The 72,089-nt window shown below is 41.2% G+C and overlaps 4 protein-coding genes and 1 non-coding gene across 5 annotated transcripts; 3 read left to right on the plus strand and 2 right to left on the minus strand.

Annotated features, from left to right (window-relative positions):
* Positions 1-2,149: 2,149 nt before the first annotated feature.
* Positions 2,150-39,401, minus strand: Fam240b (family with sequence similarity 240 member B). Its single transcript, XM_057788085.1, has 4 exons — positions 39,361-39,401; positions 35,421-35,478; positions 4,957-5,101; positions 2,150-2,507 (listed from the first exon to the last, which is right to left on the minus strand). The coding sequence occupies exons 3-4, from the start codon at positions 5,097-5,099 to the stop codon at positions 2,414-2,416; spliced, it is 237 nt and encodes a 78-aa protein (XP_057644068.1). The 5' UTR covers positions 5,100-5,101; positions 35,421-35,478; positions 39,361-39,401; the 3' UTR covers positions 2,150-2,413.
* Positions 32,528-38,364, plus strand: LOC130885568 (spermatogenesis-associated protein 31-like). Its single transcript, XM_057787099.1, is given in 3 exon segments — positions 32,528-32,710; positions 34,866-34,938; positions 35,456-38,364. Coding segments are annotated over 3 exon segments (3,165 nt in total).
* A 1,016-nt stretch (positions 39,402-40,417) lies between the features above and the next one.
* LOC130885806 (transforming protein RhoA-like) lies at positions 40,418-41,513 on the minus strand. The gene has a single exon (XM_057787589.1). It carries the CDS (start codon positions 41,385-41,387, stop codon positions 40,806-40,808), a length of 582 nt encoding a protein of 193 aa, XP_057643572.1. The 5' UTR covers positions 41,388-41,513; the 3' UTR covers positions 40,418-40,805.
* Positions 41,514-51,250: 9,737 nt separating this feature from the next.
* On the plus strand, positions 51,251-51,323 carry Trnak-cuu (transfer RNA lysine (anticodon CUU)). Its single transcript has one exon. It is a non-coding gene; the product is annotated as a tRNA-Lys (tRNA).
* Positions 51,324-59,056: 7,733 nt separating this feature from the next.
* Positions 59,057-60,739, plus strand: LOC130885570 (sperm motility kinase X-like). Its single transcript, XM_057787100.1, has one exon. It carries the CDS (start codon positions 59,057-59,059, stop codon positions 60,737-60,739), a length of 1,683 nt encoding a protein of 560 aa, XP_057643083.1.
* The last annotated feature ends 11,350 nt before the right edge of the window (positions 60,740-72,089 follow it).

Consider the following 72,089-nt stretch of genomic DNA (forward strand, 5'->3'; position numbering starts at 1 on the left):
ACTAATACAGAGAGATGTTTTACAACTGTCCCAAGGAAAAAGGACCTTTTGTTGTACTTTCCCTGGTAGCAACAATGCAGGCATAAAATTAACTTAGTTTTTTTTGGGGGGTCAGGGCAGTTGATCTCACCTCTAAATTGGTATAATGTAAGATCGGATTAAAAAGAAAGAGCTAATTAATTTTGTGATAAAATATACAAGTTTGAAGTCGTTAACCAGGAGTTGTAGTGTAAGGTCACCGTGATCCTTGCATCTTGTTACTGAGATCCCACTCTTTTTTGCACTTCCAATTGCTTTGGACAGAGTTCAGGATCACAGAAGCGATGTATTTTCCAAATAAAGCTGTTTGGATAATCACAGTTTTAGCAAGGGCAATCCCTTATGTTTGTAGAGTGTATTCTCCACTCTGCTGCCAGCGTCGCCTCACTAAGTTACTAAGACAAACTCTTAGCAGATTACCAGCCTGCTTAGAAACCTTTGATGAGTCTCCATTGCTTGTGTGATGAAGACCAAATGCCTATGGTAGCATTTTAAGGACCTTCCCCTACTTAACCCAGCCTATGCTTTCTTTCCCTTCCTCCAGCCCTGCTTTGACAGGCAGAGACTATTTCTTGCCTTTGCCAGCTGATCTTCCAAGGCTGACCTCATGCACTCTGGGAGTTGACCAGGCCCTCCCTGAACTGCACCTGCAGAGAGCATCACTTATATTCTTCTTTAGTCTGACCAACAGAATGTTTCAGTACTTTCCCTCCTTCTCTTTTATGCCTTCTAGGGAACTGGCTCCAAGACTAGCTGAGCATCAGGGTTTCCCATGTATTTTGATATAAACACAGTTCCTGAATCCCACGTCAGATCAGCAAAATCAGTCTCTGAGAGTAGGGCCCAAAAAATCTATGAATTTAAGACAGTTTTTTTTTTTTTTTTTTTTTTTTTGGCAACTGAGACTGTAGGCATAGGCATGCTTCGGATCGCTGCTCTAGGGTGAGCCAGGAATTTTCTATGGGCCCAGATTAGTGACAGACAGAAGGCAGAAGAATGGAGGAGATGAGAGCTCAGACACATCAAGGGTCCCCTCTGTACCAAGTCCTGTGCTAGGAAACATTACACCTGTTGTAATGAGAGGGCCGTTGCGCCAACGACAGGAAGGGTGGGCTGCTTGTTTGTTCCGGCAGCCCTGCTAGCTTACACCTGAAATAACCACACAGAAACTGTATTAATTAAAGCACTGCTTGGCCATTAGCTCTAACTTCTTATTGGCTAACTCTTACATATTAGTTTAACCCATCTCCATTAATCTGTGTATCGCCATGTGGCAGTGGCTAACTGGTGTCCATCTCTGGCAGAGGATCCATGGCTTCTCTCTGACTCTGCCCTTTTTCCTCCCAGCATTCAGTTCTGTTTTCTCCTCCTACCTAAGTTCTGTCCTATCAACTAGGCCAAGGCAGTTTCTTTTTTCATTAACCAATGAAAGCAACACACAAACAGAAAGAACTCCTACACCATACACCTGATAATCTATCCAGCCACCTGAAAAGGCACAGTGGTAAAGTGTTGCTATGCCAGGAAACCAAAGCCCAGGAAGCTAGGCACTGTACACACCATATAACCTCACTGGTTAGTAACTTTGGTTGTTAATAAAACAAGTTCAACAGCTTTTAGAATTCATATTCTCTTTATGTAGCCCATGTTATATAAGTGTTGGTTAAGATAAGTGAACACCTATAATTTTAGATGTTTCAAGTCTCATGGCTTCTAACCCATCTGCAAGACCACACATTCTCTTTGCTCATGTCCTTTATCATGGTGACCACAGAAGTTACAGAAACTCATCTCTAAACCATCTCCTGTCATCTCTCAAATCCATTTTCCCAGCTGCAGCCAAATGATCATTTAAAATTGAAAAACTGCCAAAGCTACTTTGCTCACAGTTCATTTTGCAACATAAAAGATTTTCACTTTCATATAGACAGGCTGTGGCAAATCTGTATACACAAGAAAGGGAGAAAGGAGACAAAGAATTTGTGATCAATTTCTGGAGAGGTGGGGAAGCCAGATTCCATCAAGGTCATTGCCTCAAGCAAGCTCAGAGAAAGCATTTAGATTTCAAAATGAGGGTAGAATGCAGAACCAGCTTATACTACATGGATCTTTGAAACCGGGGGTGGGGTGCTAATTCAAAGAGTTTTTTGCATTAAACAATCCAAGCATTCCACCCCTGCAGCCACCCTGTCCTCTGTGTGGAGCCGTGCTGAGCTGAATAACAGTTCCCATTAGCACAGGGTGGGGTTTACATATATGTCCTTTCTCAAATGGGAGAGCAAATAGGGGAAGTTCTGCTTAGTAAGTCAGTCTAACTCGGTAGAAGTCTTTTTCCTCTTAGGAAAGGATGCCCCTGATGGCTTGCTAGAAACACTCAGTTCTCGGGGTTAGCCTGCTTTCCCTCCTCGTCAGGATTGTCCAGCATTCTCAGCCTCTTCTCCAGCCTCTGCCTCCATTCTTCTCGAAGCCTGAGGAGGAGACACCACAATGCAGTTGGTTAGTACATTTGTTCCCATGCCTGCTGGTCCACTGATTCATAAATATTGTCCAAAGAAGCCCATGACTGTTGTGAATGAGTAAAGAACAGAAAGAAAATAAAAAAATGCAGTACACTGCGCCCCCCCTCTGCGCTCTATGCGCTACATACAATACAACCTGAAACTTGATTCTGTCTGTGTTGAAGAAAGTATTGTTGATATCTGTAAGCTACTGGTTCTCAGTAGGGACCACTTTGCCCTCCAGGCATCTTTACCACAGTGTGGAATGGGAATCCTGCTGACAGCCAATGTTTTGAGGCAAGAAATACTACTGAACTTGTTCCAAACTGCAAGGAGGCCCTCCACTGCAAGCAGCTCTCTGGGCTGAAACTATTAGCAGTGCTGACAGTTGAGTGAGAATCAGGCTATAGATGCACTCAAGAAACCCTGTGAAGACTGGCAATATTGAATGAGTAGTTCTATTAACCTTGGTTTTTGGTTTTCTGTATTTTATGTTCTGACTTCTTTTAAAAATGTCCTGACTGGAGAAAGACTGCTCTTTCCAGGACTAATTCCTCACCCTGTGTTATAAGATAGGGTCTCATGTAGCCTAAGCGGATGACTTTGACCTTCTGAACTTTCTGCTTTAACCTGTCCAGGGCTGGGATTACAGATGTTTGCATCACACCTTCTTTGGTGCTGGAATCTGACCCAGGGCTTTGTACATTCTAGGTAAAGAACTGAGTTACATTCTCATTCCAGTAAAAGGTTCAGCCAATCTCCAAACCATCTCCACCCAAGTCTGTAGCTTCAACTTTTTCCATATTCAGCTTCTACACCAGCCACTGTGTTCCCCTTTGGAAAGCATCCCAGAGTCAGTACTGGTGTCTAGCCAGTCAGAAGCCCACTGGGATTGCTCAAACTAGTCAACACTTAACTGTCCTCTCCTGCTTTGCCATGGAAATCCACCAAAGGGTATGGCTTACACTTTCTTCCTGGCTGCTATGTTTTGATTAAAACCTGCTCCTTCTTTGATGTACTGAGCAATTTGTGGCGACACCTGTCTGGGACTTGTGAGTTTAATATACTTCTTTCCCTCCATATCTTCTTTCTTTCTTTCTTTCTTTCTTTCTTTCTTTCTTTCTTTCTTTCTTTCTTTCTTTCTTTCTTTCTTTCTTCCTTCCTTCCTTCCTTCCTTCCTTCCTTCCTTCCTTCCTTCCTTCCTTTCTTTCTTTCTTTCTTTCTTTCTTTCTTTCTTTCTTTCTTTCTTTCTTTCTTTCTAGATTTCTGCCTTCTCCCCACCACTGCCTCCCATTTCCCTCCCCCTCCCCTGATCAAGTCCTCCTCCCTCGTCATCCCTAAGAGCAATCAGGGTTCCCTGCCCTGTGGGAAGTCTAAGGACCACCCACCTCCATCCAGGTCTAGTAAGGTGAGCATCCAAACTGCCTAGGCTCCCACAAAGCCAGTACGTGCAGTAGGATCAAAAACCCATTGCCATTGTTCTTGAGTTCTCAGTAGTCCTCATTGTCCGTTATGTTCAGCGAGTTCGGTTTTATCCCATGCTTTTTCAGACCTAGGCCAGCTGGCCTTGGTGAGTTCCGGATAGAACATCCCCACTGTCTCAGTGTGTGGGTGCACCCCTCGCGGCCCTGAGTTCCTTGCTCATGCTCTCTCTCCTTCTGCTCGTGATTTGTACCTTGAGATTTCAGTCCGGTGCTCCAATGTGGGTCTCTGTCTCTGTCTCCTTTCATTGCCTGATGAAGGTTAATATTCAGGAGGATGCCTATATGTTTTTCTTTGGGTTCACCTTCTTATTTAGCTTCTCTAGGATCACGTATTATAGGCTCAATGTCCTTTATTTATGGCTAGAAACCAAATATGAGTGAGTACATCCCCTGTTCCTCTTTTTGGGTCTGGCTCACCTCACTCAGGATAGTGTTTTCTATTTCTGTCCATTTGCCTGCAAAATTCAGGAAGTCATTGTTTTTTTTACTGCTGAGTAGTACTCTAATATGTATATATTCCATACTTTCTTCATCCATTCTTCCATTGAAGGGCATCTAGGTTGTTTCCAGGTTCTGGCTATTACAAACAATGCTGCTATGAACATAGTTGAGCATATACTTTTGTTGTATGATAGGGCATTTCTTGGGTATATTCCCAAGTGTGGTATTGCTGGGTCCAGGGGTAGGTTGATCCCGAAATTCCTGAGAAACTGCCACACTGTTTTCCAAAGTGGTTGCACAAGTTTGCATTCCCACCAGCAATGGATGAGTGTACCCCTTTCTTTCCCTCCATATCTTGTTCTTGCTTCCTTCCTCTGTAATATAGAATCCACCACCCACCGTCTTATCCTAGTGAGTGATGAAAAAAGAACTGGGCCCCTCTGTACATTTGGTTTATTCCCAAGGAACCCAGGACAGAAAAGCAACCCACATACTTTCTCAGAGCGCTTCTCTCCTGACGATCTTCTTCAAGTTCTCGGTAGCAAGTCTGCTTGCTAATCTCCTTTTCCCAGAAGCTTTTGAGCTCATCGCATGTCTCACAGCAGAAGACTTCCCTGCGCATGTACTGGCTGTTCATCCCTGCAACATGAAAGATAGAGCATAGCCCAGCAAGTAGTTACACCCTGATCTGGGGATGCGCCTGGATCCAGATGAGCTTAAATTGACACTTTTCCTGTCATCACACGCTCATGGAATGACTCAGTTTTTGTCACTGCAGATGAAGATAATCATGATGATGCAAAAAGTATTCTGAAAATCGTTGAACAAAGAAAAATCTGTAGCCCATGAAGGTAATCTTATTCTTAAGCAGTTGGCTTTTTTTGTTGTCTTTTAGGCATTTTGCTATACTGTAAAGTATAGAAAAATATAGTAATGTAAATGATTCTAAAACACAGACATTAAAATAAATTTTACCCAAATGAGACACCTGTGGATGTCAATCAATTTTCTTCTACTACAAATTTATTGATTTTTTTTAAAAAACAAATTTCTTTGAATCAGTTGTAATTGTGTGTGTGTGTGGTGTGCGTGTGTGTATGTGGGTGCACTTGCCTATGTGTACTCATGTGGAGACCAGAGATCTCTTGAGGCAGGGGCTTTCACTAGAAAGATCACTTATTTGACTCAACTCTTTGGCCAATATGTTCCTGGAACCTGTCTGTCTTTGCATCCTCCCAATGTGGGGACAGAGCTAACCTGGCTTTTACATGGGTGTTGGTGTTTCAAATTCAGCTTCTCACACTTGCACAACAAGCATATTGCCTGATGAGTTTCTACCAGCTCCTCACTTGAAGCATTCTACCCACTGTACTGTTGTCCATCGGTGCTGCTCTGTGAGATGGGTGGTTTTACACTCATTGTTCAGATGAGGAGGCTGAGCAATAGAATTAGCCTCCCTAGTGACTAAAACAGAGCCGAGTTTAAACCTAGGTCTGCTCACCTTCACAGAGGACTCTCTTCATACATTATGGATGGTTAACTTGAGCTAATTAATTTCCCATTTTGTGCACGAGGAAGCAGATGCTCAGAGGCATTAGTTGATTTTGTCCATACAGCTTTCGAGTTCCCTCCACATTCCTGTCCTTTAAAGAAGGCAAAGTGACTTCACATTCTCTCTCTGCCAAGGATCTCAGCGCTCTCCCCTGACTGACAGGTACCTCAATGCTTGGATGTTTGTGACTTAGTGGGGCCTAGTTTCCTTAAGAGAAGAACTCGGTCTTGTTATTTTTGGTGACTTGAGGAATTTAACAGATATTCATTTGTTCTCAAATTTATTTAATGACTCTTTTCAAATGACTGTTTTTTATAAAAAGAACTTTCTGAGAAATGAAAATTGCCCTTTAAATTATCCCAGGACCTAGACAATGAAAGAAGGTCGGAGAGAGGACCATTTTCACCCTTTCTGGGTAAGAGAATTGTTCAACTCTGGTGACTTCCTGAGATCTCTCCGAGCAGGGACAGTGCTCTGAGCGTCTGTGAACCTGGGCTGTCTTACAGCCTGATGACGGCACAGTCTCCTGTCTCCAGGGGCACACATATCTCCCACTTAGTTTTTTCCTGGAAAATGGATTCATTGTGGAGATCTCTAACATATTTCTAGTTATTGTTTATTGGAAGAGAAACTGTTAACAAAAATAGGTTAGATTTTACATTTTTATTCCTAGGACCAGGAGACGGAATGCCTGCATCTCCATGCACTTGAGTTCCCTGCGGGTTTAGTTGTACCTACAGGAGAATCCACGGCATTTCACTTGCTTGGGGTGCACATATGAAAAGCAGTTCATTGCTTGAACTGAAGAGATGGGTCAGTGAAGACAAGTGCTAGGTGTTAGCTGCAGAAGTCTGACGACCCAAGTTTGATCGCTGAGACCCCTGTACAAAGCCAGATGCCATGGCTCACATCTGTAGTCTCGCACTCCTAAGGCAGGAAGGGAAGAGGAGAAAACAGAGCCACCAGAAAGCCTGAGGAATTACATAGCTGTAGCATAAAGTTCAGAAGAAGTAACAAGAGACATTGGGCCCCAACAAGATAGGACAGAACCGATTCTTAAAAGTTGTCCTCTGACTTCCACCTGCATTCCATAAATGTGTGTCCACAAGCACATGACAGACAGACAGACAGACACAACACTGTTATGCTGAGCTGGGAGGAATGTGGGTGCAAAGTAAGAAGCCATCAGGTATATGGTTTATAGATTCCTTTAATACAAACACTTTTTTTTTTGAGACAGAGTCTCTTCTAGCTCAGGTTGGCCTCAGATTTGCTAAGCTTATCCTCTTGCTCCACCTTCCAAAGATTATAGGTGTGCACATCACACTGGGTTTATGTGATGCTGGGGTTGCAACCCAGGGCTTTGTGCATGTCAGGCAAGCATTCCACTAACGGTGTTGTAGCTCCAAACCCTGCTTCTAAAGTACTTTTAAATTCAAATCACATATTTGGTACTCATAGAAAGGATAGTTTGGCCAAATATATACTCATAGAAATGTCTTTCTTTTATTTAAAATTAGAATTGACATTTTAAGCTAAACAGCATTATGGAGAAGAGAGGAGAGCCCAGCAGGCAGCCAGCCAGCTTGTGATGTGGGATTCCCCTTTGCATGCTGTGAATACCATTGGTTAATAAAGGACTGCTTTGGGCCAGTGCAGGGCAGAATATAGGTAGGTGGGAAAAATCCAAGCTGAATGCTGGGAGAAAGGAAGGTGGAGTCAGAGAGAAGCCATGGAGCTGCCACCGCTGGAGAAAGAAGCACTGAAACTTTGCTGGTAGGCCACGACCCCGTGGTGATGCACAGATTAATGGAGATGGGTTAAATTAGGATGTAAGAGTTAGCCAATAAGAAGCTAGAGCTAATGGGCCAACCAGTGCTGGTTTCTGTGTGGTTATTTCGGGTCTAAGCTAGCTGGGCGGCCAGGGAACCAACAAGTGGCTCACTCCTCCAACAAGCTGTCACCTCATGAAGTCTGACATTTTCTTTTTTCTGCTGACTGGAAGGTGAGTTGGCTATGGAGAACATCTAGTCTAGCAGGCAAGGCATTTGTAGATCCAGGAACTGGGGAAAACTAATCAGCTAAAAGCATAGATGTCCACATACCCAAGGGGTAAACTGAGGCTGAGCCTGTCCAAGGCAAGTTGGATGAGAGACTATTAGGGATCTGGAGCATGATGGCCTGTTTGGGTCAGAAAGAACTTAGGGGTAGCCAGGCAGTGGTGGCACATGTCTTTAATTCCAGCACTCAGGGAGTCAGAGGCAGATCTCTGTGAGTTCAAGGCCAGCCTGGTCTACAAAATAAGTTCCAGGACAACTACAGAATACACAGGGAAACCCTGTCTCAGAAAAAAAAAAAAAGAACTTAGGGGTTCTGTTTTCATGGAGGAATTTCCCCTTAGGAAGGGGTCATGAACTAAGTGACAAGGAAGGCAACGGTGGGCATTGACCTGTGGTCCTGAGTAGTACCTGCACTAACTGCTTCAAGACAATGTGTTCAAAACCGAGTGCAACCTCATCTTGGCCATAAAAGATGGGTTTTCTTTACATCATAGAAAAGATGGGTTTTTCTGAGTATAGTCCAAAGCCTGCCCTTTGCTCCTCAGGGTTTGGGGTGTATTATCTATCCATAGTGCTAACCTTGAACTTTTTCCTTTAGTATTGTGGTTTGATCGTGTTTGAACACTTGATCCTCAGTGATTGGTGCTGTTTTGATAGGCTATGGAATCTTTAGGAAGTAGAGCATTGCTGGAGGAAATGGGTCACTGGGGACCGTGGATCACTTCCTGTCTGCTATATGCTTCCTGCTTACTGAAGTGACGTGGCCAAGTGCCTAACATTCTTCCTATTTTGTCTTTTCGACACTAGGGCTTGAAACCCCTTGAACTCTAAACCTGGAAAAACCCTTTCTTCTTTAAGTTGCATTTTTGTCAGATACTTGGTCATATTGAAAGAAAAGTAGCAAATATTCTTAGCCCCCCAAGTCTCCCTCCCTCCCTCCTTCCCTGCCTCCCTGCCTCCCTCCTTCCCTCCCTTCCCCCTCCCTCCCTCTCTCTGAAGGTTTATAATTATATTTATGTGTAGAAAACTCAGCAGTACATTTAACCCAGTTTAGTGGCGAGTTCTTTTGCCTTGCCTTCTCCAGCTTGGCAATTCGAGCCACAGATTTAGGACCCAGGACGTTGCATCCCCAGTGCCGGCGGATCTCACCCTATCTCTCGTTGTAATTAGTCCTAATAGCTTTGATCAGCCTAGCCAGAGCACCCTTGTCTTCCGAGTTAACTTGTGTGAAGGCAACAAGGGTACACATCTTCCTATGGACCAGCCGCTTCAGCCTGGCCTTTCCCTTGATGGTAGGGGACCCCCATCTTCCGATACAGGGCAGGCAGAAAGACCACCAGCTCAATGCGGTCTACGTCGTGGGCAATCACCATCAGCTGAGTCTTCTTGTTCTCCACCAAGGTGGTGACTGTACTGACTAACACCCCCCACCCCCTCCCATCCCCCCCATCCCCCCCTCTCAGTTCGAAGGATAGGTGGGTTGGTCTCTTAGTTGGGACATCCTCTTTGCCAGCAGCTTTCTTCTCATCATGGGCCAGCAGCCTTTGTTTCTTCTCCTGCTTAGCCTCTGGCCTGTACTTTTGGGCAAGTTTAAGCAACTGGGTAGCTGTTTGCGGGTCCAGGGCCTGGGGGAACTTTGAGCCGCTTATAGAAGATGGCCCTTTGCCGCTGCAGCCTAATGTAGCGGGGCCATTTGATGAAGTGTGTGAGATCTCTTTTGGGCTGGATGTCCTGCCCAATGCCAAAGTTCTTAGGCCTTTTCCCAAACAAAGGATTCGCTACCTTTTTAGCCTCCTGTTTCTTCGCAACAGCAAGGGCAGGGACCACCTTCTTCCCTGTGGCTTTCTTTCCCTTGCCGGTTAGAAGAGAAAGAGAATCTCTCTCTCTCTCTCTCTCTCTCTCTCTCTCTCTCTCTCTCTCTCTCTCCTCTCTCTCTCCCTCCCTCCCTTCCTCCTCACCTTCTTTTTCTTTTTCTTCTTCTTCTTCTTCTTCTTCTTCTTCTTCTTCTTCTTCTTCTTCTTCTTCTTCTTCTTCTTCTTCTTCTTCTTCCTCTTCCTCTTCCTCTTCCTCCTCCTCCTCCTCCTCCTCCTCCTCCTCCTCCTCCTCCTCCTCCTTCTTCTTTTCTTTTTTTTTGGTTTTTTGAGACAGGGCTTCTGTGTGTAACAGTCCTGGCTGTCCTGGAACAGCTTTCTTATACCACACCTGAACAAATGCTATCTGACTTCACCAAACAGAGCTTGTCATTCCAGTAGTTGCTGGCAATGGAGGTCTTATAAGGGGACATGTGGGCATGGTCCTCCCTACAGCTTCCATCCCAGGACTCACTTACCAACTCTGTGGTTGTGTTTTGTCAGTCAGATATATGAAGGAACCAAGAATGAGGACATTAGGCTGGTCACTACCATGAGCTTTTCATACTGAGTCCCAGTTTCATTACCCACGAGACAGAGACTAATTGTTGTGATCCAGCTCATGGTACTTCATAAGTGGACTGCTATATCATTCTTCAGACATGATATTGATGTTTGCAGAATTCTCACAATCTATTGCTCACCCATGGCAAGCATAAAAAATGTTAACCACCTTGAACCACCCTAACATATACTCTCATCAACGTTGGTTTATGCACGATATCAGATGCTTTGCTGCGTACTGACTCAGCTCATTCTTAAGGTTTATTTATTTCTGTTGCTGGGCTATTAGGATTAGAAAACCTGAGATGACAGGGACAAGAGGCTTCCCCTTTGTCCAAGGCCCAGTGTTAGAACCTGGACAGATGCCTTTAGCAAAGCTTCTGGTGCCACTTAGGATACTAGATTTGTGCCCTCTCTGTGATCAGGCAGAATAATCGCATTCACTGCGTGATGCCGAGCATGCTGAAGAAGTGACTGGTCTCCTAAAAACGATTGCTGTCATCACTCTCTTACAGGTTATTCATAGCTGCTTGTGCTGCTGGAAAACTGAAGCTTTGACAACTTCTATACCATAAAGTGCCCTTTGATTTAGACCAGGTCTTCTTTCTAGTTTCCTTCTCTCTCTTAAAATATGTTTTATACTCTCTACTTCCTTTACTGTGCTGATTGTGAGCAGCACAATAGTGGCTGGCATTGTCAGGTTGGGTCTACAAGAAATGAAATTGGGAACTGGGAATGTAGCTACTTTGGTAGAGTGCTTGTCTAGTATAGCTTGCCTAGTATACGTGAACCCCTGTGGTCAATTCCTAGCACCACATGAATCACCACAAATGTCATGTGTAGGGACATAGCCCCACCCATTGGGGGCGTGTTCGCCTCGGGCTAATGTTTACGGATAAATCTGCCGGGCGTGAGCCCAGCAGCCCCTTTTTCTTTTGCTCCGCTTTTCCAGTACTCTGCGGGAACCTGTGGTCCTGTAAGTCTATTTCCTTATTAAAGCTGTATATATCTGTATAATCTGTCTACATTCATTTGCGCCACCACAGTCATGTGTGAAGGAGAGGCTAGGAACCGGAAGTTTAAGGTCATCCTTCACTACCGAGCATGTCTGAAGCCAGCACAGAGTTCTTGAGATCTTGTATCAAAAATGAAAAAGAATTGGTAGTGATTTTAGGAAAACATAGGTCTAAGGCAAGAAACAGGTCTCAAATGGGTCCATTCTGTTTTCCTGTCAGCTGTGACTTACTGTCTCTGGAACTACCTGGGTAGAGCCAGTGAAAATCATCAATCATATACTTCATCTGCACTCAAGTGGCAGTGGAAAGGCATTGCTTGATCCTCCTGCTTTCTCCGGGGGTTGGGAAGATGGCAAAGCTCCTGGAATCTCAGTGGCATTTTCTTTTCCACTCTCCTTTCTACTTCAGGAAACTGTTCTTCTGTTTTAATAAATCTTGCTTGCTCTTTAAACACCGTCTCTTAGTTTCCTTCCTCAAACTTCCAGCCCAATGGCTTAACTGTCACTAGTCAATGCCATTATTTTTTCCATAGGAATAATGATAAGAGGCTACACATCTCCTCTGAGACAATGGACTTCAGCCACTCTGATCTTAACAGTTCTTGTAAAAAAATCTGGGGGTGCTGAGGAGATCACTCAGTTGGTAAAGTACTTGCCCTGTAAACACTAGAATGTACATTCAGTGCCCAGAATGCAGGTGAAAAAAAAACCCCAGCAAAATTGGGGCCTAGGGAGATGACTCAGTAGGTGAGAACTCTTGCTGCACAAACACAGGGACCTCTGTTTGAATTCTCCGTACCCATGCTGAAGATGGGAATAGCTGCTTGTGCCTGTAACTCCAGCAATGAGGGACAAAGACAATCAGATCCCTGGTGGGATAGGGTGGGGTGGTTCACTTGCAAGCCATCCCAGTCTGAAATGTATAGTTTAAGGCTCAGTGAGAGATCCTGTCTCAAGCGAATAAAACTATGAGTATAGAGCCAGACACCTGATGTCCTCTACTGGCCATTGTACACAAGAACACAACACGCAGAAAGACATAGACACTGGAATGGGGTATCTGTAAGGAAGGCATCTCATTGTCTTATGGTGTTGTCCTGATGTCCTCTACTGGCCATTGTACACAAGGACACAACACACAGAGAGACATAGACACTGGAATGGGGTATCTGTAAGGAAGGCATCTCATTGTCTTATGGTGTTGTCCTGATGTCCTCTACTGGCCATTGTACACAAGGACACAACACACAGAGAGACATAGACACCGGAATGGAGTATCTGTAAGGAAGGCATCTCAGTGCCTTATGGTGTTGTTTAGTGAGATTAATCCTGGCACCCCCACTGTCCCACACCAAATCACAGGGCCTGCTTTCTGAATAGATTGGATAGATCATTTTAATCAATAACAGAGGGATTCATCAGAACCCCAAGGGACACACGGGAAGCAGGAGTGGCTAAATGCAACAGATTGAGGACAGAAGGCAGAGGAACCAATGTGAGCTGGCCCAGGGACAAGGCCCTTAGCATAATCACTGGGGCTGCATAGGAGGAAATGATACAAGGAAAAAAAAAACCCATGGACTCCCAGAAGCACCTGATGTCCCTTCCTGGCCTGGAGACTCTCTAGGGTACTCCTCTCTTCCCTTTTTTGCTGTGTTAGTCCTTGTGTCTGAAGAGGCATGTGAAAGCTATTGTAAACTATGATTTATTCAATCTTTCTTCTTAAAATCTTCAGAATAGTTTCTGAAAGGGCTATGAAGTTCATAGAGATCTCCTTAAGATCACTAAAAAGTTGCATGCATATGATAATATATTTCAATAATTACTGAAGGTTATAAAGCTAATTATAAAAGCCTTTCCCTGCTGGGCAGTGGTGGTGCATGCCTTTAATCGAGGCAGAGGCAGGTGGATCTTTGTGAATTCAAGGCCAGCCTGGTCTACAAGAGCTAGTTCCAGGACAGGCTTCAAAGCTACAGAGAAACCCTGTCCCCCAAAAAAGAGAAAAAGAAAAAAAAAAGGAGAAAAAGTCTTTCTCTCCTATCTCCTTGCAGCCAGCAACACTGACTAATGTCAACCACTGTTACCAATGCCTTATTGGTGTTTCAATTTTAATGAAAGCGTATAGATGCACATATGTGTGTATTCTCTCCAAGCAAGACCAATGTGTGCATGGGCTTTGATTTTCTCACTTTAGTACTTATTTGCATGTCGATCCCACAGAGGCATAGTAAACTGTTAGCAGATATACTATAACTTATTTAACCATTCATGTATTGATAGACATTTAACTAATTCCTGGTTGGGTCTACTGCAACAAGTAAACAAACATCTGGGCTGGTGATATGTTTTGTTCACACCGCCAGGTGTAGCCTGAAGCATAAGCTCCTGCAAGTATCATTTACAGGTTGGAGTCACGAAATGTTTACTATGTAACCTCTCATTGTCCCTGTAGTTCATATGATCATTAATTTTTCTGCATACGTGGATAAGTCTCTTTTATAGATTACTTCCATCTTGCCCCTCTCCCTATGGCAGAAAAACCAGGCTGTTCAACCATCTGCCCCTCAGTGGAAAGACAGCGCAGATTCAAGAGAGTACACCTGAATGCGCCACTCCAGCATGCCCAACATAGCTGTCACTCAACACATCTTAAATGGATAAAGAACCGCACCAGGCCAGACTCCTAGACAGGCAATCAATATGTGTCACAGTTTAATTATGCTGCATCCATAAAAAGGAACGACCATCGTTTGTACTAGTAAACACAGACTTTAACCAACTTCACTGCACATTTTTGCTAATAGGAAAGACACAAAATCCCATTTAAGTAGCAAGAAATATTCAAAATTCTAATAGCAAATAGGTTTCTAAATGGTCAAATGTAAATCCAATTTCTCCTACTTTTGAATGAAATACTTTAAGTAATAAAAGCAAAATGATCTATGCTTACCATATTGTTATCAGCATGTAGTTCTCCCTTCCTTCCTTTCCATCTGTCTTTTTATCAATGTCGGAGATCAAACCTAGAGTCTTGTGTATCTTAGACGAGCAGCCTACTAACCAAGCTACACTCTCAGGCTATAGTTAGTTTTAAAATACCTTTTTATTTTATAGGGCTTATTGATCTATAATTTAAGAGAAAGACATTTTCTTTTAAATTTTGGGAAAAATACTTCCATCGCCTCATTATGAATTGAGATGTGTGTTCTCTGGGGTCCCCCTGACTTGAATAGTTAAGGAAATTGCAAGATCTAGGGAATAGAAAATTGTAGGTTTCATTTTTTTACTTTCCACATGAGACTATCTGGCTGTCTTGCATATATGGGAAGGGCAAATGGTACCAATGACCCATAGCAAAAAAGACTGCTCTTGTGTGAGTAAGTGGCTGTCCCCCTGCTAGGTTTCAACAGTTGATTCTTAAATTTCATTTACTGATTAACGTCCCCTTAAGAGTTGTACAACTCACTTGCAGCTTTACACTAAACAGCCACTTAGACAAGTAACATTTGTTGCAAGTTGACTTTGGAGGACACATGCGTTCCTATCTTTGCAATGAAGGAACACAGAATGGCCAATTGTAAAAACAGAAACAAGCAAAAATTCTCCAGCTTAATTTTCTAAGTCTTAGGTTACTCAGTCAAGTAAAAACCTCAAATTAATTTTTAATCCTCCTATTTATTGGCTCCCCGAGGAGCTTCTGTGGTCTGGAACCTCTAACAAATGTTTTTCAGTACTGTTTATCCATCAATCAACATGAGATATATTCCTTATTTTGGTTAATCTTCACAGAGCCTCACTTTGTGAGATCGATACTGATTGGCTTTTTCACACCCTTGAGCTTGAAATTCACTAATCACTGACATTTAGGGAAAAGAAAATCAGAGATTGGGGCGGGGGGACGACCCAAAACAAAACCTCAACTCACCAAAGACATCTCAACTGGCTGCAGTGGGCTGGTCCCACCTGACAACACAAGCTCAACGCATCGTACCTTAAAGATGAATCGCAGATGAGCTGATATCCTGTTAGGCTGCAAAGAAGGGCAAGCGTTCTGGTTCTGGCCTCCTCAGCTCCGCTTTGCAAAAGCCACAGGCGCTATTCTGAAACTTCATTGTTGGAGCTTTTATATATGGAGTAGAGGGAGTAACAGAAATCCCTCAGTCTTTCAAGGTCATTTGAGCCAAATTAGTAGAATCAGGCACTATTTCTCCAGGGACACTGTAGCCTTCCCTCATGGTGAGAGATGGTTCTAAAGAAATCCCATCTCTCCCTCCCCTGCCTGCCCCTGAGCAGGCAAGCTTCTGTTTTGGCAGTTTCTCATGAACGCTATGACTTGGCCTGAACCTAGAGAGGTGGTTTAGAACATGTACGGATTACCCATGTGCCCTGTTGCTCTGTGACTCGTGAAAAGCCACCCTCTGCCCCTTAGTGTGCAAAGGGGACTGGAATGGTGGGACAAGCCACACTTGGGTATAATCTTACAGGAAGACTTAGTGAGGCATCTTGTTCTTTGGAGCCATTAATCCTTGAATAGAATCGGTGATGACATATCACGGCCTGCTAGCACTCTACCAGCTGGAGAAGGAATTGACCGCTGGAGAGTGTTTTCCAGTCAAATGCATCCAAGTGAGATAGACTTCTCCTTTTAGAGTGGCTCTTGTCCCATCACAGAGGAGCACACTTTGTCCTTAGGAAAAACATTTGGAACTGTCACTAATCTGGTCACAGAAATAGCCCCGGTTTTCATCAAATCCTTTGACTCTTCTGCTAATTGCAAACCCACTACATGGTACAGTGGGCTATAAATTTGCAACTTACATAACATATGACAATTCATCCAGCACTGATATGCAGATTTTAGCTTACTGAAGTGATAATATTTAATGTTGAGTCTGTAAAAGTATCTTAATAAGCCACTTACTGTAAACTAGATGCCTAATTTAATAGCAGAAATAAGCTTTACAACAGATTTTTTAAAAAGTTATGTTTGAAAACATAACTTTTAAAAACAATTTAAAAAAATCCTCCTCAATGAAAACATTTCTAAAGTATTCATTGGAGCCACAATGAGATTCACGATGAAGTTTAGATGTATATCTTAAAACTTCAAATGAATGTTAATATTTTACATTTATATATATATATATTTCTACTTAAGAAATGCAGTAAAACTAAGTAGCGAATAGCAAATCACTGTAAGATAATTGCCTTCTTTCTCATTTCCCTCTCTACTCTCCTTTTCTCCCCTCCTCTTCCTTCTCCTCTTGCCCCTCAATCCCTCCCTGCCCTCTCCTTTCCTTCATCCCTTGCCTTCTTCCCTCTTCCCTCTTTCTTGTCTCTTCTTTATCATATGGTACAAAAGTTCCGACAACTATGTTGATTATATGAGACTTTTCATTCTTATTTGAAGCCATAAGAAAAAGTTCAAGAAACATAAAAATATTTCTTATGGGCTGCTACCATACTTTGGACTTCTACAAACATCTATCTATCTATCTATCTATCTATCTATCTATCTATCTATCTATCTATCTATCTGCTACCTATCCATCTATCATCTATCTATCTATCTATCTATCTATCTATCTATCTATCTATCTATCTATCTATCTGCTATCTATCCATCTATCATCTATCTATCTATTAATTATCTATCTATTAGTTATCTATCTATCTCTATCTATCTATCTATCTATCTATCTATCTATCTATCTATCTATCTATCAATCATCTATCATCTAATCATTTGTTGTAGGCAGAGACTGCTCTTTTGTTTTCCAGGCACCCAGACCCAAATAATCACACAGAAACTATATTAATTACAACACCTTTTGGCCAATGACTCAGGGATATTTCTAGTTACCTCTTATATCTTGAATTAACTCATTTCTATTAATCTGTGTATCGTCATGAGGCTGTGACTTACAGGTAAGGTTCTGGCTGCATCTTTCTCCTTCAGCAGCTACATGGTGTCTCCTTGACTCCGTCTACTCTCTATATCACTTTTTGGATTTCTTACCTGGCTTTACTCTGCTAAGCCACTGGTCGAAAAAGCTTTATTCATTAACCAATAAAAGGAACATATATACAGAAGGACTTCCCACATCAATTAACTTTTTTTTTTTTTTTTTGAGACAAGGTTTCTCTGTGCAGTTTTGGAGCCTGTCCTGGAACTTGCCCTGTAGACCAGGCTGGTCTCAAACTCAGATCCTCTTGTCTCATTCAGAGAGATGAGATCACTTAACCAAGTAATAGCAGTATTAGAATCTGAACCCAAGGTGCCTAACTCTTATTTTCTTGCCTAAATGCTCTCATTGTTCAGTTATAGGAAGGCTCATATCTCAGACAAAAGCTCACAGCGTTTCCACCCATTTTCAAATCAACAGGGTTTATTTGAAAGATGAAGAAATGATAGACATATGCTCATGTCAGAACCTTTGTAGGACCCTCCTTTTGGAAGGTGGAACATTGATAACAGTCGTGGTCTGTGACCCAGTTAATGCCCAAAGGGGGTTAAGAGAAAAGCAGGTTCACCCAGCTGAAAAGACGCCACTTCAAATCTACATGCAGGCACCCACTTCAAGATTTCAAGATGTTGCTCCATGTGTAGTTCTTTGGCATGACAAGACTGTAATTGCAGAAGTCCTTTGTTCTTATTGTGGAACTGGAGATTTAGTTCTGATTTTCACATTTGAACTTTATTTTGAGCCCAAGTATGGATATACCTTATATTTTATTTTATTTGCAATATACAAGTAAAACTTTTCTTTTGGTGGTACTGGAAACTGAACCTAGGTCTTCACGATGCTGGCAGGTGCTCTCTTGCTAAGAAGCTACAGCCCTAAATCACTCCGTGTTTTATTTCTTATTTCATTGATTGACAGACAACCGAATTATTTCCACTTTCTTGGCTCTTGTGAATCATGTGGCTCTGAAACCCATGCATAAGGTTTTGTTTGAACACCCGGCTTTAGTTCTAGCTCTGCCTGGTTTTGTAAATCATGCCTTAGTGCTGACACACATATCTGTTCATTTAGGAATTGTCTAGAATGGAATTTAGTAGAGGCTTGTCCTTTACAGAAAACTTGTGTTTTTCCACATGAACCACTTCACTGAGCTGCCAAGACCACGATGTCTCAAAAAAGCACCTTTTGAGACTGTTAGAAACACACCTTATCTCTCCTTACTCATCAGAAGTGTGCCTGTGCCTCCTACCTATGATAGGTCGCTAGGTGTGGGTGTGGCCTGAGAGAAAAGCTTAGAAGGGGTGTTCGTAAATAGAAATGGATTTTAGTTTATACTCCCGGCCTCTAGTTCAGAATTCACCACAGTTTCCCGAAGGTGGAGGCGTGGTCTGAGTGAACATGATAGGAAACAGTGGTCTCAGAATTAATGGCAATAACAGTCTCCTGTTGAAAGGACATCCTGACCTTGGATGGATTAGGTGAAAACTGTCCTGAAGGTAAGATTGAAGTCTTCTTTTAACTGGCTTATGTGACGACTTCAGATCCAAACACATGAATCTTTTGGGTTGTGTCATCTGTCTTCAACCAAGTGTGAAAAGCAGAAAGTGGCTCAGAGAAGAACTATCCATAGGAAGTTATTTATGGAGGATGCTAATGTGCCTTGGGCATGTGCTGAGATGGGGTTAGTACCTACACAGTCTAGACATCTAGCAGTGATTGGGGATTCATAAATATTTTTAAAACCTTTAGTGTGTGTGTGTGTGTGTGTGTGTCTACATAGCCCTTGTCATCTAGAGCAGGCTATCCTTAAACTCACAGAGATCTGCATGCTTCTGCCTCCCAAGCATTGGGATTAAAGGTATGTGCCACTATGCCTAGCTTTTTACCTTTTAAAAAAACTTAATAGTTAGAAGAAAATTATGGAGTTCCCATGAATCTCAGTCTTTATGGCACACTTTCTTGTGAACATCTTACATAATACAAGATGTATGTTTTTCAAGGGTGTATATTGTAGAGTCCCCTAATATTTTCCAAATGTCAATCATAGATGGATCTTTTAAAAATCTGATAGTGTTTATTTATGTCATAGTATTGGCTGTTAAGACAAATAGCAATGAAATAATCAAGAACCTGCCTAGTTGCATTTACATGAATAGGTGTACAATATACACATACATATATTGAACACTTACATACTTATGTTGAGTGTATATAAAATGGAGTATTACATACCTCATTTGATCATGGTGGTTTTATCAAAATTGTTAACAATCAATAGTTTTAATTCTTTAAGAAAAAAATTATTTTATTGTTTATTTATGTACATGTACTTGTGTATGGCAGGTGGCTGCAGGCACCCATGGAACCTGGAAGAGGGCCTCAAGTCCCCCAGAGCTTGACTTACAGATGGTTGTGAGCAGTTTATCCTGGGTTCTTAGAACTGAACTCTGGTCCACTGATCCATTTTTCCATCCCCTTTCATTCTTTTCTTTATTTGTAGATGTATTATTTTTTACTTTTACTAGTCATAAAAACTGATAAAGAGAAAAAACTACTCACTAGGACTAACTAAATGAAAAACCCTACCACTTTAGTCTGTGAAAATAATAACAATAATAACTTTAGAGTAATCAGGGTGGGAACCTACAATTTTTGTTTATATTTCACAATCCACAAGCCATGTGGGAAAAACTGAGTAAATGAAATATTCCTGGATGCATCAGCGAAGAATTGAGAAGATAGTCAATCATCCTGTGTGTCTTTGTTAGGGTTTCTTTTGCAGTGAAGAGATGCCATGATCATGGCAACTCTTATAAAGAAAACCATTAAATTGGGGAGGCTTACATTTTTTAGAGGTTCAGTCCATTATCATCATGGCAGAGAGATGATGACATCCTGGCAGACATGATGCTGGCTACATCTCAATATGCAGGCAACAGGAAGTGCTGAGACACTGAGAGTAGCTTGAGCATAGGAGACCTCAAAACCCATCCCAAAAGTGACACACTTCCTCCAACAAGACCATGTCTGCTATACAAGATCACAGCTTCTAATAGTACACTCCCTTTCAGGGCCATTTTCTCTCAAACCATCACAATGTGATAATAGAAGAGTGTTGGTTTTCAGGCTGGATGAGTTAACAATCCCTGAGTGATGTGTGGTCACGAGAAGGCAGCCCTGAATTTGGGGAGGCAGTGACCAGTCTTCATGCATTCTCCTGACCGTATCTCTTCTAGACCCCTTTTTATGACACTCTAAGAATTTGGGAGTCTATTTGATTCTATAAATTCTCCTGTAGTGCCAGAGAAGCAGACTGCCACTTCATTTAAGGGCCTGTGGGGATGTGACTGGAGTCAGAGAGAAGCCTTGTTTCTCTTGGGCAGTGACTACACTGCAAACGTTCCATCTATTCTTCTTGGTGGGGAGGTGATGGTGGGGCTCTCTGGGAACACCAGCCTGACAGAGCTGCAGTGATGGGCTGTGATGTTACAGTTCCCTAACTGGGCAAGATCCATTATTGAGTCCAAAGAACCAAAGAAGGAGAGATATATCCTCAACGCCCTTCAGCTTGAAGAGGTAGTTTTTTTTTCTAGGCTCAGCACATGCAATAGAATCAGCCACAGATGCCTGACTATCATTTTGTTGTTTGCAGTTGCACAAATAGCTTGATGTTTGTAGGCTAAAGAATCAACTACCGACTGGAAGAACAGCCCAGTCAAAGGATGGGAGGTCCATATGAAATAACAGTTTAATGTCTGTGCCTAAGGTCCTCCTAACTTTAGCCCCCATTTTTCATCTCATCAGTCTCCTAGACCAGGTAGGAGGCCATGTGCTTGTTGTGAAAATACAGCTTAGATCTATATCCTCACTATTTTCTTCTAATTAGCTCCTAATCACATATCAATTCTGATGTAGAAGTCATGAAGCAGTCTGTGCAGGGAAGACACAGCCAGTTTCCACAGCCTGAAGTGAACTTGCGCAGAAGCAGAGAGAACTCCCAAGGAGAACTTAGTACAGAAAAAAAAAAAATCCTGGAACTCAAAAAGCATAACTTTTGAACACATCAAGATATCAGTTCATCTGTTATAAAAACAGAGTGGTTTCTGGAGTGGACCAGAGACCAACTGTGGTTAATAAAACTGAAATACCACAAACAGAAAATAAGGACGATTGGAACCTATGGCAACATACAAATCACAGTGAATCAGAAGTCAAAAAAAAAAAAAAAACAAAAGAAGGAACAGATGGAAGAAAAGTAATTGTTTAGCATATAGTAGAAGGAAGTTTCCTAATGGAAGTCTTTAGGGTGAATAAATCCACCCATTCCCAGGGTAGACTTAATGAAAAACAAAACAATCCCACTTAGAAATATCCTGGCAAAATCTCTGAATTGTAAAAATAAAGGAAAGACAGGTTAGAAATCTGCTGTGATTTGAATTCAAAGCACACCTGATAGGCTCATGTGTTCCAGCTGGTCTTCAGCTGGCGGTACTGTTGTGGATCCTTTAGGATGTGGAGTTTTATTGGAAGAAGTAGGTCAAGAGAGGACGTGAGGCTTTACATCTCTGTTTTCCTGTTCACTCTCTGTTTCCTGACTGTGTGTGCATCTGACCAGTTAGCTTCCTGCTTCTGTAAGCTGTGCTTTTACAAACCATGATGGACCAAAATAAGCATCCACTCCCACAGTTGCTTCTGATCAGGTATGTTGCACAGCTGTGAGAAGAACTAATACTAGTTCTAAAGTAAATGAGCAGGTTCCATAGAAAAGGAATGAAGTCTGACGAGCACTCTTAGCTTACTAAAGGACATGGAACAGGATTTAGGAATCCCTTACCTGTCAGAGAAAAACACTCTCAAAGTGTACACATTCCTCACTGAGTCAGAAGAAAGCTGTTGATGAAGTCTTATAAATATGGCATCTAAGGAGGAAAGTAAGAAAAGGATACTGAGATAAGGCTCTATAAAATAGATAGAAATGGTGTCAAATGTTAATTATGGACCAGAAGGGACATACCCTAAGGAAAAGACTAATAGAAGCAGGGACTAAAAAACCCCACAAATTATCTGGCTTTGAAAGAGAAGCATTTGTGGGAGAGAGCTGTGGAAGAGAAAGCAGCCTCAGAATTTGTCTTGGTGGAGAGGGGAGCAGGGCAAGGAAATGGTTTGTAAGGGAGGAGAGGAGAAAAAGGAGAGAGGGGGAGGGGAGAAGAGAGAAGAGGACTGCACTGGAGGCTGAGTGGCCAAGAAGGTCTCAGACTGCCTGAGACTGTCAGCTGGATGGAGTGGATGTCAGGGGTGCAGTGCTGAGGAGCTCGTGTTTGCTCAGCAAGTGTTTCCTCTGTGAATCTGCACTGTGCTCAGCATCTGCTGGGCTCTGTTCACATCACGATCACCCACCGTGACAGCATGCAGAAGCAGAGTGCAGTTGGGAGTTGTGTTTACTTAGTAACTAGCCTGGACTAAATCTGAAGCCTTTCTGTGGTGTGTGATTGCTTATGGAGCCTCTTCATTTAGATTTTTAGAAAAGACCATTTGCACATGGTCAGCACTCATTGGCCTCAGTAGGTTATTTATAGAGTTAAAGAATTTTAAAAATGACTTGAAGTTGGGAGGGAGGCCGGTTGGTAGGTCCTGGGGGGAAGTTAGAGGGAGGAAGTAGGGGTGGATAAGATAAAAATACATCATATACATGTATGAAAATTTCAAAGACTATATACAATTATTTTTTTCTCCTTGTTATTTTTAAGCCTGGATTAATAGAAGTTAGAACAACTACTGACTGGTCATGGTTGTATATGAAGCCTTGAGTTTATAAGTCTTCAGTTGTTCATGAATCTAGGTGTGCTTTGAGAAAGTATTAAAAATTTAGGCAGTGTCCCAAATATCACATTGAGCATGCTGTGGCTTTTTACATTTTTTTTTTTGTGCCTGATAACAGTACTTGAAAGGTCCTCTTGGATAACACTGTCCAACAATAAGCAAGAAATATGGAACCCCAAGAGCTGATGCGTGCTCTGAACTATTATCTCACCAAAAAATCTCCAGATCCCTACTGCCAATTACATTAAAGGTGACACAGACAGCCCAGGTGGGTGAAAGACATCCACAGGCCCGCCTGGCACCATAAGGATCCGGGTGGACAGACACCATTATGATGAGCAAATATAAGGTGGAGAAATGGGAGAGAAAAGCAAACTGGTTGATGTTCTGTGGAAAGAGGTGGAATTGAAGAACCAAAGGGGGTGAGGAACAGGCTCATGTGGATGGCTTGCTTGCCTCCTGGGGCCCTGGTGATGGTGTCTGCTAAAGATAAACCAGGCATTCAGGCCTAGAGAAAGCTCTCAGATAATGTCCTCTGTGCCCAGGGACATTCTCCAGATAAGGGCAGGTAGAGAGCAGGAAATCTCTCTGGGGAAAGAGTTCTCATGTTTCTGAGCTTTGGAAAAAGCTGCCAGGCCATGATAGACTTTGACCTCTGACTAGTGAGGCCTTCCAACACACAACTGTGTGCCCTACTGAAGAAGGGCTAATGAATTCCATCTCTTGTCTCCCTGCTCACTATGCCCTAGTCCTAGAGGTCGATGTAGATTGAAAAGACTTGAAACTACCTAGAGCACAGGTCCTACTGCTATTGGCGTATTTGAGAACTTGGTCATCATGCTGTGACAGAAAACACCCTACTCTGGCCCTGATTGCTTCCTGACCTTCATCTCTCAGTTGCTAAGAAATCTGTTAATAGTGCTGCTGAGTTAAATCCTATTTTTAAATTTTTATTGTTTGTTTGTTTGTTTTGAGACAGGTTTTTGCCAGTAACTCTGGCTGGCCTAGAAATTGTTATATAGACAAGGTTGGCCTTGAGCTCACAAGGATCTGCCTGCATCTACTTCCCCAGTCCTGGGATTAAAGGTGTACACCACCACACCCATCTAAATCTCGTTTTTAAATCAAGAGATTAAAGACAAACTATAAGGGAAACTAGTTACCTGGTGAATCTTAAATTCTGAGGGAAGAATCTGAAGCTCATGGTTAGAGATCTCTCCTCTTGCTTTCCCCTCCACCCTTCCTGATTTTAACTCCAACAGTGGTCTAACAAAATAAATATTTGATGCAAATTTCTAAAACTATAATTTTATAAGGAAAAAGAGCATCATCAGGGATGGTTGTATGAAACTATTTTTGTTAGTGTTCATTAGTGTCTCTCACTTGAAAACATGCTAACTACTATTATTGTTGTGCCTGCTTTTAAAATATCCCATTTTAAATACTATTAGCTATAGTTAGCAGGAGTCGCATTGGAAATAAAACATATCTAACATGAAAGATTTTTTTTTATATTTTTCTAAGCAAGTTTTATAACTTCATCACCATTTGGAAATTATGACAAAATTTTATTAATAAAGTTTCTTATTTTCTGAACTCAGATAAGACTGGATTTCTTGGAAGAGAGTCCATAGGCTGCACACAAACCCAATGGTAAGAATAAGATCACTACCACAGTTTGAAGCCAAATTTAAAGCAAGTTTTAATTAAATGCTGGTCAGGTGGATAGGCTCTGGCCAGGTCCATACCCAGTTTCCTGGGAAATGGCCCAGAATCAAGTATGGCAAGGGTTTAAGATGGAAAATCCATAATTCATTGTACTTTCTGTCAGGTCCAATCATGAGCAAGCAAATATCCTGACCCATATCCTGCCTATGTACCTCCCACGCACTTGTGGTCAAATATACCCAGTGCAGATGCGTCAAACAAACTTGTTTAGGGGAGTGAAATATGTAGCTTGTTATCTCCCATAAACAACAGCCTCCAGCATTTCAGGAACTATCTGCCCTTGGGCAATGGGCTTGTAGGTCAGAAGCATTTTTGTTTCAAGGATCTCTAAAACATAATAATTAAAACTTAAAATGTAACTTTGGCTCTCACACCCTGACCTCTTCTCACACAGCAGACAGACCCAGTTGTGGGGAGGAATGTACATTCTACATGGGCTCCCACATTCTTGTTCGCACTGACAGCAATGTCTAAAGTCCAGATGGGTACTGGGAGCCCTTTTGGGCTGTAGCCCTTCTTAATTTCCTGTCATGTACTCTGTGTTTCTTTCAAGCTTTCAATAAAACATTGAAATCAGAGACTGAAAGTGATTGAGTACACAAATACTTTAAGAACATGTAATCTATTCACAAAAATAAAAATAAGATATGTTTTATAGGTCCTCAGTGGATTGTCTGTAATTTCAAGTTGATCATAAACAGTAGCCTGGAAAATAAAAGTTTTTTATTATTTTTTATGACAGAAATTCAGAACCTGCAATAAATATGCAAGCAGCAATTCACACTGGTATAAAACTTGTCTTTAAACATATTAAAGCTGAGTGGCATGCTTTTTTATCACTTGTAGACTTTAGTTTCTGCTGGCAGTCTTAGAAAGCTTTGTCAGACACAGAAGAATGTAGCTTTTGTAGCTCAAGGGACATTGATGAGCATGTATTGAGAGTCAGTCTTTCAAATCTGTTGTCCCCATTAGTTGGATGGTCTCTGTCCTTATTGACACAGTGACTTAGTTCACACAGCTGCTGAGGTTATGGGTCCCCTTTCTCTCAGGGTATTGAGGAACAATTTCCAAGGCAGGTGTATCCAGACAACACTTGGACCTGACAGTGTGACATGAAACAGTGTACACTTCCCCCTCCTCACAATAAGTAAATGTAATAAATAAACAACTTTGTTTTATTTGTTTCAAGACAGAATCTCATGTGTCCTAGGCTGGACTCTTTCTTCCTGTGTGGCAATGATGACCTTGAGTTCCTGATCTTAACTATGCTACTCTGGTTCCAAAACCAAGATTCATTCATGCTAGGGAAGCACTCTACCAACTGAGGTGCACCCCTAGCATCCAAGACCAGAAGATCTGAGGACTATAAAGATGCTCCACCAGATTACTAGGTAAAGCTAGAGGGTGGGAATGAAGTAGAGTTTATTCAGGAACACCTACATGGCATTTGAAGATTTTAATGATTTTCTATTATATTGCAACATATTTCATATTGGAATATTGCTTATATTTTACTTTTTGGAAAAGGATTGAGGACCCTTAGTGTATTGGGCCAGATGGATACTTCTGGTGAGATCATTGGGTTCTTTATTCTCATGGAATTTGTGGGGGTTTTTTTTGTTTGCTTTTTGTTTTTTTGTTTTTTTGAGACAGGGTTTCTCTGTAGCTTTGGAGCCTGTCCTGGAACTCCCTTTGTAGAACAGGCTGGCCTCGAACTCACAGAGATCTGCCTGCCTCTGCCTCTCGAGTGCTGGGATTAAAGGCATGTGCCACCACTGCCCGGCCCGGAATTTGTGTTTTAATGAGATAAACAGGCACCATATCTGTGGAGGCTGAGGATAACCTGAGGTATTTTTCTTAAGGTACCACTACCACTCATCACTCCCCCACTTTTTAAAAGACAAGGTCTTTCATTGGCCTTGTACTTAAGGATTGTCCAGCAAGAGCAGGAATCCACCTGTCCCTGCCTTCCCAGGACTAGGATTATGAGCATGTACCACCATAACCCGCAGCTTTTATGGGGATCCTGAAGATTTGATTCAGGTCCCCATACAGGCAAGCACTGTATGACTAAGCAATCCCTCTAGCCTGCAAGCAGTTTTTAAAAGCATACTTGTTTGTATGAATTTACCAAGTTAAAATGAAGTAGCCTAACCTGATCAGGCAAACTTTGTTAAACACAAGGAACAAATGAGAACTCCATTCTTCTCTATAGATATTTAGGGCCTGTCTGACACAGAGCAAACTCCAACCTATAGTAAATACTAGGACAGAAAACTATTCTTTCAATGAAAGGAGAGGGCATGGGAGTGGGAAGGGGCATGTTGAGAGGTGTTGGGGGTGTATAGGAGAGACTTAGGGTTGGGTAGGATTTCTCCCTTGGAGAATCCCTGCTCTAAGCTTTGATTTTAAACCTGGGATCTGTATGATCTGGGAATGGTAGACTTTTCATGAGATATAGAGAAGTAGTTTAAAGAAAATTGCATTAGTTAGGGCTCTCTAAAGAAACATAACTGGTAGAATGAATGTATCTATATTTATATATAAATGTGATCTATTAAAATGACTTGCAAGTTATGGTCCTACTAGTCCAACAAGAAAAAGTCCAAGAATCCAGGAACTGTTCAGTCCACAAGGTTGAATGTCGCAGCTGGTCTTTAGTATGCACCAGAATCCTGAAGAAGAAGTTTCTAATGCCAGTGAAGACATGAACTTGTCAGTGAGAGCGAGGGAAAATAGGCAAAGAGCAAACTTCCTTCTTCCACGTTCTTTATATAGGTTGCCAAGATCTGGTTCAAATTTAGGATGGGTCTTCTCACCTCTAAAGATCCAGATTTAGGGTGAGTCTTTGTACTGCAAGTGATTTAGTTAGGAAAAATTCCTCATAAATATATCCAACTACTTGGAATTTAGTAATTCCAGTGAAGGTGACAACCAAGAATAGTCACCACAGAAATCAATCTCTGTATGGGTAACTCTTGAAATTTATCTGTTAGAAAAGGTAGTCTGGACCAGAGATGGCTCAGCAGTTAAGAGCTAGTATTTCTTTTGCAGAGGAACCATGTTCAGTTCCCAGTACCCACACAGGTGGCTTACAACTGCCTGTAACTTGAGCTCCAGCAGATCTGATGCCTCTGATGTCCATTGGCCCCCGAACTCACACATTCACATATTCCCACAATACGTGTAATTAGCAATAATATAAATATTTTTTTTCTTTTTTTTAAAAATTGCTTTTATTGAGCTATACATTTTTCTCTGCTCCTCTCCCTTCCTCTCTCCTCCCCTTTAATCCTCTCCCATGGTCTCCATGCTCCCAATTTACTCAAGAGATCTTGTCTTTTTCTACTTCTCATGTAGATTTGATCCATGTATGTCTTTCTTAGGGTCCTCATTGTTGTTTATGTTTTCTGGGATTGTGAATTGTAGGCTGGTTTTCTTTCTTATAAATAAATCTTTAACATAAGAGAGAGAGTGTAGTTATGCTTGGAGGTTCTCGTTTCTTTCTTCACTTTCATAATTACTTTTCACCTTCCTTTGAGGATGAAGATATGTTCTTGCATATCTAGAATCTTCTAGTGTGGCATTGACTCAATCCACATCTTTACGGCTGCAGGGGTGACTCATTAGCTCCTTTGGTGAACTTAGCTTTACTGAGATGCAGCCCTAATTCACACTTTATCACAATGTAGTTTTCATTGTTGAGACCAAGCAAGTATGGCCTAACAGTCTTTGTAATTGCAATGCAATCCAGAAACACAAATTTTGACACTCAGAACTCATGGTCACAGAAAATAAGATTAATACATTTCAACGTATACATACCTTATATTTTGTTTTAGGAATGCATACTAAGAGTATAACTAAAAGGTTTTCAAGTATACAGTCAATTACTTTAGCATAAAATGCCATGTAGGTAATGAAATAAAAACACAACTTGAGAAAATGACTAGAATTGGTACCCTAATTGTTAAAGAGCTTTCTCCTGCCCCCTTAATCCATTAAGTTAGATATGGATTCCAACCAGTATTTATATTTTACTGAATATGTTGAAAGGATTGTATAATAGTTCTTGCTTTGTTACCAAATTCAAAGAAGAAACTCGCAGAAAAGGTATAAGCTGTATAAGATTGAGAGACATATAAGCTTAAATTGTTTATCTAAGGAAAACTAAATAGATAGTTTTAAGATAATACAAGTTATGATAAAAATGGTTTAGGCATAAAACTTTAAATTCATCAATGTAAGTTAGATAATAGAGTATTTTCTCTGTATATGTCAAATACAAATGGACTGAACATTGTGAATATGACTCTTACCTAAAAATTGTTCTTATAATTTATAGTTTTGCTATGTTAGAGTTAAACCTTTACTTTTTATTTAGACAAAAAGGGAGAATGTAGTGGAATAATCTTTTTGTACACTGTATAGATATGTCACTCTAATTGCTTTAATAAAGAGCTGAATGGCCAATAGCTAGGTGGGACTTTGGGTGCAGATAGAGCTGGGAAGAAAAAGGGCAGAGATACCAGGAGATTCAGAGCAAGTAGCGAGAGCTTTACAAAGTAAAGGTAACTAAGTCATGTAAAAGAATGTACATGAAAAGATATGGGTTAAGTTATAATAGCTAGATAGAAACTAACCTAGGTTATTGGCCAAATTTTCATAATTAGTAATACATTTCTGTGTTGTAATTTGGGAGCTGGCTGACTGAGGGGACAAAGAAAAACTCACTACATTGGACTTAAAGATAACTAAAACAAAAAATTATAGAAAGACAACATATCAAAACTTAAAGAATGTTGGAGAAGGCCACTTGTTGGCTCCCAGCTGTCCAGACTCCCGAAATAAGCACACAGAAACTGTATTAATTAAATCACTGTTTGGCCCATTAGCTCTAACTTCTTCTTGGCTAACTCTTACATATTAATTTAACCCATTTATATTAATCTGTGCATCACCATGAGGTCTTGGCCTACCATCAAGGTTTTAACATGTCTGTCTCCGGCAGCCACTCCATGGCTTCTCCCTGATTCTGCCTCCTTCTCCCAGAATTCAGTTTAGTTTTCCTCACCTACCTAAGTTCTAACCTATCACGAACTCAAGACAGTTTCTTTATTAACTAATGGTATTCATACCATACAGAGGGGAATCCCATATCACCAGAATGTAGCAAAAGCAACTCTAAGGGGAAAGTATATGGAGATAAAATGTCTGTGTGAGAAAAACAAAGACTTAAGAATCCCAAAATTCCTTATATCTCAAAGAAATAGAACAATGTGAATTAAACCCCAAATAACCAAAAAGAAGAAAAAATTCTTAAGGTTAGATGGCTTTAATGGGGAATTCTACTGAACATTGAAGTGAGTTTTTAATTAATGGTTTATTTTATTTTTATTTATGCATATTCGTGTTTCTTTGTATTTGTACTAACATATATGTAGGTTTTTGAGGAGGCCAGAGAGAGTTTTAAGTACCAGGTATTTAGGAGCAACCAATGTGAATGCTTGGAAGTGGACTATATTCTTCTCTGAGACCAAGTACTTTTATTTGCTAACCATTTCTCTATCCTTTTACCAAACATTTAAAGGAAACTTGACATACTTCACAAATGTTGGATAGACTCTCTAGCTGCCTTTTCTCTCTCTCAGAACTTGAGCTAACTTTGGCCTCTCAGCCTGGTAGCCTTTCTCCCTCAAAAGAGTTGATAAAATGCACTGCAACTTCACAGAGTTTAAAGAATTCAGTATCTCCCTCCCACTTGCAGCTGTGAGCAAGCCCTGCTCTCTGATAATCCTAGACCAAGGATGATTCTGAGTTACAACTTTTTTTGTGCTTTCCTGATTTCTTAGGACTCCTGTCACCCAGGCTGGGCAGGTACAGCTAGGTCCTATAGTATGAAATTTGCCTACCTCCTTGAAAATATGTAGGAATCAAAAACTCTTCTGTTCTTCAAATTTGAAAGGAAGTTTCTTTCTCCCTGTAAAGGTTAATAATGGCTGTAAATGGACATGATGCCATGTATATTCTGACATTACAACAACAAAGTATCTGTCTTTTCCCCTTAGGGCCAAGCAATACATGATAGCTATCCTTCCTAATGGTTTCCAATTTCAAATCCCCATCATAATTTCACATGGTGTGAGATTCTCTCCCTGCTCCCCTCCTCTCTCTTATTAATGCTCATGAGAGGGTAATTTTTGAGAGCTTCTTTCTAGGAACAGACTTCCTTTTGTAATTTTGAGCAAATGTTTCTAAAATTTGAAGACAAAAGAACACTTTCAAACTTCTCTAATGGAAGTTATCATTATTACCCTGATAAGAAACCTGAATAAGTGTGTTACAAAATAAAAGATGGTGTAGGAGGTCCTTTTGTATTTGTGTTGCTTTCATTGGTTAATAAAGAAACTGATTTGGGCCTGGTGATAGGGCAGAAATTAGGTAGGTGTGGAGACAGAACTGAATTCTGGAAGAAAGGAAGTAGAGGGAGAACCGCCATGGAGCTGTCAGAGTCAGACATGTTGAATCTTTCCCAGTAAGTCACGACCTCGTGGTGAAATACAGATTATTAGAAATGGGTTGAATCAAGATGTGAGAGTTAGCCAATAAGAGGCTAGAGCTAATGGGCCAGGCAGTGTTTAAATAAATAGTTTCTGTGTGATTATTTTGGGTGTAAACTAGCAGAGAGGGACAAAGAAAGGGCCTACGCTCCTTTCAACAAAAAGATTTTATTGACATGTATTAGTTGTACATATTAATTTAACTCAGTGTTATATTTCAATACATGTTTATAGCAGGCACAATCAAAAGCAGCCTCCTTTTTTACCACTCAATTCCTTCTCTGCCTCTAATAATCACTATTATACGCTCCAGCAAGTGCTCTCCTCTGTCTACTCCCCTTTGAGATGGGATTATAAGAAGTGACAGAGAGGCCTGGCTTGTTATGTAGCTAGTAGTACCTGAACTCAAGATTGAAAAAGTGCTCTTAGCCTTGAGCTATCTCTCCATTCCCCCAATCTAAGATACTTTAAGGATGATAATACTGATCTTAAGTGTGGTAGCGGTGGTGCATGCCTTTAATTTCAGCACTAGGGAGACTGAGGGAGGCCAGTTCTTGTGAGTTCAAGGCTAGCCTGTTCTACAGAGCTAGTTTAAGGACAGCCAAGGCTGTTACATTGTATAACCCTGTCTTGAAAAAGAAAAAATAAAATAAAATACAAACAAACAAAAACCCTGACTTTAAAAGACCTCAAATTAAGAACTGCAAACGAGAAAAGGAACTAGGTAATATATGAATTCCTTGGATGAGGGAGCTGATAATTGTAAATTTAAAAAAATAGAGTAGGTGGAATTGAAAGGAAGTACCCAAAAGACTGAGGAGGGAGAATTCATCTGTCTGCATTGCCCCTCCCCCACTCTCAGAAGCCCTTTGTGATGTGGAGTCCCCAGTTCTGTGAGGAAGTGGACATGGGTTATCCTTCACTCCTCAGGGAGAGCCCAATCAGTTCAGATGGAGAATCTTCCCTCTCTTCTGTAAAGCATATATGCCATATGGCTGAGCCTCAGCTCCACGATGGACACAATGGACATGATATTGGCCATTGTGTGTGGACTGGGGCTCTACCTTCTGTTACTTCCCTTCATTGATAGTCATCTGTCTCTACCGCTACCCAATATAAAGTTCACCAGGAAGGTAAGAAACTCTCAATCTATCTAACAGAGAATACCTCTCTCTCTCTCTCTCTCTCTCTCTCTCTCTCTCTCTCTCTCTCTCTCTCTCTCTCTCTCTCTCTCCCTCCCTCCTTCCCCCTTCTTCCCTCCCTGTCTCCCTCTCTCTCCCTCTTTCTCTTCCTTCCCCCACTCCATCCTTCCCTTCTCTGCATCTCTTTCTTGATTTTTAAATTAGCATAAAAAGTATTGGGTTTAATGATAGGATCTTCAAACAAACTTAATTTTTTGTTGATTGCTGTCTTCCATCCCCCTGTCCTCTCTCATTTCCCTCCCTACTTGTGCTCCTCCACTACCCACAAGCCACTTTTTGGCTTTCATGTGACATGGATCCTTTTACCGGTCTCTTCTGCCCCAACGCCACATTTTACTACAAATTTCCACTTGTCCAAATCAAGTAGAGAAATGGCTGGGGAGACATCTCCAGAAGGAGCAGAAATCTATTCTCCTGGGAACTGGTGGAGCAGAGTTGAGAGCAGTCACCAGGGCATCTATCTGGAGCTCACAGTATGTCTGTGAGGTATGCTGGTGTGCCAGGGTGAACTTGAATGCCATGGTTTCATGGATAGGACCTGCATTATTCATATAAATTGGGGGCCTCTATATCAGAGATAAGACAAGCATTGAGCACCGGTTCATGTTCTCTTCTGTGCAATCCTTTCCTCTGTGATGCTTTGTCTGAAGACTGTGCTGAGCCTCAAAAGGTATTAGATCAGAGGCCAGGGTGACTTCTGGCTTCAAGCAGCAGAATTCAACCTGGCAACTATGAAACAGCTACAAAGATTTGACTCTTGAGCAGAAGAACAGTTACTGTAGACATCCAAGGTTGGCCTCACAGTGCAAATGCCTGTGCATCAATCAGGAGACTAAAGAAGAATGGAAGATGTTCTGTTCTATAACCCTCTCCTTAATTTTGTTACACAGAGACCTTGCAAACCCACTTCCATGGTAGGCAGTGACAGGAAAGGGTCTCTGGAAGTTGGTGTCTCATAGCCTAGCTCCAGGTTCAGATTCTCAACTATGTCTGCCTCCCATAACACTGGGGTTACAAGCGCATGTGGAATTATGTGGCTTTTTACATGAGTGATGGGGACCTGAACTTAGGTTCTCATGCAGCAATGTTCTTACCCACTAGACCATCTCTACATCTCCCTTCTTATATTTCTTAAAGAAAGCTGGTTGACAAAAGTGTTCAGTAGGTAAGTGCTTGTTTTGCAAGCATGAAGACCTGGGTTTATATACTCAACACCCAACATTAGAAAGCTGGGCATAGTGATGTGTGCCTGTAGTCTTGGTGCTAAGTAAACAAAGACAGAAGGATCCATGAAGTTTCCTGGACAACCAGTCTAACTGCATCAGTAAGTTCCAGGTTTAGTAAGAGACTCTGTCATTAAAAAATAAAATGACAGGAAGAACACTGACAGGGATCCCTGGTCTCCCATATTCATACACACTTGAATACATATGGGAGAGAGAAGAGAAAGAGAGAGAGACACACACACACACACACACACAGAGAGAGAGAGAGAGAGAGAGAGAGAGAGAGAGAGAGAGACAGAGAGAGAACAAGTGTTTGCACTTTTTCACTCACTTCTTTAAACCCAGTACTTGGAAGACAGAGGTAAGTAGATCTCTGTGAGTTCAAGACTAACCTGATTTATAGATTAATTCCAGGCCAGCCAGGGCTGGAGAGATGTCTTAGCATTTAAGAACACTTGCTGTTCTCCCAGAGGAACCAAGTTTGCTTCCCAGAACGCATAGTTCACAACCACCTATACTATAGTTCCAAGAGATCCAATACACTAATACATTATTCTGGTCTATGCTAGTGACTAGGCACACAACACAACACACACACACATCCCATACAACCATACACACATACCACACCACACAACCACACACACATACACCACACAATCACACACACACCACACACACAGAGAAATGGCATTAATTCCATATCAAATTTAAAAATTCATGAGTATCTGCAGCTTCTCTAGAGGATAATGAGAACATTTATCATCTATCTCTATCTATCTATCTATCTATCTATCTATCTATCTATCTATCTATCTATCTATCTATCTATCCCTACCAATCATCTCTTTCTCTCTCAGCCTCAAAGGCAGATGACTTGGCAGAGTCGGTACAGGAAAAAGTTTGGGACTCATTCTAGGAAAGATCCCAAAGGTAAGTCAGTTTCTGCCATTAGCTTGCCTGTGAGGAGCTAGCACCATGTTTCCCAGGTGAGTTGCAGAGGCCTAAGAGGGAGGTCCCTGGGAAGGAAACAAGAATACCCTACTCAGGCTCTTGTGTTAGAAGAAAGCTGCGATGAGCCAGCTAACAGGTGTTCCTAACAGGGAGGGCTCTGGACTATTTGGAGCAATGTTACCAAGATTTGGAGGTGGGACCTGGAGTAAAGCTGATTCTTTTCTGAAGTGACCCCATCTTTTCTCCCAGAGGTCAGATAGAAGGATCATGGGGGGAGGGTGACAGCTATGGGATCTGCTTATGAATGATTAAGTGCTGTCCATCCATCTATCTTGAGAACGATATTGATCATGGATTACATGACCTTGGATGTTAATGAGCAGGCTCTAGAGTCTAATCTCTTAATCTTTTCTAATGTGACACCCACACATTTAGCTTACTATAAAAACCTTATGCCTTACCTTACACCATCATAACCCAGTCTCCTGATTTCCAGCTTGGAGAGAAAGCCTGGAAAAGCTGAAAGAAAAAGAAAAAGATGAATCATTTCTAGAAGAAATTAGCCCAGGATACCATTTGAATTATTTAGGGAACATGTTTAAGTCACCAAGTACTAAGCAAGACAGAACTATTATGCCACCCTTCTGGAACCTGAAAGAAAAATCAGAACAGCAGATGACCACTCAGAAACTATCATATCCCACCATCTTGGGGGACGATTTTCAAGAGAAATACAACCAGCTCTTTTGGGGTCTCCCTTCTCTGCACAGTGAATCTCTAGTGGCCACTGCCTGGATCCCTCAGGCTTCTTCTACTCTCCCTTCTCCCTTTTTCTTATTCAATGTCATCTCAACTGCTTATCCAGTTCAAATGCGGGATAAAATGTCTCCAGTGCATTCCTGTACACGTCCTCTGTCCTACCTGGACCTCCAATCTCCACCCTTAATTCTGTCTCCACCCCAATTCCAGGCCCCAGCTCCGAATCAAGTCCATCCTCAATCCCCTCTCCCAGCCCAACTACCCTCTTCTCTACCCTACACAAGTGATTATGGAGATTATGGACCATCTTGTTCTCAGTCACAAAGTCAGTCACAGTGTCTCCCTACTGAAATACAACACAGAGAAGGGCACTCGCTAACAAAACTAGAAAGTAGGCTGCCTTTACCCTTGATGGTCCAGAGACCTCAAGAAGTCTATGATGTCTTGGCACCCAACCTTTCCCAAGACTGGGCAGTCTCTATCCTTCCTGACAATTTTCCTATCAGCTGTGAGCTCCGAGAGAAACTGGAGCAACACATTCAAAAGTGGCTCATTCAACACCGATGGGACCTTCCTTGTAAGATCCAAGAGTCTCTGGAAGTGATGCAGCTTCAGAACACAGTAACAGGACCTTGTCAAACCAGAGACAAACCAGGCCCCTCACGATCCTCTGTGTCTATGGGCAACCACAGCAAGGATGACCACAAGGTGAGATTCCAAATAAAAAAGGAATCTGGAAAAAATTTGGGACCAATTCTTGGAAACATCTCAAAAGATCCAAACAGGTACTTGGAAAAAGCTCCAGTAACATTACAAGGGGCAAATCTTTTGAAATCAGAAAGAAATCCAGTGAAGAACTTGAAGAGAGACTCCAAAACTGACTCAACGGAACACATAAACAAATTAAAAAGCACCCTGAAAGCTCATGTGGGCACAAAGTCAGAGCAAATCAATCAAGGTCTGATCCCTCTGAGTGTGCGTCGATCCTGGCTTGCTCTGAACAATGGTTTTTCCATGTCTGATATCCAAATGGAAACTAAGAAATTAGCATCCTCTAAGACATCAGAAAAATCCGTGAACTCTTCACAGAAGCTTGCCTTTCTTGATCCAGGCACTCACCAGGCCCTGGAGGAACATATTGTTAGGTTTTGGGTGAAGCACAGGTGGGGTCTACCCCTCAAGATGCTCAAGCCCGTAAATCTTTTTAAGTTTAAAAAAGTTGAGTCCTTGCCTGTTGCACTGTGTGACTTGCCCTCCTCAACCACCTCTGTATCTGGGACCAGTTCAGCAGTTGAGGTAGTCAGGTTCCTAGGAAAACCATGCCAGACATGTTTGAGAGAGGTGGTAATTGAGGATTCTTCTCCATCACTAGGGAGTCTTCTCCTTGTTGCCTCTCCTTCCTGTAAGGGTATCAAGAGAACCCTGAGAGCATTTCCATCTGGTGCTAACCATGAGCCTTCACAGGTCCTGCCAACCAAATCAGAGAGCAAGCATCATTCTGAAACTCTCAAACATAAAGTCATGGATACACCATCTCAGAGTGGGACTGTCTTAGAGAAAGAGAAAGAGACCCAGGTAGTCCTTTTACTGCCTAGAAGGACCAGTATCCAAAACCCAGGGGCACACAGTCACCAGGCAAAAACAATTAGCGAGTTTCCGCAAAGTGTGGAGACAGAATCAGCCAGCCAGCCACAGGTCTATACCAGTGCTGTGCTCCTTCCTGAACATTCCAAGAGCACACTGCTTCCTGCAGACACTTTGGCTTCCCTTGGGTTAGGTGACATTGTGTTGGTAGGAGGGGACAATAGCCTGGTGCAGCAGAAGACCAGTACTCCAAACCATCAAGTCTCACCGAAGAGCCAAATCAAAATGTTGGCACCTACTTACCAAGGTGAGGAAACTAAAAGACCAAGTAAAGGAAATCATGAAGGGCCCAAGCTCACCAGAGTCAAGGAGAAGGAAGATAAATTTATAAGAAAGCATCAGCCCCTTCCAAAACCCACACAAGTTCCTCCAGAAAGCCCCTTCCAAAAACTTGTGAGTCGCTTTCTTCGGTGGATTCACCCCAAGAAAGCAATCAAAGGGCAGGAATCTCCTCCTAAGAAAGGCAAGCCTACAGCAGCTACTGCCCAGAGTCCACGAAACCAAGTAAAGAAACCACGCGTGGACAGCAATGTTGCTGAGGCCCAGGAACTTACAACAGCCATTGGACAGATGCTAGAAAAAAAAATGATACAGCAACGTAAACAATGTGCTTCCAAGTTAAAACAGCACCGGGAAACGCCTCCACCCCCTGCCCCTCAGTCCTCCTATGGCCATAAGCCAACTTCTGGCTCAGAGCAAAGAAGAGCACCCAGCCACCCAGCCAATTCCTCCTACCAAAGGTATTCTACAAAGGAGAGGCACATCAAAAGCCAACCATCTCAGAAAAATGTACCATTTAGAAATGAACCACAGACCCTTCAGAATCCCAGCCTCTTGCCCCGTAACACAACTTTGAACCTAGTGAGTTCCTCTCAGAATGAAACAATAATGCCAGCTGTTTCAAGTTACCATCTCTGCTGTCCTAGGCACTGTGCTGTTCGGAGAAGTATCTATAGCCAACTAGAAAATTCCTCTCTAGTTTTCACTAGTAAAAAAGCATAATCAAAAGAAAGAAAAACTTGGTCCATGTAAAAATTATTTATTTCGTGTTAATACATTCAAGATATTTAATGTAGCCCAAAATACATATTTTCCTCTTAATAAAGAGTGATGGTTTCTCTCTGTTCCATGTTTTATATGGGCTTTGTTTTCTACCAGAGATAAATGAGGATGGGTGATTGGCAGAGATAGTGCAAACCCACTTCCACAAAAACTCTTGACATCAAAACACTGTTTCCAGTGTCCAGGGAGATGGTTCTCTTGGTAAAATGCTTGATGCAAAAGAATAAAGACCTGAGTTTTGATCTTTAGCATACATGTAAAAACCAAGCACGATGGTATTTTTAATCCCAATGTTGGGGAGAGGAAGACAAACCCTGGGGCTTGCTGGCTAGCTAACTAGTCAAATAAACAAGCTACAGCCTCATTAAGTGATACTGTCTCAAAAAAGGAAAAAAAGAGCAGATACCCAAACTGACCTCTAGCCTTTACACACATACACACACATATGCAAATATGCATGTTTGCTTGCACATACATCTTCCTACACATAAAAATGGCAGGATAAGGAAAACTGAGAAAATTCCATCTCACTATCTGCTTCAATACTTTACATTAACTCCATTGTTCCATTGATTTATATTAACCTTAAACTTCAGGGCAGACAGAGGCATCTTAAGTCTCAAAATTCTCCCTGGTGCTTCAGACAGGGCCAGAGTCAAAGAGCTTTCCTTGTTACAAAATAGCCAGGTTGGGGGCCCATAGCTTTCTTAGCAGAGAATAGATGATGCCTGCCTCTGGGAAGCCTTTTCTCCTGGGGAAAGGTAGAAACAGTACAGCCTTAAGAAAAATTCAGTCATATGCTAGCCACCTCTTTACATTCCTCATGCTCTACAACAGCAGAGGAAATCACCTTCCAAGTCAGGGTGATGGTATCATTCAGGGATGCCACTGAAGGTCATGTCTACTCTGGAGGAATGACCCCTACAGTTCACTTACCTTAATCTGTCTCACAGCTAACTCCAGTCCAGGGAAGCATTCTGGATTAATGAAGAGGGATATGATTGAGAGTTGGGGATTGTAGACTCAGGGTTGTATAAAAAGAAATTAAAACCTTGGAATCAAAGACAGAAACATGAAGGTGCTATAAACATGCTATCAGTGAGGAACCCTTACTGTTCCCCTGCCATCTGGAAGCCAAGAGGAGGAGGATGTTAGGGGCCAAGTGAATCATCTTGCTCACACTTGTATCCCTTCTATGATCCTTGGTCTCAGACCTAGAGAAGCCAACAAACAAACAGCCCAACACAGACTGGATTGGAATTTAAAAAATTAGGAAAGATAATTTTTTTTAAGAAAACTGCCTTTATTCTATTAGTTGGAAAAATTAACTGGTACAGAAAAAAAGTTTAGTCAGCTGGAGAGAAAAGAAAGCCTCCCTGGCCACCCTTAAAAACTGGTGGCTCCTCTGGGAGGCACCTTGGATACAGTGTGGAGAAAGGAGCACTGTGATTTAGAGCCAGACACTGCAGTCCAGGGGAGAAAGACTTTGCCACCTCCAAGGTGTAACTGCCTCAGGCGTGAAACCAAATTCCTATTTACTTAGTCCAGTATGGAAAGGGGCACTGGGATGATAATATAGGGCTAAATAGGGGGAGATATGGCCATATTTTATCAGAGAAAGTGACAAAATGGGAATTTTAAAAATGAATTTTCCATCTGACTTTATTTCCAAATACACTTTCTTAAAAAAAAAAAAACAAAACACAAAAAACCACAATACACTCTCTGTGGGAATGACAAATATCAGTATTGGAAATCCAATTATACAAAAAATACTACATCTAGTCTGGGGTAGATATATTTATTTTTGGTAACATACATTAAGTGGCACTAATTACACAGTAACTATAAGGTAACTAACATGAGACCACAGAACTGTAACTCTGCCACAGCTTCGTGGACTTGGGCCTTTCTGGCTTAGCAAGTTTTCAAAAAACTGGATGCCTTCCCCAGAGCTCTGCCATGGGGTCTGTGGAGGAAAGCTCTGGGAGCAGTTGGTGACTCAACCAGAGTTCTTGCAGCTGACAGAGGAGAGGCAGGACATGTTAGTTATAAAGTAGTTACAGCCTAATTCACAAAAGTTACCAACTGTTTCTCTTTCTAGAAAGAAGCAAGAAGTTAAGAAATTCTTTGATGTAGCGCTTGGTGTCAGGTGGAGTGCAGAGAGAGCTGTTAGAGCAGTGTCAGAAAGACCCTGGCTGGTCAGACAGGTTGGACATCATTAATAATCATGGTTGGCTTCTAAATACTTGTAGCAAGATGACTTCTGATTTGTAATCTTAGGTAAATTATAGATAAATGAAAAGGCCAGTAATCATACACTAAGATTAATAAACAGTACTTCAAAATTAATCACGTGAGGGCTGTGCTTGCACAAGGCTTCACAAAATGAGGCACCCAGATTTTTTCTTCCCACGTCTGACTTGCAGAGCAGCTCTCGTGGTCATTTCAAAAACCTGTCTCACTCCATCTTTGGTCTTTGCTGAACACTCCATGTACCCCAAAGCGACAGTTCTGTTTGCCATATCTCTGCCTTCTTCAGGTTTTACCGGCTCCTGCTTCATTTTAGCTAACTCCCGTCTTGTGTGCTCATCATTCCGAAGATCCTTCTTGTTCCCAACCAGGATGCTGGGCACATTGGGACAGAAATGCTTGACTTCTGGAGTCCATTTTTCTGGGATGTTTTCTAAACTATCAGGGCTGTCAATGGAGAAGCACATCAGTATAACATCCGTGTCTGGGTAGGAGAGAGGCCTTAGGCGATCATAATCTTCCTGTCCAGCTGTGTCCCACAAAGCCAACTCTACCTGCTTTCCATCCACTTCAATATCTGCCACATAGTTTTCAAACACCGTGGGCACATAAACCTCTGGGAATTGGTCCTTGCTGAAGACTATGAGCAAGCACGTCTTACCACAAGCTCCATCACCAACAGTCACCAGTTTCTTCCTGATGGCAGCCATCACTTACAAAGGTACTGAAAGCACACAGCTTCTGTGAGAGTGGTTGTACAAAGTACCTGGAACTTCTCAGATGCAAGGCTCAAGGCGACGACTCCAAGTCCGGCCTCTTCGCGCTGAAGACGCCTGTCCGCGAACCGACAGAGGACCGCGGGCGGCGAGCGGGGAGCGCGAGCGAACGAGCGAAAGATAAATTTTTTAATGTTGAATATAATCAAATCTCTAATCCTAGAAAGGATGATTTCACAATGGATCTCAAGACGAAGGATCTTGAGATCTTGTCTGTTCTGTGTATACTACTACCAGTACAGAAATGGAAAATTTAGAAAGGGTGGGGGGATGATTTGCAATCACATGCAAATTTTCCTCAGCTCTTTGCCCTTGTTTAGTTCAGAGACCAATAGGAAAGACACAATCAGAAAGGGTATGCATTGCCAGTACCTCTCAAAATGTATCCCCTCCCTTGTGTCGAAGGGTATAGGAGAGGTCTATGCACTACTCTCTGCTTCTAGCATTCCTTCATACTGGAATCTGTCCATACAGAAAATTAGAAGGAGGAGGAACTATTTATGCGGAGAACATGTTCCAAGCTGTGCTACACACAGAACACAGAATAGGCACAGCTTAGAGACCTCATAACCCATGGAGGAGAACCTTGTACCAGACTGATCCTGATGCCAACAGAAATGAGCTCAGACCTCCACAAATGGGATAGTAATCACAGTAATGTAGGGATAGTAATCACAGGCCCCTGGAGTCTAGGTGCTGATGCAACTAGCCTTCTCTTAAAGATGGACAACTAAGTTAGCCTCCAGAGTGGGACCAACAGTGAAAATGGAGCTGGGGCTGACAGAAGGGCCTCAAACTGGAAGCATAGTTGTTATCCAAACTACAAAAACTAAGAGGGTAATATAGACTGGACCTTGACCTCAGAAGAGGTCATATCTGACTGGTCCCGGCTTCTCTCAGGACACCAAGAGGTGAGTTTTCTGAAGTGTGGAGGAGTTGGACCAAGGTCCCATGGTTCTTATCAGGAAAAGGGCAATACATTAGCTACACTGTTGAACCAGACAAAAGACATCGATTCTCTATCCTCCATAAGATTCAGAAAGGTCATCAAAGAGATCTACAGAAGCTTCCCAGAGAGACCAGACAGCATGGACACCTCTCACTGCCTCACATTGCTTTGTAATCTGAAAGTTCTCATAGTGACTTTCCATGGGAACCTCCCATAGCTGAGTCCTCATGTCAACCTACACAGGCCCATGGAGCTTTCTATGAAAGCTCTCATACACAAATCTCACAGACCCCCTGTAGAGGCCTCTACAGAGACCACACACAGACCTTTCAGTCACACAGAGGCCTCAATTTCATAGTTGCACCTCTTCTCACACAGACACATTCCCAGACCCCATACTTAAACTTCCATATAAACCTTATATAGAGACCTGTCTCAGTCAGCAAATAGGGACCCACAGATACTGCTCACAAAACACCTAAAGCAACACAAAGACCACCCCAAAGACCCAGTGTTCTCCCAAAGACACCCCTGGTCAGCATATAGAGATTCCAAATCCCAAATTCCCCCCAGAAAACCCCAGAGACTACCTCACAGATATAGTCAGAAAAGAGACACTCCCCAAGTCTCAAAAATCTCTCACAGGGACTACCCTCCCTCATGCTCTACAGATATTTCTTAGATTCCAATCACCACCCTGAGAAAACCAGGTGATGTTTCCCATCTCTCACAGGTCTAATTCAGAGAACACATTAGAGACTGACATAGAGACTTCCTATGGAGCTGTTCACAAGAACTTCTTTCTGACACCGTACACAGAGAGAGCACCTTATAAACTTCCCACACAACACAGATCTCCCATTGCCTGGGATGCGTCAAAGAACTCACAGAGCAATCTTTCACAGAAGTTTAAATAAAACCTCTTATGGAGACTCCACAGAAACCTCATCCAGGGTTCTCAGCAGAGAACTGGATCAAGGGTCTCATATGGAAAGCTCACACATTCTGGAGTCTGAGCAGCTGATGATGAAACTGCTTAACAAAATGGTACCCTAGATAGGATTGTGTTGTGAGTTACTGAGAAACGCAGCCACGTTGTCAGCATCATACCAAATGGGATTCTCTTATTGAAGAAACACGTTATTTTTATTTTAGTAATATTTCTTTTATCTCTGAAGAAAATCTACATTAAGACCTGCAAAAATATTTTTCTTTCACAAGATTTCATTAGTTTAAATTTTGTTTTTACCTGGGGATGGGGTGCTGAGGGAATGAAGAAAGGACCAACAGACAAAGGTATAGTAAAGCTGGGATTAGGTGGAATCTGCTATCACCTCAACTAGGAACCTCAGTGTGTTCATTATGTACAGCACAAACAAAGGGGCTACCTAGTCTTAATAGAAGGGCTCTGTAGGTGAGGTGTAGCTCAGGCTGTAAACTTCTGAAAAAGGAAGCTGTGGTTGCTAGTTTTGTGCACAATTATCAATTGTTTACAAACACTAATACTTAGACTGATAAGCAAAATATTGCCATTCTTCTAGAGCCTGGCCAATATAGGTAATGGCTTTGGCAACTTCTCATGGGTCCTAGGGCCACTGAGTCCTCAACATGGCTGGGTGCATGTGAACAACACATATTCACTTGTTGTAGGAGGCTGCTTGCTCCTGGCTACTCAGCCCTGAAATAACCACACAAAACTGCATTAAAATCACTGCTTGACCTATTAGCTCTAACTTCTTATTGGTTAGCTCTTACATTGTAATTTCACCCATTTCCATTAATCTGTGTATCGCCATGTGGATGTGGCTTACCGGCAAGGTTCTGTCTGGTATCTGTCTCTGGCAGGGCTACATGGCTTCTCCTTGATTCCACCTTCTTCCTCCCAGAACTCAGCTTAGTTTTCCCTGCCTAGCTCTATTCTGCTAAGCCACTGATCAAAACAACTTCTTTATTCATTAACCAATAAAAGCAATACATATACAGAAGGACCTCCCACTCATTCACTCAGGACTTAACTCACAGGAGGGATTTGCTCCACTCCTTACAGAACTCTGATCCACAATTTAGAGAATCATACATTTTTAAGCAGGGTAAACTATTGTCAACTTCCAGTGGAAGTGTTCTTTCCGTTTGTTACCATTGGCCCAAATCATATCAATGCCACATTTTTTGTGTCTCATTGGGGGGAGGTTTTGAACTTAGTTTTCTTTTTTTTGAAAGACCTGCAGCAAAGGAACCAAAAACAACTTAAGGAATGAAAGTGTTTATTTGTCTTACAATTTCAGTTATAGTATGTCATTAAAGGAAACCGTGGTAAGAACTCAAGCAGGAATTTGAAGCAGAAACCACAGGAGAATGCTTCTTGCTGGCTTTATCAGCTTTGTGCTCAGCAGGCTGCAGCACAAGGTTGCTGCCTCCAGCATTTACCCATCTGTCCACCTCATTCCTTCCTGCATTCCAGGAAAAAGTGATACCCTTACCAGGGTTCTGGAGAGACTGTGTATAACAGCCTGACCTTGCGACATAAGGGGCCAGCCTGTATATGGGGAGGCACTTTAGCATGTCATCTGTGAAGCAAATAGGACCACCTGTGGGATTGGAAGGTGGTTAGTGGGAACATCTCACTGTCTCCAAGAAAGACTATTGTTTCCATGGAACCTAACTGCAGGATTTCAACACAAAGAACACCACAGTACACCATTGCAACAAACTTCAGAAATCAGACATGTAGAAAAAACAGTAGTTTATTCTCCCTCCTCTGAGAGTTGTGGAATAAGCCCAAGTTCCATCAAGGTATTAAGGAGACAGAGCTATTTATTCCTTTAACCGGCTGGCTTTCTCCTAGTAGGTGTAATGATCCAAGAATGTCCAGCTGTGTCAATATAATGGTATTGCCGGGCGGTGGTGGCGCACGCCTTTAATCCCAGCACTCGGGAGGCAGAGGCAGGCGGATCTCTGTGAGTTCGAGACCAGCCTGGTCTACAAGAGCTAGTTCCAGGACAGGCTTCATAGCTACAGAGGAACCCTGTCTCGAAAAACAAAACAAAACAAAAATAACAACAACAAAAAATAACAAAATGGTATAATTATCCATTGTTAGACCCTTATTTCTGGCTTCCCTATCTGACAATTACAGTTTGAATATGAAGTGTTCCTGTAAAAAGGCTTATCTACCGAAAACTTGGTTTGCAGTTAGAAGGACTATAAAGAAGTGACTGGATCCTGAGAGTACTACTCTCACTACTCGCAGCTGGTAGGACCTGATAACTGGAGGAGTAGACTGCCTTTGAGGACTATTCCTTGTCCTTCCCACTACATGCTCCCTACCATGATGCTCTGCCTCATTACAGCCTGAAAGTAATGGAATTAGCCAAGCATGAAATGAAACTTCTAAAACTCCCTAAGTTGTTTATCTTAGGGACAAATACACAGAAAAGTATTCTTCAATTAGGCCTGAAGGCATATCATCATTCTCCCTCATACTATCCCTTCATGCATTCTTTTAAAAAGGGACAGAGGTAGGAAATAAAAATATTAAAAGGGAATAGGAACCTGAAACATTTTTCTCAGTCAACTTATTTATTGCCCTTGCTCTAAGTATTAGATTAAACTTTAAGAAAGCAGCACAGCATGTCCAGGATTAAGAGATATTTTATATTAGCGATTTAAAACTCATTTCATGTTGTTATCCATGTTGAACAAACTTTTGGACTGAAATGATAACAGATTAACAAAATGTGCTCTTGGCCAAGACTACACTGCAACATATTTTTCCCTAAATGTGAGTGCTTGCCTTTGAAAAGATGAAGCAGCACTTTTCATGCCAGTTTCAAAACATGCTATTTTAGCTGGTTCAGAAAAGAAAGCTGTTGGAGTACAAAACAGGCACTGTGACTGAAATTTTAAAACTAGATGAGACAGGCTGTTCAGAAGTCAAAGATATGTCTTGTTTTACATGTGGGGGAGGTGAATGAGGGAGATAGAGATAGATTGATAGATGATAGATACATAGATAATGGTAGATAGACAGATAAATAGATAGGTATACATACGAGAATGCTTGAGATTCTTAGTAATTCTTCAAGGTCTAGGATAAAAAAGTAAAATTAACATTTAAATAGAGCAAACAGACTAGAATATAAGCATCAAATTAAAAAATACCAAGTAGATAGCAGAACTCACTGGTAATAATGAATCATCGGTTCACAACAGACTCTTACGGTTACCAGATACTATTAACATTTATTGGTATTGTCTACAGAATTCAAGGTACACCTTCATTGTCAATATTTCACATTTTATGGTGAGTTAATTTAGAGATAATTATTTTCTTACTATTTTCCTTAAAATTTTACATAAAGGCATAAGCTTTGGCATATCAGTTCTAGGTGAAGATTTTATTTCACTCTGAAACTCATATATTTCCCCAGGAAAATGTATGTGGATAAACTTAAAATATTTATTGAAAATGTCACCTCCTAAAATACAAAAAGTTAATAAAATAATAAAATGAGTTTTCATCTTACAACTCCTAGGTTACAATTCATGACACAGAGAAGTCAGAGCAGGAACTTAAGTCAGAACTTAAATGGGCATCCTGGGGAAATGTTGCTTACTGGCTTGTTTTAATTTCTCTTTCTTCCATCACTCCTTTTAACACTGTTATTTCTTTCTCATCCTGCTGATTTAAGGGTATCAGAAGCCCAAATGGCCAGTGTAAGTCTTAGCTTCCAGTTCAATAGAATTGAACTGAATTTCCTGACAGACACAGTCTGCATCCTGACCCTAAAACTTCTAGCAGAACTTAAGATCAGGGGAACAGGAAGCCAAAATGTTTCTAGAGGTTTGGTAGGGATGATACTGAGTAGACCCCATCCTGTTTCTATCTCTTGACTTCTGGATCCATGAATCCTGGGTATGGCAGAAATATATTGAATGCTCACTCAAAGTAAATATTGCCTTCTGGAGAACTCTGCTCCAGTCCTCCATATTACTGTCACTTAATTGACACTGTAGTTGTGACATTGAAAGGTCATTCCACCTTTTTTGAAAACCACTGGCTTTAGGATAATATGAAATATGGTAAGAAGAGTAAATTCTATGAGTATGGGCCCGCTGTCAAATGAGTTCTTTGGTCTGAAGAGCTTCTGTGTGGAATACTGTGACACTGAATATGGCATCCTTTAAGTTTATGGGTAGTAGTTATGGCAGAAGTATTATGTGAAAGAAAGGAATACCGATATCCAAAAAAGTATCTCTTCCAGTAAGTATAAAGTCTCACTTTTTCCATGATGGTAGTGGTTAAATGCAGTAAACTTACTATCAGGTTGCTAGAAATATTCTTTCAAAAATTGTGTGTGTATGTGCTATTATGTATATGTGGAGGTCAGAGGACAACTTGGTTCTCTCTTTCCTGCTGTGGGATAATGCTCTTATATACTGTAAAAATTTGTCATTCATATTGGCTTAATAAAATGCTGTTTGGCCAGTAAATGAAGTGTTAGGTTGGAACAGTCCAGCAGTTACTGTGTGATGTTTCAGAAAACTTATTTTATCCTTTGATGGTTAAGAAAGTTCTAGGAAATTTTGTGTAAAGATGACTATGAAGTGATGAAGTAGAATACAGTAAAAAAAAAAAAAAGACCAACTATTAAACACTGATTTATCAGTTTTTAGGTGATTTTGCTACTTGTAACAAAATTACCCAGAGAAATAGTTAAAATGACAAGTCATCATCCTTAACACCTACTGACAGTCACATAGGCTTGTATAAGGTTTTGCTTTCTCACTCCATTTTATGGTTTTAGAATACAAAATGAGAATACAAACAGGACCCAGCAATAAAGGTTCCCAGGAGCTACTATGAGTTTGGTCCACTCTCTCCCACTCTCATTGGTGCTGTGTCACCGCTTCAGAGGTGGCAGGATATGAAAGAATGGAGTTAATAAATGATGTAGATTAAAGTCTCATGCAATAACCAATTTTATTCAGAGTGTCAGACAATTTATACTCGGAGGTTTAAAAAGAGTCACATGAGTAAAATGTTCAATCACCAGGGTAAGCTGCACGTCGCAAACAAGTCCCACATGGTGGGCAAGACATGAGAGACAAAACCATGTTTTTCCATGGAGACATAAACAAACAGCAATATCCATTTGTAAAGAATAGTAGAAAATAAGCATATATATATATATATATATATATATATATATATATATATATATATTACACCTGGGAGGGGCATGAAAGCATAATCCAAGAACAATTCCATGTTTTTTGGAGAAACTTGTGTCTTGATTTCTTGGAGTGTTCTCATAAGCACTCAGAAATCTCCTTATATGACTATATTTTGGGGCCATATTCTGACATTTCCCCCTTTTTATTTTTTAAATGTAGGATATCCAGAGTGGTTTTGACTTGATATATTGTAGATAAATATTACTGTCATTTTATGTATGAATGCCCTAAAAACAAGAACATTATAAACATAATAAATAACATTAGAATAGTGAACGCATTATGTGTTATACTCTGTTTCTAAGAACATGGGTCAATATTGTGACCATTACTATTGATTACATTATTATATTGATCCAAAAACATCTAGAGAATAGATTGAAAAGAGACCCATATGATGAATCCCATGATAGGAACAGAAATGTTGTGATGTCCTATGCAAATGGGAAGTGATGCAAAACACAATGAAAACTTATACACAGCCCTTCTTCATAGGAATGAATGAGTTTATTATGGCTCCAAGGTCTAGGAATAAACACAGATTCAATACTAAAGATAACAAGAGGTAGATCCACCCAATATACAGCTTGGGGCAAAGGAAGATGAGGAACAAAAAGCCAAGTAATACCTGTGCTCAGAGGTACTCACCACATACGCACAGGTCAGAGCAGCAAACATCACCAGAAAGAGATTTTCAGGTTGACATAGGGTTCTGTGTGTTTCATAGAATAACTTCTCCCTTGGTGCACAGGGCCTTAACTTTTCCCCAGGTGAACAGACCTGACTTCTGATGGTATGGTTGCTATCTCCTTTTGTCCTTTGCCTGGAAGTTTACTATCTTTCTAATGAGTTCCACTGTCTCTCTGCCCTACACCATCATCCTTGATGACCTTGGTCTGGAAGAGCTCCATAATATTTATGCAATGACAGGTACATATCCCTTCCCACTTTTTCTAGTCAACCAGACTTCTGGGTCTCAATTTGTTTAAACCACACAGGCTTATCTAAAAGCAGTTCAGAATTTTCTGTAGAGAAATGTTTCTGAGTTCTTGAACATAAATCACCTTGAAAATTTGTATAAATAATAAATAAATAAAGTGCAAAAATATTCATTTGTGCTCCCCCTTTTAAAAAAATAATTGTTGTTTTAATGATCTTTGTGCTTTTTCAGTTGTTCCCTAACCTTTAAGACTATAAGGAATACCAGTAATATAATTAATATTCCATTCTTAACATAAATTCTTAAATTTTATACTATAAGCTTGCCCATTGTTAGTTTCTATAGAAGTAGGCACTCACTCCAATAACAGCAAAAGTTTATTTAAGAGAGCTCCAGAAGCGTTCCCTGAGGATTGAGGTACAGGCCAAAGAAATTTAAGCTATGTGTTAATACAAAAGTGTAGGTACAGTATCTGAGGCACATGAACAAAGTGAGCATCATCTATTTGCTATAATTCATTGCTGAGGGGAGCTGCGGGCTGCGTTCCTGCCACCCAGCTCCCGGCCACCTGGCTAGCTTATGCCCCAAAATAATGACACACAAACTGTATTCTTTTAAACACTGCTTGGCCCATTAGCTCTAGCTTCTTACTGGCTAATTCTTACATCTTGATTACCTATTTCTATTAATGTGTGTAGTACTCCAAGGTGCACTTACCGGGAAGATTCTAGCCTATGTCCATCCTGGGTTGGAGCTTCATCGCATCTGCCTTGGAGAAGAGCGGCATCGCGTCTGAGCTCACTTCCTCTTCCTCCCAGCATTCTGTTGTGTTTACTCCACCTATCTAAATTCTGTCCTATTAGATGGGCCAAGGCAATTTCTTTATTGACCAATGAAATCCCACATCAATTCATTAGTATTTTTTGCTTTGGGGGTTAGCTCCAGCTCTGTGACTATGATACTTTAGGGAACACAAATAGGGCATTCCTATACCACTTGTCTCACTCCGTAAGATTTTTACATGAAGTCTATCAGCAATAGTATAGCTGTTGATGTTCTTATTTTTGGAAATAAGAATATGGCAGGATAATGCTTCAGATAACTTATTTCCTTCTGCATAAAACCAGGGAAGTTAGAGTATGATTAATAACAAAGGATGTGTGTTTTAGTCAGATATTGTAGTTCCTTTAGTAATGGACATAATAGAAAGTGAAGATGAAATTAAGCAGTTTCTATTGTTGGAAATAATCCTATAATATAAACAGACTCTGGTACAGTATTCAAGGGTTTATGAATTATTGGTAATAGGTGAATCAAAATAGCCACTTCAGATGAGGAAAAAGAAGTATGACTATACTGATCAGCATCCAGACCATGAATTCCTCCTCGACTCTTAGATGAACCATGAATAAAATAAGTATCTACTTGTGGAATGGGAGATTGAACAATTTTTGTAACCATAAATTTGTATGAAAAAAGTTCCATAGCTTGTCATTTGGCTAATGATTTCCTATCTTTCCACAGTAATCTGCAAATGAAATTTGAAAATCTATACAGTTCAGCAACTGTTAGTTGTTAGTTAAGGGTAATATAATACAGCAAGGATCAAATCCATATAAGCTTTGAAATTGGGTCTTCCCCTGATTTACTAATTGAGCAAGAAGGGTAGGTGCCCGGCTAGCTCAGTCGGTAGAGCATGAGACTCTTAATCTCAGGGTCGTGGGTTCGAGCCCCACGTTGGGCGCCAAATGTGGTGGCGCAAATGAATGTAGACAGATTATATAGATATATACAGCTTTAATAAGGAAATAGACTTACAGGACCACAGGTTCCCGCGGAGCACTGGAAAAGCAGAGCAAAAGAAAAGGGCTGCTGGGCTCACGCCCGGCAGATTTATCCGTAAACATTAGCCCGAGGCGAACACGCCCCCAATGGGTGGGGCTATGTCCCTACAGGTAAGTAGTTAGTATTTTATGACCCTTATGGCATAAATAATTCCATTCCAAAGGTTTACCCTCTTGTGACATAATACCTTTAGGGGACAACTTAGTGGAAAAAATAAATAAGCTTAATAGAACCAAAGGATCCACATGATATATAAAAGCTTCTTTTAGTCTGGATTAAGACAGCTATAGTTTTCCCTTACCTCTTGAGATAATATTTGAGGACTGTCCAACACCTTCTCTCCTTCTAGAGTTTTAATAGATTGGTTAGTGATAACTAAGTATTCCAAAAGTAGATTGTAGCCAATTAATGTCTTCTAATAGTTTTTGAAAGTTGTTAAGTGTTTTTAAATTGTCTTGTCTAATGGACTTTGTGTGTGTGTGTGTGGTTTAACAATTGTTTTGGTAACTAATTGTCCCAAATATCACAGTGTCTGATCTTTGTATCTTTTCAGGAGCAATAATAATTCCATTTTTATGTAGCATATCCTGACTCACATTATATATGTATTGTAACTTTTCCTCTTTGTAGGTGGCTAACAGGAGATCATCCATATGACAAATATAAGCCTGAGGAAAAAACTGCCTCATAGCTCTAAATACTTTCCTATATAGTATTGACACATAGTAGGGAAGTTTGTCATGCCTTGAGATAATACATTCCAATGATACCAGAGCTGAGGTTCTTTATGACTGAGTGAGGGAACAGAAAAGGTGAAGTGCACCTTATCATCAAGATGAATGTGTATACTATAAAAGGAGTCTGTTAAATCCAAAACTCTTAAAGGCCAATCTTTAGGCAGAGGTAAACTGGGCTGTAAAACTCCCCTTGGCCACATGGTGGCATTAACATTCCATCAGTCAATCAACAATTTCCAGTTACAAGATTATTTTTTAACAAAAACAGGAAAATTCTAAGGAGAAAAAGAGGGTTCTATGCAAAAATTCTCGAACTGCTTTCTGACTAACTGGTGAAGAGCTTGCAACTTTTCTTTAGAAAGGGGCCGTTTACAGACTTCAGGCCACTGGCAGTGAGACCAGGATTTATCCGTACTGCATATACTGGCTTTTCAGAACCCATTCTCTTTGAATGGATACCTTGCTCAGCTTAGATATAGTAGGGAGAGCCTTAGGCCTTCCTCAAAGTAATGTGTCCTACCCTCTCTGAGGAGTGGATGGGGGAGGGCATAAGAAGAGAGGAGGGAGTGGGAACTGGGATTGATATGTAAAATTTTAAAAAAGATAATTTGCTTTCTCTTTTAAGAGAGAGAGAGAGAGAGAGAGAGAGAGGAGAGGAGAGAGAGAGAGAGAGAGAGAGAGAGAGAGAGAGAGAGAGAGAGAGGAGAGAGAGGAGAGAGAGGAGAGAGAGGAGAGAGAGAGAGGCCATTTAGGTGTACATACAGGCTCATTAGTTTTTCGTGTAATTTTTCAGCGTCCCCTATAAAAAACCTGATCCATGTTCATGATTTTGTCTTTGTGGGATTGTAAATTCAATAATTCCTTGCAACTCTTCCTAATTCTTTTTTCCTTTTGATATCCCATTCTTTTCATTAGCCATTGGGCCTGTGAAGAATAGGTAGCATTAGAGGTGAGGATATAGATTTTTGTTTTAGTTTGCTGTAAAAAAAATCTCTTCCCCAAAGATTAATGGGAACATGAATAACTTAAGGCTGTAGAACTGCTCTTATCCCTTTTGGACCCATACAGTGTAGTTTTGTAACATTTTTGTTTAATCTCCTTAGAGCTCATAGGTAGTGAAATTTCATTTGTATTTTAATAAATAAAGCTTGCCTGAAGATCAGAGAGTAAGACAGTCACGCTATGTGATTTTCTTTGGGGCTCAATAGCTGTGGGAACCGGAAAGGACAGAAACCCCAACAAGTCAGCCCCAATCATGTTACAGACGGGTCTCTGGGTTTCTTTGATTTATAAATACTTCCCTTCTTGTTCATCCTTTATGTTTAACACCTTTCTTTCTAGTTTTTAAGACATAAGCATAAATGATCAAATTGTGACTTTTGTTGTTTTTCCCCAGAGGCTTGCTATTCATTACCCTTCCTCATTGGTTTTTAGCTACACTTCTCAATTTGTTTTTCAACTTTAGTTCACACTACTTAAGAGTATTTTTGTTTGTTTCTTCTTGTGTCCATTTTTAGAAGAAAGTATTATTTTTTGTTTCTTAGTACCTGAGGAACTGAGAAAGAGCTTTTAATTAGCACTTTTGAATCTTTTTAAACTGGTGGGATTCTCGATTCAGTCTAGGTTTTCTTGTATAGTAGATAAGCACTCTAGCCTTGAGTAACTGGACTGCATAGTCTAATGTGCTTATTTCCTGGATGTAGTCTGTTCCTGTAGTGGTGCCCCACCCCCACATGCCACCAGCTGCCTCCAGTATGTTGACTTTTGCTCTGTCTTCTTTAGATCAAGTGTCAGACTATCTTGGGGGAAAAACCACTACTGTGGAAGTTAGTGATTTGCTGGGAGCAAATGAAAACTGATCCTCAAAGAATAAGTCTGTTTAGAAATGAATGGGGCCTGGGAAAGGAAGAAGTGTTGTCACAAATTCTGTAGACTGAAGGCAGTGTGATGGAGGAGGCAGGTCTGAACAGGCACATCTCTGGAAACAAAGCATAGAGCATGAGGAGGCTCAATCTCTTAACTGTTCTCTCAGGATCTCCACAGTAGTTCCTCTGTATCCACAGGAAAAAGTCACATGATTTCAACTTGACCAATCAGAAGAGCCAAGCCCACTTGGCCAGTGTGATTGGTTAATGCATGTGACCAATGAGGGCTCATAAATCTGGATTCACAGTTGGAAGTGGGGAGGATTGCTGAGACAGTTAGCCGCAGTTTTGTTATATGAGCTTTCACCACAAGGACACCAGTGCAGAGAGTAGTAAGCAGCACCCCAGATTCATGAAGATGTTTCCTGGTCTCTGGCTAACAGTCAGGTACAGCTCTGCCCAATGCCATCAGTCACTGCACTTCTCTCTTTCATGAGTCCTTCAATCAGCTTTGTTTTGTGGGTTGTCCAAGTCACTTTGGAATGGGTTTCATACAATTGCCCTCTGTTCATACTAGCAGGTTCAATGGAGAACCCTAATGCTGTGAAAGCCCAGAATTTTGAACTAATCCCAGGTCCTATGTAGCATTCTGTGGCTATCCCTGACCTCTTTCATATTTCTGATGGTTTCCCTTTTGTATTCAGATCCCCTGCCTTATCCACTGATACCAAATATTATAGAAAACATTGATATTTGTGGAGCTGGATTGTTCCATTTGAAGCATCTCTGGTTCTGTCTAATTTTATGACAAAATGCTGTGTTTCTTTAAGACTGATTATGTTGCCCTAAATTCTTTTTATATGCTGTATTGTGAGTTTGTGCATGAGGAACTAATTTTACATTCCTGGATGAATCCACCTGATCCTGGGGTTATGGTCTGTAATGGCATTACATTTGCATTTTAATAAAAGCTTACCTGAAGAACAGAGAGTAAAACAGTCACACTTATCAGGCTTACAGACCAGGCAGTGGTAACACACACTTTAACCCCAGTAGCCATACTAGTTGCCATAGAAACTGTGCGGTGCATGCCTTTAATCCCAGCCCTAGAGAGAATTATAAAATGGGAGGAGACAGTTCTCATTCACAGTCTCATTCTGAGATGCCTGGAGGCAGGATTGCCATTTTGGACTGAGGTTGAGGTAAAAGCCAGTGGCTGGCTGCTCTGCTTTTTGGAACTTTATGTTGAACCCCAATTTCTGTCTCTGAGATTTTATTAATTCTGCTTCAATGGCCTTCTAGATGCATTGTTGAATTGTGACGTTCATCAAGGAAATTACAATATTTTCTGCTTATAATGTTTTTATTTGGTTTTGGTATCAGAGTAATATTGAATTTGTAGAATGAATTTGGAGTGTTCCTTCCCTTTCTGTCTTATGGAATAATCTGTGAAGCATTGATGTTAATTCTTTTTTTAAATGTTCTGGTAGAATTTATCTGCTGGTCTGTATGATCCTGGACTTTTCTTTTTTTTTCTTTGGTTTTTCAAGACAGGGTTTCTCTGTAGCTTTGGTGCCTGTCCCTGAACTACTCTTGTAGACCAGGTTGGCCTCGAACTCCCAGAGATCTGCCTGCCTCTGCCTCCTGAGTGCTGGGATTAAAGGCGTGTGCCACCACCACCCAGCGGTCCTGGACTTTTCTTTATGGCAGTTTTTCCCATTAGTATTTCAATGTTGTCCTTAGTTATTGATCTATTTACATGATTTTGTTTTTCTTATCTAAATTTGGGTAGGTTGTATGATTCTAGGAATTGGTCTATTTCTTTCAGATATTATAATTGACTAATTTTTTTTCAAACTACTTCATAATGATCTTTTTTGGGATAGTTGTATTTTAATCTCAGCATTTTTCCCTTCCTTTTCAAGGTCTCCCATATATCCCATCCCACACTTCTTCAAATTCATAACTTCTTCTTTTCTATCAGTTGTTATTGCATGCACATATGTATTTGCATATAATATATCCCCAAATATCTGTTGAATCCATATACTATGTTATATGTATGTGTGTTTCCATGGATGACCATTTGGCACTGGATAACAAGTGGGCTACCTCTTTCACTCCCAGATTTACTCAGTTATTGTTGTAGGGTTGAGGCCTCATGGGCTTTTCTCCTTGCAGTTTGGCATGTTCATTGGCATTCTTGTTCAGCTCGCGTTTGTACTCTTATGTTGATGAGACTTTATGGGTATAGGTTTCTGAGCTCCTGCTGTTACTACAAGACACAATTTGATAGCAAACTCCCTGATCCTCTGGCTCTAACAATCTTTCCACCTCCCACCCTCTGCCCCTTCCACAATGTTCCCTGAGTTTTTGGGGATGTATCCATTGAGACTGGGCTCTACAACTCTGAATATTGATTGGTTGAACTGGCTTTCTATGGTGGTCTCCATCTGTTTCAAAGAGAAGATTTTTTTTTTAATGAGGGATGAAGACTAAACTTATCTGTTTGTAAAAGGACACATTTTTAATTTGTTGTTAGGGATTGTGTTTGTTTAGTAATTTAGTGTTCGTAGATTTCCTCCAGTAACCATGATTTTGCTAGCACTGATTAGTTAGCTAGGTTTCCCATACCAGACATGGTATCCTTCTTGTTGAGCAGGGTTTAAGACCAATTAAGAAACCATTGACTATGACCAAGGTGTGCGTGTGTGTCACTACTGCATTCATAGGGTTATCATGCCATGATGGTCACTGATACAGTTCATAGGTATCATAGCTAGGTGGAACTATTGGTTGCCTTTACATTTGGAAGTTTTCTTGGTACCTTCTGGTACCATGAAAGCTAGTTCTTTGGGAGGGGAATTAAGGTTAATCTGAGCTCAAAGACCTCTGAGTCCTGTTTCTGAAGTGTGTAGTATCTTCAGCAACATGGCCTTGCCTTCCACCCCTGGATGGTAACCAAGGACAACAGCAATAGGCTATATATTTTGGGGTATTTTAGAATTCTTTTAGACAGTACTAGCCAACAACTCAAAAGAGGGCTTTTTATGTCTGTTGTTAGGGGTTTTGTTAGGTGGTCTTTGGTTCTTGGAAGGAACGCCATCAGCACAGATTAGAAAAGTTTATTACAACTAACCATGTATATTTATATACTGAATTATATATATTATAGGTTTTTTTTAAGGTAAATAGTTAATTGTATGATTAATTGTGGCTTTTTTTCAGTGATCTTTATTGTTATCTACCTCCCTCCTTCTTCTACATTTACCTCCCTTCTGTAAACAGAGACTGCACTTATGTTTCCCAGGCACCCAGACCCAAATAATCACACAAAAATGATATTAATTATAACACTGCTTGGCCAAAAGCTCTGTCATATTTCTAGCTAACTCTTCTATCTTAAATTAATCCATATTTTGTGTATATGTTAACCACGTGGCTTAGCATCTTTTATCACTGAGGCATTCTCATCTTGCTTCTTCTGCATTGGGCTTGTGACTGCAGACTGAGCCTTTCCTCTTCCCAGAATTCTCCTAGCCTGGTTGCCCCATCTATGCTTCTTGCTTGGTTACTGGCCAATCAGTGTTTTATTAAACCAATACGAGTGACAAATCTTTACAGGGTACAAAGGCATTATCCCACAGCATTTCCCCTTTTTTTCTTTTCAAAACAAGAACCCTCTCCCTAATGAGCCTCCCCCTTTTCCCATTTTCCCTAATGAGCTTCTTTTTTGCATTTAAAAGGTTTAATTTTACATAACTTTAAAAAAATATTTTATTTTTAAAAACAATCTTTTTTAGTTTTAATATCAATCCTGGTTTCTCCTCCCTTCTCTCCTCCCACTCCTCTCACGGTCCCCCACTCAACTCTGCATCCATTCCTCAGAGAGATTAAGGCCTCCCATGGGGAGTCAACAAAGTCCCTCCCTACTGTATCTAGGCTGAACAAGGTAACCCTTCATAGGGAATGGGCTCCCAGTAGCCAGTTCATATGCTAGGAATAAATCTTGGCCCCACTGTCATTAGCCCCACAAACTGCCCAAGCCATGCAGCTGTCAACCACATTCAGAGGGCCTAGTTCGGTTCTATGTAGGATCCCCAACTATGAGTCCAGAGTCAGTGAGGTCCCACTAGCTTGGGTCGTGGGGTTTCCCATCATGGTCTTGACCCCTTTGCTCACTCCTCTCTCTCTTTGACTGGACTTCAGGAGCTCAGCCCAGTCATTAGCTGTGGATCTCTGCATCTGCTTCCATCAATTACTGGATGAAGGTTCAATGATGACATTTAAGGTTGTCATCAATCTGTTTACAGGGGAAGGCCAGTTCAGGCACCCTCTCCATTATTGCTTAGCATCTGGGGTCATCCTAGTATAGTCCTGGGGATTTCCCTAGTGCCACATTTCTTGCTAACCCCATAATGGCTCCCTCTATCAAGATATCTCTTTCCTTGCTCTCCCTATCTGTCCTTCCCCCAACTTGACTGTCCTGTTCCCTCATGTTCTCCTCTCCACTTCCCTTTCCCCTCTCTTCTCCCTTTCCACACTCTCTCTTCTTCCAATTTACTCAGGAGATTTTGTCTATTTCCCTTTCCCAGGGGAATATATGTATGTCCCTCTTAGGGTCCTTAATTTTAGTGTTAGCTGCTGTAACATCACCTTTATTCATGTCTAATTTTTAATAATTTGTGTCTTCTCTCATTTGGTTAGTTTCAGTAAGGGTTTGCCAATTTTACTTATTTTTATAATAACCAACTCTTTGTTTCTTTGATCCTTTGTGATGTTCTTTTGGTTTCCGTTTTATTAATTTCCTCTGAAAGTTACTATGTATTGCCATTCACTGTTTTAGATTTAGTTTATTCTTTTGTTTCTATGTCTTTGGAGTAATCATTAGGTAAATTTTTGCTTTTATTTACATAGGAATTTGATGATTATGAACTTCTCTTATAGACTTACTTATAATTTTTTAAATCTAGTATTGTGATTTTATACTGAGACAGACAATATGTAACAGGAGGAGCGAGGAGGTAACAATGCACCAGGACCTGAAGGAAAGTTCCTCTGGGGAAGAGGTTCCCACAGATCATTACATGATTCTTGATACCCTTGGTATAGGCAGCTTTGCTGAAGTGAAACTTGCCTGTCACCTCCGTACAGACGTACAGGTTGCTCTGAAGATTATGGAAAAGGACAAAAAGAAAGCTACTCTGATCACAAATGAGGTAGATATCATGAAATTATTGAATCATCCTAATATAATTAAGCTGTTCCATGTCATGGAAACTACTCAGCATATCTATATGGTTATGGAACTGGCCTCTGGGGGTGACCTGGCAGGTCGTATAGTGGAGGTAGGCTCCATGGAGGAAGAGGAGGCCCAACATATCTTCACACAGATAGTATGTGCAGTTAAGTACTGCCACGAGAATAACATTGCACACAGGGACATCAAGCCAGATAACATACTGTTAGATAGCAAAGGAAGTATCAAGCTGTGTGACTTTGGTCTGGCTACCAAAGTAACTGTGGGGCAGAAATTAAAAGTTTTCTGTGGTACCCTTCCATACTGTGCCCCAGAGCTTTTCAATGGCCAAGAATATGATCCCAAGACACCTGATATCTGGAGCATGGGAGTAGTTCTATATATCATGGTGACAGGGTACCTCCCATTCAAAGCAACAACATATAAAGACATGAAGGTGGAGATGAAAGATCCACATTACTACATCCCATCAAAGCTTCCAGAATACATTGTCAACCTCATTGTGAAGTTATTCACTATTGACTCTGAGCAGAGACCCAAGATACATGACATTATGAAACATCTGTGGCTCAAGGACAGTGAAGTACTTTTAAAACTACCATCTTCTTTGGAGATGCTCCCTAGAAAACCAAACCTCAATATTGTGTCAGCCATGCGGGTCATGGGCTACAGTCCCAAAGACATTAGAGACTCTTTACATAAAAAAAAATTTAATAACATCATGGCAACTTATTTAATATTAAAACACCAGTCATTCTTGAGAAGCAACATACATCATCAAATTAAACCTATGCAGTTTGATGTTGCCAGTACACCTTTATGTCTTCCCATGGCTCGCTTCTCCCTAAATGTCACAGGGAGTGATCCTGCTCTTCCAACTAACACCTTTCTGGCAAAACACAAGTTTCATGGCAATGACAAGATTACAATGAAGGAGGGGAGCAGAAGACTCAGCATGCCTGCCATCCTGTGTTGTCAACAGAAGAGAACCATCTTTCCTAAAGTAGCTTCTGAATGTGGTCATGTAGCTGTTCATATCATGAGAAGCATTATTCAGAAGAGATGTACGACCTCAAAGGTGGTGGCCTTAGGCAGCACATCCTCAAAAAACATTCTTTCTAGAAATGATATTGCCCAGATGACAACACAGAATAAAATCAACCCAAAAAACAGCTCGTCTCCCCAGAACACATCGTCTATAATGAGCTCCATGGAGGCACCCCAAAGTGTCACAACCACAGGCACTCATCACAAGGAACCATACTCCACCAGTGACCAGCCCCAGAGTGTGATCACAGCCTCTTCCCACAACATAAGGCGATGCTGGAAGAGGGTGAAGAGGAGAACGGTGAATTGTTTTCAAAGCCTGTGTTGCTGCCTCTTTCCCCAAAGGCGAAGCCATGCTTCCCCGAAGAAAGTGGCTCCAGTGGAATGGGAGAATGGAGTAACATAAAATGAGGTAGGTGACGGACCAAAATATACTTCTATATTTTAATTAATGAATTTTCTAATGTTCTTTGCAACTGACTTAGAATAGTTAAACACATTTATGGAATATGCAACTTGCACCTCAGATGGACAAAGCAACAGCTTCCTTATTATCTGGAACCTGAGAAAGTTGACCTGGAACAGAAATGGTTACCAGTGGCTGTGGAGGCATTGAAGAAGTGTTGACTAAAGGAAACAGATGTTCAGAAGGTAAGAATCAGGTAGGAAACGATGACACTTATTAATTTACAACCCTGCTGTGTCTTTCTATTTTTAAGTGATGAAACATCATGGACACTGAGGCATGGAGTGGGAAATCAGCCTGTGTGGATTGAGACATCTGTAGCATGAACCAGACAGACAGTCCAGGAGACAATGTGCCTGCATACCCAGCAAAGAGGCTCTGTTTAGCACAGAGAGGAGGTATACAAACAGATAGTTTTCTCCACCAGAAATCCAAGTCACCAGGAAATTTAACTCAGGGCTGGTTTTCCATTTTACCTTCCGCATATTGGGATGCTCAAAGCTGCCTGAGAGTTAGAATCCCTCCTAGCCCTGTCTTAGTTACTTTCTATTGCTTTGATAAGACAGCATTACCAATTGAATTTCTAGAAGAGGTTATAATGGAGGTTATAATTTCAGAGGGCTAGAGTCCATAACGATCATGACAGGGAGCTTGGAAGCGAACAGTCAGGCATGGCTTTGGAGCAGTAGCTGAAAGCTTATATCTTGATAGACAAACGCAAGGCAGAAAGGGCTAACTGGGACGGAGTGGACTTTTAAAAACTCAAAGCCTACCCCCAGTGACACAACTCCTCCAACAAAGCCATATTTCCTAATCTTTGCCAGACAGTTCCACCAACTGGGGAACCAAGTGCTGAAATATATTAGGCTATGGAGGTCATTAGTCCCATATAGGGGGTAACCTCAAATGTTTGATAGGACAATTGCCCTATCTTGCTCTATTATATTTCCCTTCATATCTCTGGGCCAGGGCTTGAGGAAAGAAAAGAGGGCTTCTCACATAAGGAAAGAGTTCTTCTACCAGAGTGACTATCACAATCTACCCACTTTTCCCAGGACAGGTTAACCAGATTGAGAATGTAGTCCCCAAATAGTCCATGCTCCAAGTTGGTGCTCACTTGGTGTCCATCTCTACAGTGATTATATTTGAATTCACATGGTGTATGTTGTGAGTCCTCTGCACTATCTTTAGAAAAGCCTTTTTCCCTTTAGAGCTTCAGTTTCTTCCATGAAGACAGTCTGGCAGCAGCTTTGCTCACAGCTGTGCTAAGCTAGAAGCGCAATCTTAGGCGAGGCCTTGGTCCCACACCAGACACTCACTGTGAGATGCTACAGCTGTCGATGATGACTGTGGAACCTAGGCTCCCAGTGTGACCAGGTTGGTAGATGACCTCCATGGAGTAAGCATAAGAAGCAAGATATATATAATTAGCAAACAGTGAGATTTTTGTGTTGGGCAGCCTCTTGACATCCTTTTCAAGATGAGTAAATCCCGGGGCCCAACAGTATCTCCAGAGAGAGCTGCATCCTCTTGTCCTTCAGTCTCCCCTGGCTACTGTTGGTTTAGCCTCCTGTATCCCTCATCCTCCTTCTTTAATCTCAGCCCTAGAGACACAGCCCCAATGTATGCTGGTTCAGTGAGTCAGAAGAGGAAGGGACACTTTTGTGTAGGGAGTGTTGGCTGGGAATATGAGTAAAGACTGTGCAGCCATGAACACTTTAGCCTGATATGTTGGCATTGAGAAAGAAAACCTGTGTCTCAGGTGCAAATCCACTGCCCATCTCTAAGGACAGCTTTTGACCCTTGGATAAAAACATCCCTATAGTCTCTAGAGGAGAGAGTACCATGGATCTATTCACCCCCACCCAAATCCTACAGTAGTCAGAAGATTGCTGGATAATGCAAAAATGTTGAGAGTTAAAACTAACCCCTGTACCATATTAGGCCTCCCAGTTGTGGTCAAGTGCAGGTTCTGAAAAGCACTTCTGTCACTGTATTGCTAGTGATATCCACAGACTTTGGAGAGAGGCTGCCTGTAGTTTATACTCATTTGGTATCAAGATTGAATCAGGGCATAGCCTCCTTCACTGGTTCTCCATCTGCTGTGTCCAAGCCCACCGGCTCTTTAGCTCACTGCAGACACAGCCCTTCTTATCAGAGCCCTAGAGAGATAGTCGCATGTGTCTGTTTGATGACTGGCCCACCGTCTGGCCACTCTGCCACTATGTGTCATTTGCTTCAGAGTCTCCTTTTCCAGGTGCACATGATCATGTTTCCTCCCATATAGTATTTAAGAGAGCTCCTATACTTGTTCCTACTCAAAAGGGAACCCTGGTTTCTCTCTTTGGTTAATCTGTTGAGATGACACTGTTTCACTTTGTAAAGGTAAAGATATCTTACCATGTCTGGACATGGTAACCTACACATGACCATGTGTAGCCATGGACTACTTTATGTCCAGAGGCCCCTCACTTTGGGAATATACCTATAAACAAACTTGGATTACTATGGGTCTGGAATTGTCATGTAGAAGGGTCAGCATAGGGTCCCTGCTCAATGCAATTTTTGCAATACCTGTGATCCTTCTGCGTGAAAATTGTCTACAGAGGACTGAACCTAGCAGTGTGTGTGTGTGTGGGGGGGGGTCTTTGCTGGGGGACAGAGCGCCCAACAGGGTCTCATAATTAATAGTGTATTTCTACTGGCTAGAAAAGTGTGGGGTTTTCTGGTAAGGTCTGATACCTAGAGTTGCATATTGTGCAGCAGCTTTGGAGAGGTGTCTATCAGGACTTGATATCTAGAAATTTATATACAATACCCAGAATGAGTCATGCCCAGCATGGAATGAAACCTAGCAGGGTATGTGAAGTATCAACAGGAGAAAGAATATCTAGATCATATAAATTTCCAGGAATCATGTCCTGGTGAGCCATATATTGATGGAGGAAGGTCATTGGTTAATTAATAAAGAAACTGCTTGGCCCTCGTAGGTTAGAACATAGATGGGTGGAGTAAACAGAACAGAATGCTGGGAGGAAGAGGAAGTGAGTTTAGATTTTAGATGCCGTGCAGCTGCTCCCCAGGGCAGACGCGATGAAGCTCCGACCCAGGATGGACGCAGGCTAGAATTTTCCTGGTAAGCGCACCTCAAGGTGCTACACACATTAATAGAAATGGGCCAGGCAGTGTTTAAAAGAATACAGTTTGTGTGTTGTTATTTTGGGGCATAAGCTAGCCAGGCGGCTGGGAGCTGGGCGGCAGGAATGCAGCCCGCAGCTCCTTCAACAATATATGCTGCTAGATATCAGATCAAGGTAGACATACACCTCCTTACAGCCCAAAATATCCTACTATTAATTAGGTCCTAACTGGATCCCTTCTCCCTAACCCTCTAGAGTGTGTCAGGTTTCAAGTCTTGGTAAACATGTTCTATGCATACATGCCCCCAATTTCTGTTTATAAATACAGTTATGCTTTAGGCTATGCCAGAACCTCCTAAATTTCCATGTCTAATAAAATTCTTGTTATTACAACCTAATGACCAACTACCAACACCCTACATATTCTGCTAGGGAGCAGGCCCTGCAGGACAAACCCTATACCTTGTGGGGGCCCAAAGATGTGAGACCTGTTTAACCTTGACTAAAGGTCAGAGACTTTGAGCTTATTTTTGGTCTTTCAAAGTTGTTGACAACAGGTGTGACCACAAACAAGATATCCTGGCCTAGAGTATAGTTACTTGGTGTTTTCAACATTAAGGTGGATCCGCTCCACTTTGACCAAAGGTCAGAGAATTCAAGTGTATTCCTGCTCCTTCGTTTTAAAACAGGAGGTTTGACTTAGGGAGTGGCTGCCTACAGGATACTTGGTCTAAGGTGTATTCACTGCATATCCTGCCCAAAACATCAGAATGCTTAACTCAGGAAATAGTGACTCGATGATTCAAGTATTGAAGCAAGTAACTGTTCTGGTTGTCCTTTGTGTCATGTTAAAGCAGTCTTTTGCTTTCTTTACCCCCATTGGATTGGGGGTATATAAGCATATGGAAAATAAACACAGGCGGATTCGTTATTTAGAATTCACTGAGTTGCCTTCTTGGTACTATTCTATGTCTTTGTATTACTTTTGTGTCTCTGTCTATTCTGTCCAACATTTCTAATCCACATGACCCTACTGTGGAACATACAAACTTGTTGAGGCTGGACCCCGACAATACCTTCATTGTCACACCACATACACTGCTAGTTTTCAATCTATGTCAGACACACACCTGCTGCTTCCCTAAATAAACTTCTACGTATTAGACATTCCATCCAAGTCCCTGAGTCAAAGCCTCACATACAACACTAGATATAAAACCCTATAAGATACCCTCCAACTCTCACAGCCAACCCACATATAGTTTGTTATTAAACCTTAGTCTAATCCCCCACTTATACTGCTATATATTAGTTCCAGTTGGACACTTCCCTTCTTCCCATGTAAAATGATAAATACCAGACCATACTGGATTCCCTACTCCCCTAAAGCTGCCATCCCACATATACAACTAGGTTTCCGGATTTTCTAGACACACCTTTGCCCCATCATTAAAGCCCCATATACACTTGATCCCTAGCTACTGCTGAGTGACTACACTTGGTGCAGCAGTAGTTGGGTGATATTCAAGAGGGCCTGACACTTAACAGTATATATGATATAGAAGATGACGAGGGTGCCCAATAAAGACAGCAGGTGCTGGGGATATCATGTAGGGTCTGAAAACTAACATTATTTATAGGGCACTGGCCTGGAGATATCGCCCAGTAAATCTGACACCTAAAGTTTATATAAAGTATGTACAACATGGGCCAAAACTATTAATATAAATTAGTCAGCAACAGTGGATAGTTGATGTCTGGGAGGGTCTGACACCAAGCAATATATATATGGAACAATGGCAAGTTTGTTCTGTAGGTCCTGATACCTTGAAGTTGGTTCTGGTTGAGATAGAGGACAAGTTGTTCAGTAGTACCTCATACTTAGTTATAGTTATGGGATGGGGAATGCCATCGGGTAAGAGTGTCCAGAAGGACCTATTACTGAGCAGTGTGTATCTGTTGGCAGTGAAGGGTGGAAGGGATACCTAGTAATCTATGTATATCAGGAAGGGAAGGCAATGTGTAAATGGTTCTGATACCTAACAGTGCACCTGTGCACCTGGAGTATGAAGGCTGTACAATAGAACCTGGTCTCCAGCAGTTTAGTGGAACATTAGCAGAGAATGAGGGTATCCAGCAAGTCCGATCTATGCAGAATGTGTGAGGTGAGGTTCGGAGTCCAATAGTATGTGATAAATAACAGTGTATGGGGGCTTCAGGAGTGTGTGGCCTAATAACTAGTTATGTATGTAGGATTTTGGTGTCGGGGGTTTGGGGTTGATTAACAAGGCCAGATATATAGCTATGTATGTAACATGGAAGAGGCAGCATGGCCTGGTACCTTACACTGTCTGTGTGGCATCAGGTAGAGATATTGTGCAGTTAGGTCTGATACTTGGAAATTTATATATGATGACAAGGAGTGTATTGTATTGCCTGAAAACTTGTAGTGCATTTGGGGCAGTACTAGGGTGGGAGGGCATACCCAACAGGGCTTGATTAATACTTTTATGGGTGAAGGAAAGGGTTCCAGGAAGACTTAACGCAAAGCTTATGTGGTGGTGAGAAGGTGAGGGAGGCACTGTTTTTCAAGGCCTTATATATAGCACTTTATGTGTAGGGAAGTGAGATTGTCCAGAGGGACCTATAACATAGCAATGTATGAGAGATATCAGGGGGATTAATTATACACTGGGGCCTAATTCCTAGCAGTGTATATGGAGATTTGCAGTGGACCCAGGCTTAGTAAGGGCTTATACCTCATGGTATATGTGATGTGGTGGGTCAGGGGATATTCTGCAGGATCTGAACCTGGCAGTGTATGTGGGGTGTGCATCAAGGCATGATAGTTAGTAGTGTATTTCTATTGGAAGCAGAGACATGTGGATTTTCAGTAAAGTCTGATAATTAGTGTTGTAAGTTTTACAGCAAATTTGGTGGGGTGCTCAATGGGGCCTGACACATTAAAGTTTATGTGGGACACCAGAAGACAGGTCATAAGCATGGCATAAAAACCAGCAAAGCAATTTGGGTCAGCAACAGATAAAGTCATGTCCAGCACATATAAACTTATAAGTTTTACTCCTTGTTGCTCCCACCCCACATACACCGGTATGTATCAGGTCCTGCTGGGCACCCCTGTACATCCCTGTTATGAATACTGTTACGAAGCAGATCCCACTGGATTCCTGTCCACCACTTCACATATTATGGTAGGTATCAGGCCTTGCTGGGCATATCCCCTTGCTCATCTCAGCATTCTTAAGTACAATGATTCGTGTCATGTCAGAACCCTCAATCCAACCTGCCCTATGCTTCTGTCCTGTATGCAATATTCTGTATCATACCCTGCTGAGCATCACTCATTTCCACTGTATATACATTATTAAATTTAGACTTTACTAGATACCTAACTGACATCCATATACACAGCTAAAGTTTAGGGCTTAGACACCAGACTACTTCTCAGCTTATACTCCTAGGCAATACCAGCCACAACTGTAAAAACAATGTTAAGTAAGTATGTGGATCTTTCCTTTGTCCATAAATGAGGTGCTAGAAATCAGGACCTGTTGGACACTCCTTCCCCTCATTGCTACCCTACATACATTGCTAGTTTTCAGGTCATGCTGGCCACCCCTTTGTTGTTACCACATATAAATATCTAGGTTCCAACTTTTCAGCCAGCTCCCTGAGCTGATATTCCACATACCATGGGTATCAGACCCTCCAGTCACCCTCACATCCCACTGTCTGTCCATGTAAAGTGATGCAAGAAAATTTGAAAGATTGTCCTACCCTGTTTTGGCAAGGTTTGGCACAGTTTTTGCTTGTATCCTGCTTGTTCAGTTTAGACAGTGTGCATACTGTTAGTAGTTGAGGCAAGGGAAGTTCTTTGTCCAAAGGTCAGTTTTGCAAAGAAGAAAACAAGCTCTAAGTGGAGTGTCTTCAGTGCCCAACATTCTCTCAAGAAGATCAATGCTGCCAGAAGCAATTGTGTCTCACATCAACAGAACCCTGAGTTATTTAAATGTCATATCCTACAGTTCTTTGAAGCGCTTGAAGATTATGTATCTATGTAGAGTACAATATCTTTGCATCTAGAGAACCTGGCTAGCCTAACTATAAGTATGGCAAACATGGGTGACTATTGATGTGTAATTCTTAATACCTGATTAGCTTAAAGACTAAAGTTTCACATTATAAAATTAAACAACCTTTAAATAGATGTGCAGCAAATGAAGATATTGACCCCAAAATGTAAACAATATATATATATATAGATATATTTCTTTATCAGAAGTAGAAGTGTATAGTACAATATAATAAATAAATCCTAAATTGCATCAATTTACAAAATACCTTTTTTTAGATTTTTTTAAATTTATTTATTTTTTTGGTCTTTTTTAGACAAGGTTTCTCTGTAGCTTTGGTGCCTGTCCTAGAACTAGTATCTATAGATCAGGCTGGCCTTGAACTCACAGAGATCCACCTGCCTCTGCCTCCCAAGTGTTGGGATTAAAGGTGTGCACTACCACTGCCTGGCTTAAATTTATTTTTTTTTAAAAAGGAAACAAACTATTGTTTTTCATGTTACATGTTTTTCATGTTGGGGCAACTAACTTTTGCTAGGGTCTAGAGTATCTCAGACCCTCCCCTCCCCCTGTTCCCTCCACCTTTCTTACACCCCACCCCACATCCACTCCTCGGAGAGGGTAAGGCTTCCCATGGGAAATTAACAAAATCTAGCATATTGTTTTGAGGCAGGACCAAGTCCTTCCTCACTATACTTAGGCTGAGCAAGGTATCCCTCCAAAGAGAATGGGTTCTATAAACCAGTACAAGCAGTAGGGATAAATCCTGGTGCCACTGCCAGTGGCCCCACAGTCTGCCCCAGACATACAAATGTCACCCACATTCAGAGGGACTAGTTTGGTCCTGTGCTGTTTCCTTCCTTGTCCAGCTGGAGTTGGTAAGCTCCCATTAGCTCAGGTAAACTATTTTAGTGGATGTCCCCATCATGATCTTGACCTCTTTGCTCATATTCTCATTCCTCCCACTCTTCAACTGGACTTTGGGAGCTCCCTAGTGCTCTGCTGGGGTCTATGCCTCTGGCTCCATCAGTGCTGATGAAGGTTCTATGGTAACATCTAAGATATTCATCAATCTGACTACAGGGCAAGGTCAGTTCAGGTACCCTCTCCTCTATTGCTTAGGGTCTTAAGCTGCAGTCACCCTTGTGGATTCCTGGCTATTGGCCAATCAGCGTCTTATTAAAATACAAATGACAAATATTTATAAAGTACAAGACCATTGTCCCACAGCACATTCAGGATGTTTATTTCTAGTTCCATCCATTTACATGCAAATTTCAAGATGTCTTTTTTTTTTTCCACTGAGTAATACTCTAATGTGTAAAGGAATAGTCAAGATAGAGGAAGGACAGAGATGAGAGCAAGGAAGACATATTTTGATTGAGGGAGCCATTATGGGGCTAGCAAGAAAACTGGCACTGGAGAAATTTCCAGAAGCGGGGACAGTTGTATGTCTGGGGCAGACTGTGGGGACACTGACAGTAGCACCAGGCATTTTTGGAACCCATTCTCTTTGGATGGATACCTTGCTCATCCTAGATATAGTAGGGAAGGCCTTGGTCCTTTCTCAAAGTGATGTGCCTTACCTCTCTGAGGAGTGGATGGGGGTAGGGTGGGAGAAAGGTGGAGGGAACAAGAGAAGAGAAGGGAGTGGGAACTGGGATTGGTATGTAAAATGAAAAAAGATAGTTTGTTTGTTTTCTTTTTTAAAAAATGTAAGAGAGCCGGGCGGTGGTGGCGCACGCCTTTAATCCCAGCGCTTGAGAGCAGAGGCAGGCGGATCTCTGTGAGTTCAAGGCCAGCCTGGTCTACAAGAGCTAGTTCCAGGACAGGCTCCAAAACCACAGAGAAACCCTGTCTAGAAAAACCAAAACCAAAAAAAAAAAAATGTAAGAGAGAGAGAGAGAGAAGCAGAATTAAGACCGCACTTTCTCCTGGTAATACATTGGAAACTTATATGTAAATTTAGGATTAGATTTTGTCAAAAATATTCAGGGGTTGTTGTTCATATCTTAAGTTTTTAGAAAAAATAAATTCAAAGACATTAAGTGATTTGATCATGGCATCTAATTGTATCAATTTGAATACTGATTCTGTATTCGAATTGATTCTGTATTTTATTGCACTCTGTTTCAAAGTAATAAAATTTTCTGAGCTTAGAAAATATTGATTTTTTAACTTAAAAACAGAAAATAGCCAAATAACTCTAGAGAGCTATACAAGTGCTGCCTATAGGCTATCAACTTTTATTATTGCTTGGTACTGAAAAGGATAGCTTGACTTCCCAAATAATAGGTTCCTGAAAATTCTAGGTGATTCGACATTTCTTTGTTAGTCAGTTAAGCAGGAACCCCAATCATCAGGATTTGTCAAGCTCAAGATCTCATCAGATACCTTACCTTCATCCATAATCCAGGTCATGTCTAGTAGGCCTGGGTTAACCAAAATATTTCTGCTGTTTCTTCTTGATTCTTTGACTTTACTACCCTGTTCCTTGTCTTTAAATTCTCAACTCATTTAATCCCTTTCCAGTGGCCTCTATACCTTTTGTGATATTCACACAATGATAACCATCTTGATCTCCAGGAAGTGATTACTGAGGGGGTGTATCACAGAGGAATTGAGTATAAAATGAAAAAGAAATATTGTACCATGAAAATGAACCTCTTATTTGGTGAAGCTAGTTCTGGAGAGGAATATGCTTCTAGGTGACACCCTCTTACTCAGATACATGGACCCTGCTCTTGCTACTTTCTTCACATGAGTCCTCATTGATCACAAAATGGGCTGATACTAAGCAGCTTGCCTTGTACCTACCTAGAAAATGAGTGTCCGTGTTTCATGCTTAGAAGCCCTTTGCTTTAATTGTATATTACTGATCAAGTTACAAGGTTCACTATTAGTTGGGAAAATACTTAAATACATAGCAACATAAGTACCTTGAGAACTTCTCTGGAACTACAGGTAAGGCAGAGAAGCTCAGATAAGGGTGAGCATTGCCTATGATCAGGCTTACATCACTTGAGTGATAGACAGGATAGGATGTTAGTGACAATCTCATTTTAAGAACAATAAACTAATCCCTTTCTAAATGTTATTGTTTGTTTCTAGCAAGATTAACCTGAAAATGAAATGTTTGGAGGCATCTAAATAATCCTTTTTGGATTGCCTTAAGAAAGAAAAGAAAGATAATCTATTCCTATCAAAATCCATTATTACTTCAATAACAAAAGGAACAGCATTGGAAAGACAGAAGTAGGATAAGAAATTGTCCTCAAAAACTGCCAAGATAGCTGGGTATATTGGCACAGCACTTGAAAGGTAAGTGGGGGATGGATGTTCGTGGAATATTTCAAGGTTAGGAAATCATTATGTTGATGGAACTTCTCATGGAGGTTTCAGGGGTGCCACCCTTCCCTGTCAGCCTCCCTAGCCTTTCCCTATGCATTGGTAATCTGGACTTGACATCATGTGCCCAAGGGTAGTTTGTGAATTACAGGTGTACATGTATCCTAGGCCTAGATGTAAGTATGTGGTACATGAAAATTTGTCTGATGGTACAAAGAGGCATAGTTTTCTTCAAGGCAAGGTTATTTGCTTCTGTGACCAACTCTGCCTGGTTTGGAGATTGTACAATATCACAAGATATCAAGTAAGAAGGGGATGTCACAATGTCAAAGGAAGGGGTTCAAGACCAAGGGAGTAATGAGATACTGTTAGAATTCAAAAGACAGCTGACAAGGGAACAGAAAGCAGAGAAGAAGTGTAGTTTTATGTGAAATACGGAATTTTGGACCATTTGAACCTGGAAGATGTATAAAAATATGTTGTTGAGACACTATAGAATTTTGGATATTAGTAAGGGTTATTACACAGAGCAGGTCTTCTCAGTTTTCATGACAAAATACATTCATAGAAGATTAAAGTTACATATCTCACATGTGTTAACAATTAAGTTTCCTCAATTGCAGCTTCTACACTAAGGCTTTGATACTGCACAAAGACCTAGAAATTAGCCTTGTCAATTAAGCTTGCTTTAAGCAAAACACATAACAC

This window comes from Chionomys nivalis, chromosome 13 (genome assembly GCF_950005125.1).
Source record: "Chionomys nivalis chromosome 13, mChiNiv1.1, whole genome shotgun sequence".
Lineage (NCBI taxonomy): Eukaryota > Metazoa > Chordata > Mammalia > Rodentia > Cricetidae > Chionomys > Chionomys nivalis.

What these genes read in the sequence shown, in the direction of transcription:
- Fam240b (XM_057788085.1), bottom strand. Translation starts at nt 5,099, where the DNA reads ATGAACAGCCAGTACATGCGCAGGGAAGTCTTCTGCTGTGAGACATGC. An exon ending in GAGAGAAGCGCTCTGAGAAA is followed by an intron (nt 2,508 to 4,956) that starts GTATGTGGGTTG and finishes TCTCCTCCTCAG; the next exon opens with GCTTCGAGAAGAATGGAGGC.
- LOC130885806 (XM_057787589.1), bottom strand. Translation starts at nt 41,387, where the DNA reads ATGGCTGCCATCAGGAAGAAACTGGTGACTGTTGGTGATGGAGCTTGT.
- LOC130885570 (XM_057787100.1), top strand. Translation starts at nt 59,057, where the DNA reads ATGCACCAGGACCTGAAGGAAAGTTCCTCTGGGGAAGAGGTTCCCACA.